General features: G+C 40.4%; 1 protein-coding gene across 2 annotated transcripts; it reads right to left on the bottom strand.

Annotated features, from left to right (window-relative positions):
* Positions 1 to 2,416: 2,416 nt before the first annotated feature.
* Positions 2,417 to 55,758, bottom strand: fam126a (family with sequence similarity 126 member A). 2 transcript variants are annotated; one of them, XR_005007085.1, is made up of 12 exons: positions 55,606 to 55,758; positions 24,520 to 24,601; positions 20,354 to 20,455; positions 17,451 to 17,630; positions 14,068 to 14,148; positions 13,853 to 13,968; positions 13,356 to 13,451; positions 10,263 to 10,379; positions 9,600 to 9,687; positions 9,094 to 9,253; positions 7,807 to 8,130; positions 4,737 to 4,947 (listed from the first exon to the last, which is right to left on the bottom strand). XR_005007085.1 is itself a non-coding variant. In XM_036567544.1 (11 exons), the coding sequence occupies exons 2-11, from the start codon at positions 24,568 to 24,570 to the stop codon at positions 4,352 to 4,354; spliced, it is 1,587 nt and encodes a 528-aa protein (XP_036423437.1). In that variant the 5' UTR covers positions 24,571 to 24,601; positions 28,519 to 28,778; the 3' UTR covers positions 2,417 to 4,351. The 2 variants fall into 2 exon arrangements, 1 of the variants encoding a protein (XP_036423437.1); XM_036567544.1 differs by lacking the exons at positions 7,807 to 8,130; positions 55,606 to 55,758 and adding an exon at positions 28,519 to 28,778 and having other exon boundaries at positions 2,417 to 4,947.
* Between the last annotated feature and the right edge of the window lie 3,579 nt (positions 55,759 to 59,337).

Consider the following 59,337-nt stretch of genomic DNA (forward strand, 5'->3'; position numbering starts at 1 on the left):
ACATCAAACCACTCTCAATGGCTGTTTACTTCTCAACATACGAATTATGCAGATAATAATAAAAAAAAAATCCACTACTACCTGTTGTGTACTTTTTTTTTTACCTACACATTTTGCACCATATTTTGGTTTGTTTTCTCTGATTATGGACTGGGGATTGACGGTGATTGTATGGAATGATTTATGCACATTTAAGATAAACTTTAGCATTAAAGTCTGTGGTCATCTCTTTTAAAAGTATTGTTGTAAATATCTGACCTTCCCATGACTCGATTGTGACTCTTAAATGAGTCAGTGCATCATGTAATTCTCAAATATTTTTTTAAAGATGCACTATAAGAAAATGTGATTGGAGTAAATATTTACTCAATAGTAAATAATATGTCAAAAAAAATAAAAACAAGGTTTTTTGGGGTGGGTAGCGTTGAGGTTTATACATTTCTGAATATTATAATTGATTCTACAATCATTAAACCGTTTTGTTTCAACTGATAAGTCACAATGTATCAATACAGTTTTACACCCCTGTTTGAAGGTGCTACTCATCACATATCATATATTTGGAAATGTAAGAAAATTGCCAAAAATGTTTTGGTTCAATGTGCTTTAGTGTTTGGGAAACATTGTGAAATGAAACAATGTAATTGAAATGCATTTCACATAAAAAAAAAAGTGTGTTTCAGTTCACTATATTCAACAAACTACCATTGTTTAGCTCTGCAAGATCTGAAGGGCAGCACAGTCTCACACCAAGAAGGGCCTGGGTTCAATTCCCTGACCGGGTAACCAGGGTCCTTTCTGTGTGGAGTTTGCATGGTCTCCAAGTGTCTGTGTGGGTTTCCTCCCACAGTCCAAAGACATGGTCAGGCGAATTGGAGATGCTAAACTGCCCCTAGGTGGATGAGAGAAGGTGTATGTCTGTGTGTCTGCCCTGCGATGTACTAGCAGCCTGTCCAGGGTGTTTCCTGCCTTGCACCCAATGACCACTGGGATAGGCTCAAGCACCCCCCCTCTGACCTTAGAAGACGAATGAATGAACGCAAGATCAGAGGTCCATTTCGTTGTCTGATGACTTTTTTCGCTGCATGTTCCTAGTGTTTAATATGCGAACAGAGGAGCTGTCCTTGGGATGTGTGGTCACTGCTTCAATCTCCTTGTCTCTGATGTTGATAAATAAACCACCTTTTGAATAGGTACAAATACAGCACATTGGATCATTTGCTGACTGTTAGATAGCTACTAGACAGGAATGCTTAAAAGGAGTAGTTCAGCAAAAAATTCTAATTTACACAATTCTCCACTGACCCCAGATGTAGTCGATTATCAAGGAGTGCAAATGTTGCTTCTTTAGTTTAGAGCTAACGTGGCTCACCAACACTAGAACTCTATAGTCACCCCAATCTTTTCTGTAAAACTACATCATAACTTCTCTCAAACCACATCCAGCTGTTCATTACAGTCCTGCAAACCTGTTACCGTGTTTTAGGACACAGTACAACTTAATATGAACTATAAAAATGAACAGAACTGTATTCAGGAACAGAAGTGCTGATGCAGAATCACCATTTGTGACACTGACTATCATAAATACAGAGGAATCTGATCTGAGATCAGTCCTGGAGCGGTTTGAGAGAAGTTTTGGGGATGTTCTATACAGAAATGATTTGGGCTATTTGGGTGACTATTGAGTTCTAGTGTTTGTTAGCAACATTAGCCTCATAGCTCCTGTTCTAAAGGAGCAACATCTGAGCTTCAGACATGTCTTGCCCAGTCGACTACGTCTGGGGTAAATGGAGAATCGGGCAGACATGACTAAGTATACAACTTATAGATGACAGAGTTAGTATTGCTGCTCTGCAACAGGGCTGCTGACCCCCAGGTCCTAATCCTGGTCTTGAAGATCTACCACCCTGGAGAGTTAAAATTCAGCTCACGTGGCTCTAACGTTCAGATGCCCCTAAAGACCGTCATTAGCTGGTTCAGGTGTGTTAAATTAGGGTTGGCGCTAAACTTTGAAGTGTGGTAGATCTCCAGGACCAGGATTGGGCACCCCTGCCTTAGATTATAGGATTGGATCTGTACACGAAACACATTTAAAACCTCAATGCTTTTCTTCTGATATCAGCCTGATGCCAAAACCTGGTATCTGATTGGTGGAATCTCTACTTTACAACTCATTTTGAGCCAAGTGTGTGATGATTTAGGAATGCCGTTAGCACAATGCTAATGAGTGGATCTATAAGCTACATTAGCCTCATAGCTCCAATGCAAGCCTAAAGAAGTAAATCTCAGACACCAAACATGTCTTGGCTGATTGACTACATTTAGAGAAAGGAAAAAAAAAACTGTAAATCTAATTTTTAAGGGCAAAAACAGGAGCAAGTCGGTGAAGGTTCCCTGTACAAATTTGCAGAAGTTAACTCAAATATAGTCACTTTTATTGTCCAAGAAGTTCTATCAATGTTGCTTTGTGACAAAAGGCAAAAAGACAAAATGCACAGTTTCATACTTTGTAAAACATACACACATAATTATTACTGTTCAGATTTAGGAATAAAAAATAAATAAATAAAGCACCAACCATTTTTAACCAGATATTTATTCTAAAACAAAAGTGATCCTGAAATAGACAATAGTTCGGTACACTACCACAGTGTTTCGTCAGAGTTGCTAATTTAAAAGAAAAAAAAATGTAAATTAGTGACCGAGAGCAAAGTGGACCACACTGGATCCTCTTTCAAATAGATCACATCATATAGTGTGACAGCAGGATTTCTTTTCCTGTTTGTTTGTTTGTGGCTGTAACACCAACCTTTCATCACACTGGTTCTGAATCATGTAAATACTGCATTCTGCTGTCATGGGGGCAATACCGTTTATACAGCGTAGAGGACTTGCTATCAAAAGTTGTTTACCAAACAGATGTAAAAGAGTCCCTCTCACAAAGCAGGATTTCATGCTTAGCCAGCTAGGTTTAGCTCAGTGTAACCCAGGACTTTCATGACAACGGATCACTTTCTGGCCTACATCATTGTGTCAACCTATGCTGCTCGCCTGACCTGCTCAATGACAGGTTAAGTTCAGGATTTCAGATCATAAAAAGCTCATGATTGGCGGAGATGGACTCCTCTGGTATTTTAATTACTTCATGACATCACAACACTTTTTAACAGAGGAAGCAAATCATACTACATAGATAGAACATAAAAATATAAACACAAGAATATAAAGCAATTATTAGTCCGATAAGCACTAATGCACAAGTGGTCACAGCGTTTTTTTTCACTACTTTCTACATATTCATCAACATATAATTTCCTTTCTTTCAAAAATGAGCCAACGCCTTGTCATGCTTCACGTGACTGGCTGTTTTCATACGCACGTGTATGAAGATTAATCACAGCCCGAGTGTCTAAACCTGGGCTAACAGAGGATGTTGTTAACCACTTTCGCTGTTATGGTTCTATGAAATTAAAATGCAGCTGAACATGCTTCGTGAGACGGGCCTTCAGATCTGCTGTCAAAAGAACAATATTGCTTCAGAAATACAACATGAACGACTTGATGTAAACAAAGTTTTGTATCCGAGTCTCTATTTCTACCAGCTATTAATCTGGGACTTGACTGGGGACGCAAACCGCACATCTATTGCCATGATGTCAGAAGTGTTAGTAGTAATGTTGATGGCTTTCATCAAAGCTCAGTTCATAAAAAGGGGGGGGAGGATATTCTCCAAAGTTGTGCTCTTTCTTTAAAAAAACAAACAAAAACAAAACAAACAAATAAACAAACAAAAAAAAAACCACAAATCATGTTTGCACAAGATCAACACCCTATTTGAAAAGCTACTTGAGCGCAGCCTCACACGAATCAATACAGCATCAAAAATACCTTTAACAACTTGACATACAATCCTCAGTACCGAGTCGATAGCATTAAAAAGTTCACAGACAACTTGAAGTACAAATGGGGTAAAAGGGAGTTTTGTTTTTGTGTTTTTTTATACACTTACTTCAAAAATACACTTTTTAAAAGAACATTTTAGTGATTAACACGCCATTGACGAAATCCACAAAAATAAAAAACAGACTTTTATTTTTTATTTTAAGGTGCAACAGTTTTGGTTCAGTGCCACCAGGGGGCAGGAGTGCTAGGACCTTCTTTCTCTTCAGCAGCCTCAAAAAGTGGCTTTTTAATAGAAATGAACCGCGAGTCGTTTCTCTTCAGATTATGGCTAAAGGTCCACTGCAGCTGGGGCAGGGCTTTCAGGACTTTCAGTATCGTCACCAATCCACCAATTCCACACGTTCTACAGAACCTGGGGGGAGGTGTTACTGTCAGGTGGGCAGGGTCACATGTCTGGGGCGAGGTGCAGGCTGATGCTGGGTGAACGCTGCTGTTGCTGATGGTGCTGGGTGGGGCTCAGATGCTCCTCCTGCAGGCTGCAGGCAGAGTAACGGTTCTCCCTGGAGATGTGGTGGTGGTTGGGGGTGGGACTCGCCGCCGGGTTGGGGGGCACCGGTTGCTGCTGGGTGCCAGCGGCTGCAGCCAGGGCGTTGCTGACCTGCTCAAAGGAGCGTGAGAAGACTGCGCTGGCCGTGCGGGACAGGCTCAACGTGCCTGCCTTTGGCACGGACTGGCTGGACGTTAGCGTGAGGCGCTTGAGGGACAGCAGCTCCAGGTTCTCACTCATGGCCCGGTTGCCCGACTGCTTCCGTGAGGGCTGATCCGCCCCCCCCTCCTTCTCTTTCTCCTTCTCTTTGCTGGATCGGCTGCCCCCCAGCCGGCGCAGGCCCTTCCCCATTAGCTTCCCGCTAACAGCCGTGGTGGCGTTGCTGACCACGATGGTGGGAGGGCTGCCCCCCTGAGCGCCGGGCTGTGTGCAGATGCCCTCGTCCACCTCGGAGATCTCCATCAGCTCGTCCGGGGAACCCAGATCCACTGCGTCTGCGAGGGAGGAAGGAGTCAGTTGCTGCAGTTTATATACACACTTTGTGTTTTAATTACTAGTGATGCACTGAAACTAAAATACATGGCTGAAAAACAAAACTTAAAACTCCACCCCACTTTTTTAGGTGTCTTTTATAGTTTTCTACTGTTGCCTAAATTGTATGAATGCATACTGTTGTATGAAAACTGATTCAATGAACTATAAGGATTTTTTACATTTATTATTCAAAACTCAGTCCTTTCAATAGGACATTACCTACAACAAACAAAGCAGTTTGATTACATCAGTGATGACTGGTGCAGGACAGCAAAGGACTTTTAAACCACTATTCTGCATTACCACTGAAATAAACTGTAATAATGACACCTTGATGTGCAAAAGCTCAGGCACCCCTGGTCAAATCATGTTTTGCTGATTTTCTAAATAAAAATAAGTTAACACATCCTGTACAGAGAGCATACCTCTCCACATTTTAATGCACAATTACTTTTATATGCTGAATTTAACATAATGAGGAAATAGTAAACATAAAATGTGACCTGTACGAAGGTTATGGCACCTTTTATATTTTTTTTAGATTTTCCAACACATTAAAGTCAGCACATAAAGCAAAACTGTGGGCTAAAATTTGCAGAACAAAAACGTTAGTATGTTCTCTGTAAAGGCTGTATTAACTGGGGGGACTCAAACTTTAGCGCACAACAGTATGGGCTATTTCAAGTGTCATTCTGAGGCATTTTTGTCCAAAAATTTGAAGCGAAAATTCTACATTTCAGTGCATCCCTACCAATTACTAATAGGACTTCCCCATAACTAATCATGGAACCATAACACAGAACAAATTAATTGATATGTTCGAAACCAACCCTAAAGTGATCAATTACTGAGCTACCCATTCCCCACATAGCAATGCAATATAAAACTATAACTTACAACTAATAAATAAATGATTATATTCTGGAAGATACATGACTAACTTAAAAACTGAGCAGTTCAAGATTTAACTAGCACCACCTTACCAGAGCACATTGGGATAGAAGGATGGCAAGTGAAAGGGAAGGAGCAAAGCACATCACAAACCAGGCCAATCCATCAGATCACTCCAGACAGAGGACAGATAGGCAGCTAGGCAAGAGCAGCCATCAGATATGGCTAGATATGAGATGTGAACACGGTTACTGATCAAATTACTCCAGATCTGCTTATGTTCGAAATAGACAACTTGGAAATAAGCTGCTGCAAGCTCATCTAGAGCTGCCGATCTGCCTCTGTTATTACAACCAGTCTACAGAATGACTGTTTCCCATAGCAACCCAGCAGTTAAGTGTTGGAGCTCGAAGCGCGGCAGCAGATTATATTTCATAAGGACTTTTTCTTCTGTTGGCACTGAAGCGAGGGACCTAACTGTTCTGTAATTTGGAAAATTGTTAGCTGGCTCTAGTAGCTTAGCTGAGTAAACCACAGCAATCCACTGTAGAGATGGAGCAACAGAAACAGAGTGCAGAGGACTAGTATCGTGCTGAAATGATTAAAAAGTAGATGCAGGGTACAGTGCAAAGTTTAGGGAAAAAATTTTAGGAGAACATCCGCAGCATCCAAAGCAAAAGTCCTGACACAGCCAAGCATGCCTTGATACTCACAAGGAAATCAAAAGGAAACCTTACCTTAACTTTAAAACAAGCGTAGTTAAATTCAATAGATGCAGTGTATTAAGTCTTAGAGGTTTTATACTGAAATATGTGAAAACAATGTATATCTCAGCAGTTCAAGCTGGAGTAACATTCAAGCCATTCATTTTTGATGCTGTTCTGTTTCTCAATCCGGTAACAGCAAAGGCTTAAACTTTGAGCAGCTGCTGTTTGGTACACTAAGTGGTGATATGTGCCTTTTACTCACTACGTGAGACTGAAGTTATTTGGGGAAACGTCTCAAAACACAAGTAAGGTCTGTCCTCTGCAATGTGAAACTGGCTGAACTGTCTTAAATCAGATGCAACACTGAACAATAAACCTAGAATAAACCTTTTGTTTTCATCAGCGTTCAAAATACAGTGCTATGGAAATCAGAGACCACCCTTCATGTATTTATTTTTCCAGTCAAAACAAGGAGATATTTCGATTCAAGATGTATTATTAACGGGAGTTTATAACGGGAGTTTCCAAAAACAAAACAATGAAACGGTGTGTAGCTGTCAAGAAGCCTTTACTAAGAAAAGGAAATAAACAAAAAAAGAGGACTTTTTGCAGCAAAACACCGAAACTGGACATCTAAGAGGTGGGATAAGGTTTAATGGACTGAAGTGTGTATGTTTGTAATTAGGATCGTGAAAAGTAACCAACTACTAAGACGGAACTTTGGATATTCTAGAAAAACATCCCTGCGGATTTCTGTAAAAATGCAGTAGTGCTGAAAGTACGTCTCCTGGAAAGAACAGAAGACGTAATAAAAGGAAAAGGGTTCACACACTAAATACTGACAAATATATATATTCCTGGAATTTTCTGTGTGTTTCTGTTTTTCCTGACACTGGAAAATGAATAACTTGTAATGGCTGGAAATAAAACAAATGATACAAGAATGAAAGAGTGATCTCTGACTTTTGTACTGTACTGTTCAGACTTAATACTGAGTATTAAGTTATGCACATAATTACTGATAGCAAGTGATATAAAAAATATAACCCAGCTCTGCTTTGTCCTCATTAAGTTCTTATTAAGTTATTTTTCATTTCCTTGCAGTATCTGCAGGCACACTTCATCATGCCAAGCCAAAGTATACAAAATGGGAAAGTTTCCATCATTGCCAAATAAAAAAAAAAACAACCAAAACTCTGTCCCATGCCCCACACGTAGTACCTCTGGGCCCAAGGGGAGAGGGGAGGGGTGAGGGGGTTTTCAGGTCGCAGTGTGTGTGGAGGGGGGAGGGGCTCTAGAACTGGACCCTCCCCGCGGAGGGCGTCCCGTCCTCCAGGTGCCTCCGCACAGACTTCTGTCTCCTGACCTCTTGACCTCTAGGGTCCACCCCCACCTCAGTCGTGCCCCCCAGCGTCTCGCCCTCCGTCCGGCTACGCAGCGCCTCTCCGTTGGCCACCCGCTCGCCGCTCACCCCTGTAACACTAATGGAGGGGATGGGCCCGACCGGAGTCGAGTCCGGAGAGTCTACACTGTTCTCCTGAGACTCTGAAGGAGGATGACAGTCACATATATACATGCGCATGAGATACACAAACACACAGACATACGATGGTTGAAATGATAATGAAATAAAACCTCATTTACAAACAGAAAAATAATATGTATTCAACAGAAATCATATACAAAAAAAGGGTGAAAATGGAAAACGAATGGCACTGGGAGCTCTTATAAACCTGAACAGCAATTACTGTGGCTCAAGTTAAAGGAGAATTAATAGTCTAAGTGACATTTTGAAATGTAAGGTAGGCATTTAAGTCAACTTGTTTTTCACTTTCTGAATTGCTACGTAATTATTATGCAAACACTCACACCATGATTCACTGCTCAAAATCTTTAGCCATTTCCAGCACAAAGTTTAAACTTAAAAGTAAAGAAATAAAGGGCTGCATGCTGTGCTTAATTGGTGCTTTCTGTGGGACATGCCCTAATTAAAGCAGGGCAGCTGAGAACCAGTACAGAGCTGTAATTAGTGGAATGTTTTGCTGGGGACATGAAGACAGGCCCTAATGGCTGTCAGGCTTGAATATGCCAGCTGCCTGTACCACATACTATCGCCGCACAGCACACAGATACAGCTGCAATCGATTGTAATGCCAATTCACTGTGTGCAACTAGCCAGACAACTGCAAATAATGATACAACTATCATAGAATAAAATGAGGCATCGATATGGAAATGGGAATGCAAATGGGATGTCTGTGATACATGATAGAAAGACAGAATGGACTGCTCTGTCCTTTTAAACCAGCCGAACAGACTCTCATTGGCACGGTTTGTGATCTATAAGGTGGGCTCTACTGGAGAAGCTGTGGCCCGGAAACCCCTGAATGCACGTGATCAGGGACAAATTGGCAAATGTATCTGAAAACTGCACAGGGAGCAGCACTGCTGCCGTGGTAACAGCCACGGTTGCTGTAAGACAGCACGCTGGCGCAGGTTCCTCCTCACCATGCCGTTTCCAACGGTGCCCGCGGATGGAAAGACTGGTGACTGCGTTCCGGGAGATCCTGGAGGACGTGGGCGTGATCTCAACCTGGATGGACCGCGTCCCTTCCTTGTTTGACTTCAGAGCAGCTCCGCGGAGTGAGGACTTGATGGCGTTTCCCACCTAAGAGATTTGCACACAGAAAAAACATACATACGATACTAAAATCTCACATCCCAAACAGCACATAAATGACCTTTAGAAAGGCTGGGCTGCAGTGCAACGTGCCAAAACAAACTAAACCAATAATACAAATACCAAGAGTGAACGCATTTGATAACATAAGACTAAACACACAATATCACAGATAAGCAAGCCATGCACTTGCCTTCTAATAACCTTTGCAAAAAAGGTCTGCAAGGCACCGTGGATTAGAGCAGCAAAAGAATGTATTAAAAAAATGTGCATAATTAGCAGGAATTGGGTACATCTGCATAATTCCTTCATATGAGGAAGGGAGTGATCCTACCAGCAGGGCTTCTGGGTAGAGCTCCAGCTGGGCTCGATACAGCACGTCATCCAGAGCTTTGGAGCCCAGCTCTGACTCTCCATTACACCTGCAGTAAACACAAGGGGAGAGAGGGATAAGGATGCGACAGAGGCAAAACAGAAAGCAGGGAAGAACGTACAAGACAGAGACAGGACTAAAAAGAAAATAATCTTAAAATTAATGACAGCTAAACAAGACTGATAGTCTAATTTCAGATGGCTTTACATGGTGAAATCTTCACACAATTAGTTCTATGTTGGAACCAAATTTCCATTGCAAACAGCAATTCAAAATCAAAAGTTGCATGCAACACATTTGACTACTCCACTAGACAAATTAGCAGCTTGTATATTTATACACCGTATCGTTCTCGATTTAACTGATTCACGAGGTGTAGTTTACATACTTTCGTTTAAAACAACAAATGATCTGTAACACAGGCACAAAGGAATGATCATGCTGGTTCACCTTAAGAATCAAGATATGATTGGGATTCTGCTAATGGTGAATGGTTAATATATGGAATTAATTTACATTTACTTTAGCCTCAATAAACATTTTCAACAATTTTCACATGCTAGTCGCTGGCATTGTCGGAATCATGCAGAAACAGAAATCCAAACTGGTTGAGCTCTCACTCACAGAGCAAAGTGGATGCCTGTGATCAACTGGACAAGAAACTCTGACGTCACCATCATTCTGCTGTTGATGCCTTTGTACCTCCGCACCTGCTGCCTTGGATAGCCACAGATACAGACTCTGAGAAGGCAAAATACAACACGAGTCAGTACATAGCATGACATCCAAAATCTTATGCATTCATGCACATCATATTTGTAGTTCCAAATTTAGCAGGTTCTCATCACTTGACTTAAACAATGCTACAACAACATGGTAAAACAACATGGTAAACAAATATAACCTATTTATATAGTATTATGTTTCCAAAGTGTTATATTTACTGTTCTTTATTTAATTAGGCCAGCACTACAGAGATAAGTTTTATTCTGTAGCATACATGACATCATGCTATGAACATAGTGAATGAAGTTCCCTTTATTTAGGTCCTTATTTGATACCACATCAAAGCCAATACTGTGGTGTAGTGACATTTTTACACCAGAAGCAATGCAGCGCGCACAGCAAGTAACTGGTTAACTGGTCAATTTGTGAATTAGCCCAACAATTTCTAGAACATTCTTGTTTGTGCTTGGGCAATACAGCTGCTACAACTCCAAATACAGCTCTTTGCTGTTTTAATTATTTTATATAGAGCAAGGATACAGAACGGTGTACTGTTTCTAGCAACAATTTATCATAGCACACATGGCAAGCGGCAAAAATAGACTCCAAACATATTCCTCAACTTTGGTTTGTGTGCGTTACCGGAATAAAAGGAGACACTGATTAACAAAATCGTGTATTGCTTGGTTACCGTGGCTGGTATAAAAAGGCTAAGACCCATAACGAAACCCATAATGAATATGCCTCAGAGCATAACTAACTATTTAAACCTATATAATGAGTATAAACAGGATAATGGAATTTAGTCAAAATGGTTTTAGTCAGATTCCTGATTTTTTTTGCTTTCCTATTTCCTGTCAAACTTTCACTTTTTCACCTGTATGGTGAGGCACATAAGTTCTATTCATTGCAGAGAAGTCATGTGTCCCCCATTATCGGACTTCACAAAGGAGATTTAGAAGGAACTTTGGCCGGCTCAGTATTGTGTCTGAGCACTGCAGTGTGTGGTGATTTGTGCTCTCTGTAGCTACTGTATTCAGTGGCTCTGATTGCTCAGGGTTCAACGCGCTTGCTGCTCAGCTGTGCAATGCCGATTAAGCTGTTGTAATCAGGGTGGGAAAAGACCAATAGCAGGCCCTGCGCTGGCTCATGGGGCCAGGCAGGAGGCTTGGAGCTATTCCAAGGTTCAAGTCTTTAAGAGGATCAGAAGGGATAGGAGGGAAAGGCTTTAGCTGTGCCAGCACCTCTCTGGGCCTAACTGTGGAACAATGGGCAAGGTAGCAAAAGTGCTGGAGCCAAACATGGGAAATACACTTACATATTGCACAAATAGCTTTTGCTCATTGGCTGGTTTTGGAAAACGTCTACATCAATAAGGAAAGAGGAAAGTAGGGAGTTTTTTCTTGCTTGTTTTGATCTTCAATTAGCCATAGGCTTACATTAGTCATTACATTGTGCGACTTGGAACTGCTTACTTTTTGCTAGTTGATATCACAATGATGATGTCATGAACGCAGAAACAAAAATTAAAGCAGAAACAAAACTGGGGGGGCTCACCACTCTGTGAAAGACTGCATGGGCAAACAGTGCAACAATTTAAGAACAACAATTCACAATATAAAATAGAAAAGAACTTGGGGATTTCATCATCTACGATACATATCATTAAAAGATTCCGAGAATCCTAAGAAATCTCTGTATGTAAGGGACAAGGCTAAAAACTAATTCTGGCTGGCTGTGATCCTCAGCCCCTCAGACAACACTGCATTAAAAATAGATACGATTCTGTAGTGGAAGTCACTGCATGGGGCTCTGAAACACTTCCAAAAGTCAATGTTTGTGAACACAGTTCGTCACTGCATCCACAGACACAAGTTAAAACTATCATACGAAGAAGAAACTATATATATATATATATATATATATATATATATATATATATATATATATATATATATATATATATATATATATATATATATATATATATATAAAACAGGATCTAGAAACACTGTCGCCTTCTCTGGGCCCAAGCTCGTTTAAGATGGACTGAGGCAAAGCGAAAAAAATGCCCTGTGGTCCAAGGAATCAAAATTTGAATTTTTTTTTGGAAATTATGGACACCGCGTCCTCCGGGCTAAAGTGCACAGTTCAAAAGCCAGCAGCCGTGATGGTTTGGGGGTGCATTATTGCACATGGCATGCGTGATTGGACATCTTTGAAAGCACCATTAATGCTAAGCGTTATATACAGGGTTTGGAGCAACATATGTTGCCATCCAGACAGCGTCTTTTTCAGTGAAGGCCTTGCTTATTTCAGCAAGACAATGCTAAACCACATTCTGTACGTATTACAACAGCCTGGCTCTGTAGTGAAAGAGTCCGGATGCTAAACTGGCCTGCCTGCAGTCCAGACCTGTCACCCACTGAAAACATTTGGCGCAATACGAAAACAAAAAAATATGACAAAGGAGACCCCGAACAGTTGAGCGGCTGAAATCCTACATCAAGCAAAAATGTGAAAACATCTTCATTTCAAAACTACAGCAAATTGATCTCCTCAGTTCGCTTACAGAGTGTTGTTGAAAGAAGAGGTGATGAAACACAGTGGTAAACATGCCCCCTTCCTCACTTATTTGTAACATATTGCTGGCATCAAATTCAAATTGGACATACATTTTTCAAAAACCAATAAAATTTCTCAGTTTCAACATCTGATATGTATTTAAACTTGAGACATTTCTGTCGTCAGTTGGGAGCGACTAAATGTCAACAGCAAGGAAGATGGCTAATCAGTCGATCACTTTAGAGGTGTACACTAATACAATACATTGCATACAATGAACAAAAAAAGACTCATAATCGCAATTATTTGAATAGTAACTGACCATTATCTTAAAAAGGTTGTGACCTAACTGCTGTCACAGAATGTAACAATATAATTGTAATATTGTGTTTTGTCCACATCATGCAGCCCTTCAGGGCGTCTAACCTGGAGCTCAGCTGACAGAGAGACTGGAGGGAAGAGCTGGTCATGTAGCTTACAGCAGCATTGTAGCAGAGCAGCAGAAACGTCAGCACTTCAAACCTGGGACAGAACAAAACACCCATCAGGCTCCCACAGTGGTACAGCATCAATGTTTTATCTGACAATACATTCATTCATCCAAATCATACATGATAACCTGCTAATTAAAGGCTGCAAAGACAAGAGACCCCACACATACACACTTGCCCTGCACATTAGCGTTTTCCCTGCTCTAACACACCTGATCCATCTAATCAGCTCATTAACAAGCCCTTCTTCACTTGAAGTGGATGTGTTAAAGCAGGAAAACGCAAAATGAGCAAGGCAGAGCTACTCTAGGACCAGGGTTGGGAACCTGTGGTCTAAAGCCTGCATAAACAATCCTCAAAGATGCATTAATAATAGATGGCACAAATGAAAGCGTTCAGTGAAAACGCTGAATGTTTGATGAGCAGCCACACCTGTTCTGTGCCGTAAACGTCTCTCTCTGGAGGTGGGGTCCACTGTAAACAACTCGGCTCAGCCCGTGATTGGCCAGAGCTCCTTCAGTTAAGGCCATTGAACCAATCGCAGAGGGCTAAAGAATGGAACACAGCAATGGAAATTACTAGAATAGTTCTCGCATGACATAACTGGAAACATACAGAGATAAGGAATAAACAGTCCCTGAACACACCTCATGGTATACTGATGGCTTGGATAAGGAGGGGACGGTGAAAGACAATACTCTGCTTTGACCATCTTTATCAACTATTTCCTGAAACAGATAGAAAGAAAAAATAATCATTAGTGAGAGGAAAAAGTCACTGAAACAGACTGATGCAAATCAATGGTCATACTTTTAATAATTCTGCAGGCTCTCTAACAATGTCACAGCTTATTAACTTGGAGGGTATAGTACAGTACACAAGGTACATTCTGGTAGTTGTTATTTGCACAGGCATCCAATAACAAAACTGACCAGCCAGTCTAGCCTGTTTAACAACAGAAGCCTTTACATTGACACATCCCCACCCATAATCGTGGCAGTATGTTTACTATGCTCTCCAGCTGGAAAACTAAAGCTAGTCCTAAGACAGCTCATCCTCCTAACTTTGAAGAACCGCTCTGCTAATACAGTACTGTGCAAAAGTCAGAAGCCAACCTTTATTTATTTAATATCTAGGAAAAATGGCCATTAAGTACAAGTTATTTATTTTGTAGCAGAAGGGAAGCCTCGACAACTAAATATAATATTATAATAATCAAATTTTTAGTATTTAGTGTGTTCACTACAGATTCCATTCTTTTCAGGAGATTCATTTTCAGTTTTAAAGAAATCTGCAGGAACATTTCTGGACACCTCCAAAGTTCAGTCTTAGAAGTTGGTTACTTTTTTGCTAGTAAGCTCAAACATACTCAGTGATGTTGAGGTCTGGAGTGGAGCTTGATTTTCTCCTCTCTCCCAAAGATTAAAGCTTTAAGTGCTGTTGGGGGACAGGTTCACATGTTTGTTAGGAGTCTCATTTTCTGTGTAGCTTTTAATTATTTTTTTAAACTCCAGTTTTGGAAACTCCTGGTTTTGTTTTTCACTTTGACTTTCCCAAGTGGATTATCACACACACACACACACACACACACACACACACACACACACACACACACACACACACACACACACACACACACATCACTGCTGTCAGAACAAAACCTCGTATTTCCAAAATGATAACTTTACAGGAGAAGGAAAAAACATACTTCACTTTTAATGTCAATGTCAATGTAACCACTCTTCCCCTGCAATGTTGGGCCATTTCTCTTGGTCCTTTCATTATGAAATTTACTGTTTAGGTCAAAAACTGAAAAACAACAAAAATGGAGATACAAGGTTTTGTTCCGACAACTTTGATATATGTGACTATGTTTTGCTGTAGTCATGCCTTGGTATTTCTTATGCACACAAAGGGTCCTGGGCATAGCTTTTGTTCAGGTTTCAATGAACAAGCTTTTGAAGCACTGATGCAATTGCTAATCAAAGGCTAATGCATTACAAAATTGTGCATGCCAAACACAAACCAAAACAATGCATCTTTGTATCTGAACTGAAACCCAGCTGAAGAAAAGCTCTCCCTCTAGGGCACTGTAAGCTATTATGGCCAGCCAGGGGAATAACACTGAGGCCAGCGTTTCCACAAATACAAACTGACAGCACTCTGTGTGTGTGTGTGTGTGTGTGTGTGTGTGTGTGTGTGTGTGTGTGTGTGTGTGTGTGAGAGCCAGTATCTTCAAGACACCGACAACTGACTGGATGCTTGTGTGAATTTGTGTTTATAACAAATCTGTATTTGGTCTTTATTCGACATGAGGCCCACTGGTCTACTGTCCCTGGGGCATGCAGCCGATTGCAGAGCCGATAATGTCAGGATGATTAACGCCCCCTGACACCACGAATGGCATTTGATTGGCAGATGACCTACTCTGTTATTCAGGGTGCTGGGGAGATGAGAAGGCAGAGGAGCATAAAAGACCCCAGACAGAGACACCCCTTCTGGGCTTCCTGCTCCTCTAACTGAGCCTGGCTCACAAAACAATACACAATTTAACCCATCAATCAGCTACACTTACCTCAAATCTTTTTTCTATGTATTACACATTCGTGTTCTGCTTCAGGCTATACGCAGATGCTACAGGAGCTGCTAAGGCAAAAGCTCACGGTGGGTCAAGGAGAAAGCCGACTAGCATTTAAGCATACTTAAAGTGGTGGAAAAGCTTTACTGACTAAAACATCCCAGTGAAAAGTACAAAGTACGAAAGTGCAAAAAGAGCTCTTTTTCTGGGGGCTCAGAACGTTTTTTGAAGCAGTTATGACCAGAGCCATAAAGCACGGCTTCACACACACACAGTGAGGAAACGAACAAACCTGAAATCTGCCCCTTCAGTACAGTTACCTGACTTTATAAATATAGATGTTATAAATTTAATAAACAAATATGGGTGAACTTTTGTAATAAATAAGGGATGCACCAAAATTTGGCCATGGAAACATTTCGGCCATAAAAACATCAAAAGTGGCACAAAAAATTTGGCCAAAAGAAAAAGATTCAGTAGGACCACAATTATGTGTCAAATTCCAACAAATTAACAAATCATTTGAATAACAATTAAATCAAGAAACTGTGATGAAAAATGAAACATTTAGTCCTGTTCACTCTTGTTCAAACTTTTTCTGCAGCAGAAGATCAACACTGGACACTGGATTTTGCAGCACATTCTGTAGCAAAACACATAGTAATAATTTTAGTAGCTTATTTTATTTTATTTAATGTAAACTGTATGTATTTTAGGTCAGTTTTGCGCTATTAAAAGCTTTATCAACAATAAATTAGTATTTTCTTAATTGTCCTGAAGTTTTTATGATTCATGCATTTAATAAAAAGACTTAAAAAAATAAAGCTAATAAAAAGAAAAAAAGTTTCAGCGCTAACGGTGAACAGACGTTTATCATTATAAATTATGTCACAATTCTCTTTTCTGTTCACACTGTGGATCTTCAAGCCTTTAATTCTGACCAGCTGTTGAAGTGCCATATGTAAATTATAAAACAAAAATTACGGCACTATTTTTGAAAGTTTTCTTTTAAGTGCGCCACTTCTGTTTTTTGAGAATTCTAACTTTTATAAGAATTGGGTGTCGATGTCGAAGCCTGATAGCTTTTATGCACGTATCTGCTGATGCCAATATATAAACATTTGGAAAACGTATAAACAGGGACCAAATCCACCTGGATTAGCATTAAAGAGAAAAATTTAGTTCTACAGGGTAGAAATAGGCTTAGGATTAATCTGGCACAAATGCCCAAAAAGTTCACATCAGTGAAAGCAGACAGTGAGAAGTTAAAAAACGCAAGATGGACGACAGATGCAGTGTTTAGGAGCTCTGTTTGGGAGCATGATGCACAATAAGAACTCAAATAATACCACTGGTTCTCTTTCCGCTTACTTTCTTTGCTTTCTTTCAGTTTAAAAGAACACGGCTGCCTTAACAAGGAAAGCAGAAGAACCGAGTGAAAATCCCACTGACCAGGTTGTAGATGCCGAGCAGGAGGGCCTCGATGCAGCCGCTGCAGTGGGGGTCCCGGCCAGCGCTGACCGACAGGTAACTCCACACCAGCTCTGGCAGGAACTGCAGTGTAAAGCGCTGGAGACGAGGTTCCCCGCTGCGGTAGAACTCAAAGAGCTGGTGACATACCGGCTCGAGGAGCTGAGAGCGTGAGAGACAGAAACAGAGGAAGAAAGAGAAATTGAAAATGAAAGCATGACTAAGGCTGTACATACAAGTCCACATAATATAAACTTACGTAAGCCCATATAAACGTAACAGGCTGTTCAAATCAGTAACCTTTCTCCACATAAAAAGTCAGGAGTCTGGTAATTTGTCTTCACTCTCTATTCAAATGGCTAGCAGCCCACACAAAATAGTGCTGGGGTCACTCAATGCTACAGTTTCCCACAATCACCCACAATGCGCAGTGTGTCGTGATGGGTCGCATATGGCTCATTGTGGGCCACCCTTAATATCGCAACACCAGAGAACCGTCTGGCACTCCTCAGCTCCTGAGGGCCAGACAGCTGCTAACTGTAATGAGAAAAGCATTCTGCATTCAGCCAAATTTAGCAAAGTCAACCTCGCATATGTCCTCATCTGTCCTACATCAATTAACTAAAGCGCTTAATTACCAATTAATTTCACAGGGCTGTGCAATATAGTATAATACTGGTACCGTGATACACTTTGCAGTATTTTAAAATGAACTGGTTAATCGATGAGCGCTAAAGACTGGCACTGTGCTGAGCACTGTTTGGATCAACTGTATTACTTTTATTGGATTATGTGAACAAGCTCTTGAAAAGACATGCGGAAACACTCACCTGGAACTGTGATTGGTCAAGATGACAGCACACAGTAAAATACCCTAATCATTTCTGAGAAATTACGTGTCATTTTTAGTTCATTTCTGTTTAATAGTACCATAATTGCTGTTGCATTTAAACTCTGTTTAAACTCTACAAGTATTGTAGGAATTGGTTGGAAACAAAAGGGTTAAGATCTTGAAACGTCCAATGGAAAAATGACCTAATCAAGATTTTTCCCCTGAGGTATCTACGTAGATAAAGCCAAGCAGCTCACCCATTAGTTAGGACTTTGTCCTAACCACATATGGCCACATTCTCAGTACAGCAAAGGCCAATATCTAGGTAATGATTAAGCAATGATATATTGTGCAGCCCAACTGTAGAATACTATTATTAAAGACTTACACAGCTGCCAACTTTTCTGCCTTTATTGAGTGGTCCTTAAAAAGGTATACATATCTTACATTTTTTTGTTTTACCAAAAAGAGTCATGATTAATTTTTACATGACCATTTTCCAGCCTATTTTTATCCCTTTCAATTAAACAGGCAGTTTGTTACTGTGCCTTTCAGACTGATACGTGTAATATGTAATTTATATATGTAAATGACCTCTGTTCTGATTGGCTGTCTTGTATTTTGCCTCATGCAAAAAGCTATCCGTACTGAAACATGCTTCAGCGTAAATGAGCGGGTCTAAATTTCTGTAGGCTGAATAGGCGGATGCATGCAAAGGTGTCTATTTCCGTGATTTCACAGACACAGGCAATTCAAAACAGACTGTTTTTGCAGTGTAGTGTTCCATGTATGGACTGTATAAACTGAGGAGCGAAAGGCACGTCTTGAAACTAACCATGTTCACATATTACATCAAACTCGTGCATAAAAAAAAGAAAACAATTTTAAGAAATTCAGGTTTCTATGATATGGCCCTTTGATATGGCCATGCTTGTGTATGCATGCCTGTGTATGTGTGTGGCTCTGCAGATGGTGCGCTGGTGAGACAGTGTGTTTAAGACTCTCTCAGTGGCTCAGGATCTGGGAACAGGCCACCAGATCAAGCATAGATAAAAACAGAGTTTTGCCCTGAGAACCACAGCTGACGCCAGTCTGGAAAGAGCAGACTACTTGACTGACACACACACACACACACACACACACACACACACACACACACACACAGATATATACACAAATATCTACCCAACCCCCTTTACTCTCTCATTCTCTGTCCACACAAAACTAAAAGTGAGTGACACAGACATTTTTAAAGGGGCTGTATTCTTTATGTTTTATGTGAACCTGTTCATGGCTGTGACATCACAACCATAATTGCATGGACTGAGGACTGAACAGGGCATTTTTAAACTTTATACAGTACATTAAACTGGGGCAATACAATACTGTTACTGTGATAAATTATGCCACAATGTGTTTTTCTGGCCAGACCATTTACATTTTCAGCATTTTTTTTTTATTTGCGACTGGGTATCGATACATATTTTTCGGTATGGCTCCAATACCACCATCCTAAATATCAGTACCAACACCTAAATGATACTTTTGGATACCTTCTTTGATAAGAAAGGAGGATGTGGCTTAAACCATAAATGAGTATGAGGTGCTGAAAGTGGGAACAATTACTGACCAAAACGGACCACAGACTAAACTGAGTGCTGACGCTTATAACACATTTGCCTATTGGCTCACAGATGCTAAGACCAATAACTTGGGTACGAAATTCAATATTTAAAGACAGAATTTTTCGATACTCATTAATATTAAAGTAACTCAAGTGCCGATCAGATCTGATCATAAGCCAATTTTAAAAATGAAACAGTGAGGCTTTGAGCAGAAAACAAAGAGATATTGTGTTACATATGTATAATTGTGGTATACAATGTACCGTGAAAATGCTTAAAGTATCATGAAGTTACATATCATTCACCCTTTGATCAAACATCATATGACCCCTTTAAGCAAGCCAAACACTAAAGGATGCTGACAGAGGTGAGAGACAGAGAGAAAACCCTGAGGCAAAAAAAAGTGAAAGATGAAGGTCAAGCCTTACATCACTGTAATTCTCCCGGATAACTTTGTAAAGTGCAGGAACCAGCGAGCCCTTTTCCTTCAGAGACGAAGCGTAGCTGGAGATGGCCGTCTCTGGAAGTGTCTGCAACACACACCATGGTTAAAGGTCACAGACAGCATAACATTTACACATGCTGCAATAACAGTCTGGCAGCTAGGAGAAAGTGACCGCACTGAGGGACCAGACTTATACATGCAAGTCTGACAGACAGCCTGTTCGGGGCTTCCGTGAACAGAGTTAGTGCTGGACGGCACTGATAAAATTCAACGTGACAATATATTCCAAATACATCGTGATATGAGAAGATACCCATACTTCCTGACTGCTTTCATTCTATGCCAAAAAGAGATCTTACAAACACACTAAGGCCCAATCCCACTTCTTATTTTTACCCCTACTCCTTATTTCTGAGTGTCTCCTTGCCCCTCAGAACTGAGTTACGAGGTGTAGTGGTTGAAATCTTCCCCCCATGAAATGGGACCCTCAAATAAAAAAAGAACATTACTTCATTAACAGCTACTAGCGCTGCTCTGTAGGCGACCCTACCAGTCTGCAGTGACAGCAGAGGAGGGTAAAGCTCAGCTCCTCACTGCTGGGCTTTAGTTACATTTAAGGAATCACATGCCTTCAAAGCAATTATTCATTATCACCTGCCCATAATTCTTCAGTGATATGAAGCCAGCTATTTGACAGCTTCACATTCAAATTGTCCCGTTCCCCCTTATTTAAGGTGGAATGGGAGATTTAGCTAGCTAGCTAGCTACCGAGACATCAGCATACTACTAGCAATTTTTATGCTTGGTATAAAGAAAAGAACCATAATACATAGAAATGACATCAAACTAAGATAATACAACGTTTTTATATTTTATATCTTTCTAAGATAATAAAAAAAAATTCTACGTTTCTTTGGTCTCGCATGCAGCCATCTTGCTGGTTTTGCTTTTTTCCTCATAGCACTCTGTTTGGAGTGTACCTCTGAAATGGACATGTAGCCCTAACACTTCACCCCACCCCTCTATCTCAACAAAAATCTGGACACCCTACCCCTAGGAGTAAACAGGCAGAACAGAGGGGTAAAGGCTAAGTGGTAGGGGCAAGGGGTGAAATGGGATTGGGCCTAAGTAGCCAAAAGTACGTAGTCACAAAATTCAGATTAAATTCTGATTTAATGAATTTATTCATCAATTAAAGCTTTTGAACAGCACCTCAAATGCTTTTGAGTCTGGATAAATTTTCCGTACTGCACTGTTCTCACGCTGTGCTGATATAGCGAGATGTTAGCTTCACCTGTTTAACACTAAAACTCTATCTGCACAGAAAACACACTGAACATGTAGCTTAAAAATATTTTGTGCCGAACAAATCAAACATTCAGTTTGCTGTACTTAAAAGCGCTTTTCACTGTTCATGTACTGTTTGCTCACGAGCGATTTAAGGTAGTGAAAGTAGCGTAGAACAGAGTAAGGAGGAAAACTATAGCTGGGAGAAATGGGGTAAAATCTGTTAAATATGTTAATGTGGAATTAAGCCAGGCACACATTTGAGAGATGATATAAGATTCGGGCAAATATTTCCAGCTCTACTGTACACTACATTTTGGATTCCCATCCATTGAGCCATGTGAGCATTAGTAAGACTGGGCACTGATGTTGAGAGATGAGGTGTGGCTCACAACTGCCATTCTGATTCATCCTAAAGGTGCTGGATGGGGTTGAGGTCTCGCCTCTGCGCAGGCCAGTCAAGTTCTTCCACACCAAATAATGCAAATTATTACTTTACGGCCCTTGCTGTGTGCACGGTGACGTCATCATGCTGAAGTGAGATAAATGGCCCTCCCCAAACTACTGCCTCGAATTTGCAAGCACATATTTCTTCCAAATGTTTGGAACTCAGAGTGCTGCATCCATGGATGGACGTCTACTCTGCACTTGGCAGTGCTGCTGTTTAAGCTTGTGTGGCCTACAGCTTTGCAGCTGAGCTGTCATTGCTTCTAGACATTTCCACTTCACAATAACAGTAACTGTTTGTCCATGTTTGCTTATGGAGATTGCACAGCTGTATGATTGATTTGATGGATCTGTATTCAGTGAGTGTGGCCAAAATAGACTCACTACACTACACAGCCACACCTTTAGCCATGTAATGCAGCATTTTTTGTGATTGGACTTATCTTTTCATAAAATTACATTTTTTAGCTGGTAGCCTAAGGGTCAGAGAGGTGAGTGAGCAATCAGAAGGTTGTGGCTTCAAATCTCAGGACTGACTAGGTGTTCCTGGCTGTGCCCTTCGGCAAGACACTTAACCCCAACTGCCATCAGCTGTTCACAGACTGGGCAACATTAGGCAGCAAAAAGACAAATTTGCCTTGTAGGATCAATAAAGTATAACATAACAAAACAAAGGGGGCCTTATACAGTGTTATAAATGCTTACCAGACAGAACCCAGATTTCCAGAAGGCAGGTTATTTAATTCTATATATAACTTCAACCATTAGTTTAAAATAACCTGAGGTGCCCAGTAAATGACAGGTTTTTTAATCAATAGAGTTAAAACTAAAAATCAGTATCATGGGACATCAGCACAGACATACCGGTGTAACGAAGATAGTTGACTCAGTCAAAAGTTGATGAGAGATTCTCAGAGTCAACTTCTCACCATGTAAAACTGTAAATGTGAAAGTTGACGCTGAAAAAATGTGACCTCATACAAACTTTTATTCCAAAGATCGATAGTTACATCTCAGCATTTAGCCTAGCAGCCTTTATTCAACTTAAGTCAGTGTTCAGTAGGGGTGTGTAGTAGCTCAGACGGCCAATGACAGGGCTTCATATTACTTTACTTTGCTCATGTTACTACGAAACAAGTGCCTTAACGCGCCACCTGACTAAAAAGTCTGAAGGTGTGTGGCAACGCTATTATAGCTAAAGTTGGAACAGATATTTCTCCGTTCTAAATGTTACACAAGTTTCCACATCCTCAGAAAATAATTTACCTCGTGTAGAAGACGACGACTGCCTCTCATATAAAGTCAAACTAACGGGTTGTGATTTAACTCACAGTGTCTAAAAGAGTTCCTCACGACTGAGGCAATTTGCTTAATAAAACAAAAAAAATACAAAAAAATGACTGACAAAGTTACAACAACTCTCAGTCTAAAAATGATTCTCAGCAGTCATCATTCAGAATGTAAACAGTACCTAAAGAAGTTAGAGTGGTATTTTTCTGTTCTGTCAGGTGGATAAACTCTTGTATTCCCTTAAAACAATACCATCTCAGTGTTAATCTCCAGCCACAGAGCATGTTCAACTGCCCTGACACACACACATACACACACATACACACACACACACACACGAGCGTATGTAGGTTCAGTCATATGTGAACTGTGTATGTGCCAACTACTGCACATGCAAGTTAAAGCTTAATGCATCAACTTTTGACAGCATTAACTATTTTTGCTACACCGGTACAGACAACATATATAACCCAGCACTGAGCAGAGCTGAAGGGGGTTTCAAGAGGATGCAATTTCAGTAAGGTGTCCAACTCCCTCCCCCTTCTCTTCTCCTCAGACATCCTCCCACCTTCCAGCAGGGCTTCCACCTCAGCCTACGTGACAATGGAGAGAGAGGCCTTCTGCCAAACACTTCAGCAGGCAAAACCACTTGAGGAGGTGTGTGTGTGTGTGTGTGTATAAATGATGGAGTGAGAGGAAAGGAAGGAAAGACTAATGGAAAGAGGAAGGCAGAAAGAGATGAAAAAAAGAGGGAAAGCAACAAGGCAAGAGAGAAAATATGAGAGAGAGAGAGAGAGAGAGAGAGACAGACAGAAAGAGAGAGAGAGACAGACATGAAGGGAAAGACAGAGCCAGAGATAAAAGATGTGAAGAGAGACAGAAGATAGACAGGGAGAGATGAAAAAGAGAGAAAGTGCGCGAGAGAGAGAGAGAGAGAAAACGAGGTGTGGGCTGAGTAAAGCGCGTTTAATATATCGTCAGTGCGGCTGCTGTAGGAGACTGATTGATATGCTCGATGCAGAGCCGTCTCTACACCCATCTGTCCCCACTCGACAAACAGAACGTGAGGAGAAAGAAAGACAACATGGAAAGAAAGAAGGAGGCAAGGAAAAATGAATCACTGACCTTAAACTCAGACAGCCATTCCTCCACTACACCTTGATCCATTGCCAGCATCGTTCCTCATCTGGTACGAAGAGATATCAATCTGTAAAAGAGGAGAAACAGTCTGTTCACTCACTGCCACTGATAACAGGGGAATTAAAAGTCAACGTGACAATGTTAAAAATCTCAAGCGGAGAGGTTTGAGCTGTGTTCAGACTGCTACCACAGCAACAGGAAGAAAGGTGTTTGGCGGAAACTGGTCAAAAATGGCACTTTTTGGTTTCCGCCGAAAGATTAAATAGGCCAAAAACTAAGTGACAATATCTAAGAGCTCACAGATTATTTTAACTTTATTATCTTTTTTTTCCAAAGAAATTAAGCACTTGACACAAACTTGGGTAGAAATTTTGATGATAATCATTTTCTGGAGGTTTAAATCGCTGGGTTCAAATTGACCCCATGGATAAAGATGTTTGAGAAGCAGCAGGTCAACTGTCCCTATTGGCCCTGTGTGACTTTCACAGTTTCTACCAGAGACAACAGAGAAACAATTCATAATCTCTGTTCATGCCAAGTATTTAGGAGGTGGTAACACCCAAAAACCTCCCCAGTACAGGGTGGATGCCACCTGAAAACATGGCAACAAGCTCGATATGCAGAACACAGCAGAAAGCAAAGTTTCTGCTGGCGCACTAACGCCATCTGCACACTCAGTCTTAAAATTAACGCAAAACAATCCCAAACAACAGCACCAAAGTGCAAAGAACAACTGAGGCTTTGGTCACACAGCAGATGTGTTATCTGTGTGGCAGTGTGAACAGCAAAAAAAAAAAAAACAAAAACATCTGAATCTGACATTTTCAATTCCGATTTGGGACACTTTCATATGTGGTACTAAAATCCGATACATATCCGATATGGAGCAACGCAACTTAGTCTGAACAGCCAGATCGGAATTCATGAGACTTTTACGTCAATCCAACTCGACATTCATCATAATTTCGCGCTGCTAAGACCTCATAAACATTTGAGGTAAATCTTTGTGTACTGAAGGATTAGAAGAGACTCATCCAAAACCCCGTAGGAGAGCCGTAGGAGAACGAGGCTGCAGCGTCAAAGAACACTTAAAAGTCTGAAAGCAAAGTTTAAAGAATTAGAGGATACGAATCGAAGAAATGACCACCCCCTTTTTACGGCAAGCTCGAAAGCATTCTGGGTGATGAGCCCAGCTGTCAGTCAATGAAGCTTCACAATGGCTCCTGTGATGCTGGCGAAGATGAAACTGAAAGCTGCAGGAGTGACTGGGGTTCGTTGGCAGTTGTGATCGTTTACCTCTGGATGAGCCACGTGAAGCAGCGTGAAGTACTGTTCTTCTGTGCACGTGGGTCAGTTTAGGAGCTGATCTGTTCAGACTGAGGTCGCATTTTGGTCACATTTAAAAGATGTTGTGAACAGCCATCGGATTTGGTGAGAAAAATCAGATTTAGGCCACTTTTACCTGCTGTGTGAACGAAGCCTAAGATGGAATTCGTTGCCTTGGATAATCAACTGTTCTCTTTTGTCTACAATGTTGGATTTCGTCACACATATTTAGCCTTCTGTAATAATGGTTTATTTATTGACAGTATTTTTGGTTTTCTGCCCAGTTTGTTTTGAATTTCAGTTTTGGCCAAAGATTAAAGATTTTCTTTCCAATGCGCTGCTACTTTTAAATGAATGAATTAATAAATAAATAAGCAAGGAAGCCGAATAACAGACAAACATCATAAATAAATGAATGCAAAAGTGTGTGGGTGTTAAATAAATAAATAAATAAATAATAATTTATACCTGAGCAACAGCATTAAAGAGCACTTTATCACTGCACAACTGCTTTCAACTCCATTTAAAACAGACACACGAGCTCTCAGACTGTGGCGTGCGGTAGGTAAAAATCAGATTAACGCTAGCAGCGCTAGAAGCACTCACTCTCCAGCCGGCACTTCCTCTCCAGGGAGCTCTAAATTAAATCGAGCGATAATGACAGCAGTTTACCTGCCGCATCCGAGCCTGCAGGAGTAACGGAGCGTGGGAGTACATCACTCAGCTAACGCAGGCATACAATACTGGATTACACCGCCGACAAATAGCTACACAAGTGATCTGAGCGATCTCCCCTGATGAAGGTAAACATGCTGTAAATCAAAGCTGCTGTGAGTAAAGACATTAGGCTGCTCATCTTTCAGGAGGAGACTACAGCCTGTGTCTCAGACGCTCTGACTGCCCAGACTCACCAAATCACAACACCACAGGATGTTGAAATAAAGCCACCCCCCCAGCACAAACCCCAACCCCAGCGCGGCTATGTTTCTCTCTCTCATTTCATCCATCTATTCTAGGTTTGATCGCACACACATCTCTCTGTGGAACTGTATCGTACACCTCCACTTCTTAAGGCCACCTTTCAAGTCCTGAAGCAACTGCCCATTGATATATACTGTATAATTTTTTTTTTGCAGTGTCTTAAACAGTAATTGACCTTCTAAATTCCACTGATTTTTCAAAATGTCTGCATGATTCATGTGTTAAGAGCTCAATACAGTCATTAAGCAAAACAGTTTATTATTGATAAACTCACGGACTGATTTTTTACAGGGACCAGGGGTTGCAGAACTATTGTAAAATAACATATCAGCCACCAGACAGTGTACTCACAATCATTTCATGTAATAACTTTGGCATTAAACTCTTTAGACCAGGGGTCAGCAACCCAAATGTTAAGAAGAGCCATTTTGTCCTTTCAACAAAAAATCAAACCCCCCTGAGAGTGGCTCTTGCACATTTTATTTGAGTAACATTTTACAATCTTGGCTGAAAATGTGTCTTAATATGTGCTAATGCGCTAGTATAGGCAAAAAAAATATAATATAAATGAAAACACAGACTCACTTTGCTCTGCTTTAAGCTTTAGCTCAGCTATAGCCACTTTTCTCGCATCTCCAGCAGAAAACTTTTCCTCAAAAGTAGAACAGTTTCTTGTAAAATGTCTCTCAATGTTTGATTTTTCATGAGGCTGAAGTTGCTTCTCATTCTCCAGCTTCTTGTTCGAATTTTCCTGTTCCACCTTAAATGGTGCTTGAGGCGCCAAAATGTACCTTCAGCACCCTTTAAGGTGGAACGGGAAAATTCGAACAAGAAGCTGGCGAATGAGAAACTTCAGCTTTGTGAGTTTTTAGTGTTTGACAGTTTCTGGTTGGAGATTAAATGTATCAGGAAACCAGCTGGAGTTATTATAAATGCAAAAAAGTCCATTAAATTCTAAATTATTGATGTTCGTCTTAAATCTTTCTCTTTGCCTTTCATTAGCTACTAGCTAGGCGAGATTGTGTTGCTATGGTGACCAGCAGTCTGCACACCAACTTTCAGGGTTTAAGGGTGAATTAGCAGTTCTACATTAACTCCAGCGTTTAAGAATATTTAGTGTTAAAACTGTGTTGAACGATCAGCAGAGCTTTATTTTACTGCAAAGGAGGATTATTTTATTTTTACCTAAAAATCTGATTTTGCTGCAACTGGGTACTAAAAGAGCTGCACGTTGCCGAACACTGCTTTAGATGTTGGGATCCTGTCACCACCACAGATCACATCAAACCACTCAAAGAATTTGTTAACATGTCAATAATTGAGTTTTGCAGAAATGTCCAAAAATCGGTGGGACTATCCTTTAATGCGAGAGGCGGGGGCGATACTGAAAGTTGTGGGTGCAGCGCACATGATGTTACGCTGTGGATGTAGCCAAGCTGGCTGCACTGCATTTATTCACACACAAAGCCGATCACAACGCATGCTCGAATACCCCAGAACCGACTACATTACCTAAAAATTACACTTACCTTTTAAATGCGAACAGACAATATTCAGATATGCTATTACTGTACTTCTGATGTGTAGTCTTTACCCAAAAGCCTCTGTAAGCTCTACTCACAGCCGAATCACTCACATCACAACACCACAGTCATTCAATCAGTCTCACAGCAGTACCCTCTGCCTCTGTCACTTCGTCTGTCCATCCATCCTCCATCCATCTCTCCTCTCCTCTTCCCTGCAGCCTCACTGCTCACAGCTTCTTTCCTCTTTCTCTCCTCCCTCCTCAATGCTCAGTGCTACACGGCAGCCCCGGCAGAGAGCTGCTCTCAGCGGCTCGTCCCCCCGGGTCAATATCGTTACATAAGAGTCTATTCGACTAGAAAGAGTAACTACAGCGAGAGAGAGAGAGAGAGAGAGAGAGAGAGAGAGAGAGAGAGAGAGAGAGAGAGAGGGCGAGAGAGAGTGAGAGCACAAGTAAGTGAGAAAAGAGAGAGGAGAGCAAGCGAGTGATAGAGAGAGAAAGAGAGAAATGAAATGAGAGGGAGAGAGGGAGAGAGCGAGAGCACAAGTAAGTGAGAAAAGAGAGAGGAGAGCAAGCGAGTGATAGAGAAAGAAAGAAATGAAATGAGAGGGAGAGAGCAAGAGAGAGAGAGAGAGAGAGAGAGAGAGAGAGAGAGAGAGAGAGAGAGAGAGAGAGACAGACAGACAGACACACACACACAAGGCGACAAGGAGACAGATAAAGAGAATGAAGAGAGGGACAGAGAGAGAGAGAGACAGACACAAGGAAGAAAGAGAGAGAGAGAGAGAGAGAGGGGGGGGGCAGAGAGAGAGACAGACACAAGGAAGAGAGAGAGAAAGAAAAAGAAAGAAAGAAAGACTAAGTCTGAAAAACGACCTCACTCATTCAGGACGTATTGATTAACCTAGCTGGGCGTGGACTGCGGCCGCGCTCCGCCTCCTGGATTAGCACACTTAGCGCTGGGTTAAATGAGAAGCTGGGGTTGTTTACCAAACCACAGACTCGGGTCTTTGTCCTCTCAGGCTCTCTCACGTTAGGTTTAAACAGTGTTTGTGTGGCACTCCTCTTTGCAACAGCGCTTCAACAATTAGCCGACCATGTCAATTAGCTGTCGACAGCATTCATTATGGAAAAGTCAATGCATTGATTACTTCTGTTCTGAAAACAAATACACTCCATAATGCTCTATAACGTTCATGATAGCCTGAGTCACTCCAACAGATTGCAGTACACTACTAGAAATGCAGTGGGTGTCATAGCTGCTATGACCAAGATGGCAGCAGCGTGATGAGTGAGAGGAAACCAAACAAAGTATAACGTTGGATTAGTACAGTGGTTCTCAAACAGGTCCTCAGGGTCAGCCTTGACCCCATGTGTCAAACACATGGCCCGCGGGCACAATCAGGCCTGCGACACAATCCTATCTGGCCCGCAAAAGTATGTTCTAGTAATATTAGCCTGTTTCACGATGTCCTGCACTTCAGTCCCCAGCATGCACTGCAACGTAATGTGCGCTCTGACTCTCCTACCCCAACAGCAGTCTATGGTACAGCGTTTACACCTCAGTTCTACACCAGTCATATCACCAAACTCAATACCTGCACTTACACCTAACATTAGCTCAGCAGCTCGGAAACTAAGTCCAAGTATTAATGAACTTGCAGCAATGAAAAAATGCCAGGTGTCTAAGCAGAAAGGCAGGTTTAAAACACTGAGCTCCTGTGCACATTTAAATTTCAAGCATTCATTTAATGTTTCAAGTATTGATGTAATATTTCAAGGTCTACCACAAGTGCCTGTATTTTACTGTTGAAGTTTTTGCGTATTTTGAATAAACAGTGGCCATTTCGGGTTACAGCGCAACATTAATTAAAAATCCAATAAAAACAGGCATTTTTTGGCCCATAGATTTGAGATTTTTTAATATGGTCCTTTCAGTGGTCGAGTTTAACACCCCTGCCTTGGACACTGCATATTTTTTCCAACCCACAGCACAATGCACAGGCACACAGCAAAAACGTGGATTGTCTCGGGGGTGGGGCCTCAGGACCTACCTGAGAACCACTGGATTAGTAGGCTCATCATTAATCAATAATCAGTTCAAGAAATAATTAGTTCAGTACTAATAATTAGTAGTACTTGTTTCAGTTCAGAACCAGCAATGGAGTGTTAGTTCATAATGGAACTGAGCATCACACAAAAATAGAGTCCAAACTCAATAATAATTACAAAACAGAATTATGCTCTTTATTCTCCCACAAATATTATTGGATACGCAGGGGATGTGAAGCGCCTTATGCTTTCAGAACATACAGTTATAGAGGAAATAGCTCGGGGGAAACTCGTTCTGTTTACGCATGTGTCTTATCCTCAAAACAAGCTCAGGGATTTACTATTCATACTCCTGCTTCTAATAATGGATTATCTGCTTCTAGTAAACACATCACACTCCGACGAGGGTTTGTCTTCCTAATGCAAGAAGAACAAGGAGAAATTATTAAATATGGATATTCCATATCTGTAGCAGGGGTGCAACGATTCACAAAATTAATTAGAAGATTCGTTATACAGCGGAGTCTCGATTCACTTCATTTTTCAATGAGTGGCTGTAAAATGTGAATGTGATCAGGTTAACATACTGGTCAGATAGAACAAAATAATACAATAAGCTGCAACACAGTTCAATACAGTATGATACATACAACATGGATTTTACATCTCTGATCTGTAGTAGACCTTTTTTTTTTTAAGTCTGAATTTGACAACAGGCCAAGAATTTTCAGTACAATCCAGACCCCAACCACATCAAGTTTCAAGGTTGAAACGGACCAGAGCCCAAGAAATTTCTGTCCAAAACTGACCAAAATGGCCAACGAAGAGAGACAACGTGCAAGAACATGAAAAACTACTAGGTAAGCAAGTAAATAAAGAAAGAAAGAAATATTTAAAAAATAAAGCGCTCATCAGAACACAAACCCAAGATCAGGGCACAGACAAATTCTCATTACTGTGATAAATTACATCAAAACACACTTATCCGAGTATATCGTGGGTATCGTCAGTACTTCTAGCACACTGAACAAGAGCATCAATCTTAAATCTGTTTAAAACAAACTTTTGTTTCAGTTTACCAAAGCATTTTTTGGTAAAAAAACTATTTTTTTTGATTGCATTCTGTCCAATTCTTACTTCGTCATAAACCACAGAAAAACTAAAAACTGTCACACGTTGCATAAAAAAATTCATTAAAATGTCTTGAAGTATCGCATCTTTTTTTTTGCCACAACACTCACCCCTACCTGTTTTCCGTAAAAGAATTGGCCTGAATACACAACAATACCAGATATTTATTATGGGTCGGGCCCTGTTGGGCTCGGGACGGGTATCATTCCTCCACTGCGCAGTAAGCATGCTGACCCTGGACCTGTTTTTGGGGATCAGCGCTAGATAGCCCAAGATCAACAATACAACACACAGCTCTTTAAGCCTTTCAGGCTGGTGAGAGATTTGTGTGGCACTGATTTCTATTTCCAGAAGACACCCACCATTAATCCCCCATCATCTCGCTGAACAGTGAGATTAATTTAAAATGGGATGGGATGCTGTGTGCGTGTGTGTGTGTGTGTGTGTGTGTGTGTACGCAGTTGCTTGGTCATGCGTGTAAGAGTCTTGTGTATATCCAGATGTGTGCAGCAGGAAAGAGAGCTGCTTCGCCCAAAGACAGAGAAAAACCCAACAGTCTGTCAGGTTGTGTGAGAATCACTCCCACGACCGGAAGCACACATGCACACATACACTTAGTCATCATAAATCCAACGACGAGCGCCTTGACTGGGCATGCTCAGAGACACCCCCCCCCCAAACCAGTTCCTCTGTCTCTGAAGAAAGTGGGCATTAGCTGGCAAAAAAACTGCACTTATTATTAGAACTGCATCGAGACCAGTGCTGGGTGTAGTATTAATGTAAGCACTTGCCAAACATTTGAAATATTAGCAGAGACAGTTTCTTGCTGACCTTGCGAAAAGGCAGTCGAGAAGCAAAAACGAAATTAGCATCTGTTAATATCAGGCTGAGGGGTTGCGACAAGCTGCATTCACAACGTTACACAATGTATTTTTAGTCTTAACTTTTTAAGACTCCAAAATCTTTAATTATTAGTGGCTCACCATTACTTAGGACTACTTAAGCCACATCAGCAGGGCTGCATTAATAATTTCCATGCACACAAAAGGTCTGATATTAGTCCAAGACTGCTAATCTAATTATATAACTAATCTAACTGTCATAGTCCGACTAAGGTCTTGTTGGACCCATGCCCTACTTTTTTTTTCTACCATTTATTTTCTTCTCAGAGGTCGACTTAAGACCTTTGTGTGGTTTTATACACCAGTCATGATCCATTTTACATTACCACTTTCCAACCTCTTGTTTAATCCCTTCTGTTTTTGTTATTGCACCTTTTTAATACTGATATGTAAATATAACAGAGCTGATTGGGTGCCTCATTTACAAAGCAGTCAGGGCTTAACCACTCAAAACTGCTGTAGGCTGAACAGGCAGCTGTAACGAATTCAAAACAGGCTGTTTTTGCATTTTAGTTTTCTTATATGGACTCTGGAGCGAAGGGCACATTTTAAAACTTTAACAACACTTTTCATACCACATTCACACATTTCAACCCCCCCCCATCGATCTGTGTCTTCCAAGGGTCTCATCTGCCATCTTTCGTGAAATCCGCTGCCAGAGATCAAACTAAACACCTGGGTACAACCTATCAGAATAAAACAGGCTTTTTTTGTTACTGTGCCTTTAAGACTGATGTATATGTAAATGACCTCTGTCCAGATTGGCTTTAAGCCTCATTCACACAGCAGGCCAGCTAAAACAGTCCTTTGAACTTCAGACTGAATCAGTGGGGCGAAACTGCTATAGACTTAACAGGTGAATATAATGTAAATGTGTCGTTTTTGTGAAATTATGAAAACAATGTATTCAACATGGGCTGTTTATGCACCTTAGTTTCCATATATGGGCCACATGGATTGGGGCTTAAATAGTATGTTTTGAAACTCTGACAATGTTTACGCACATTCAAAAAGTGAGGAAAGTTTTTTCAACGATATGGGCCATTTAAGCAGTAATCTGGGCTGATATCGGTCAGTTCCACAGCATTTTGTGGTGTTATCTACAGTGCTACACATATGACAATGGCTTCAGGACACCAAAACAAACATGAGTGATCAAAGGAGAAAGGGATGCACTTTCATGGAGAGAAAGAGACAAGCCTTATATTAAACATTGTGTCAGAAAAGGACATCATTAGACGTGTAAATAGAAGAGAATAAAAGGGATACTGATATTTTTAAGCAGCGGAAACCTCATATGACAAATTTAGGTGCGTCATAAAGTTTCATAGTCTAAAGTAAAACTGGTGTGCAAGTAAACAGGATAGAAAACACACTTCTCTTTTACAAAACTCTTAAGACCACCACACACTGGATGTGCGCCACTCAGCATTTTGCCTAGTCTTTCTCACCTCATATCTGTTCTCAAAAGCAGTGAGTTTGTGCAGAGTTGAAGAGCTGATACCAAACCTGATCATTTTTTCCCATTAAATCTACACAAGCAGAGTGAAAACCTTGAGCCTGACATTACCAGTGCTCTCACTGTGAGGCACTCTATGTGGTATAGCTGTGCCTTGTACTAGACTGTGTAAAAAAAAATGAGGTTTTTCAGAACTAGGTTAACCTGAAATGTTGAGTTCACTGAACTTAAGTTAACAAACATAAAACATTAATGATTCTTTTGTCACCTTAATATTGCAAGTTCTATGAACGCAATTTCAAGTTAACCTGGTTACTTTAAGTTTGAAAGCAGTATTTTTTTTACAGTATAACCATTGTGCAACATAGTGGAGCACTTTATGAATGTCTTTCTTCTGTCTTGTTTCTAAGGCTGGCTTACATGAGGAAATTCATGCAACTAGCTGCATGTTGTGCGCAACCAGCAACTTAATTTCCATGCAATCTGATAAACAACTCAACAAAAAGTCCAATGCAACATATTCAGTTACTCCACGAGTTAGCCAAAAAAAACAAAAAAAACAAAAAAAAAACGTATTGTTTGTATCTATTTTGTCATTCTCATGTTATAAACTCATCTGCGATATGTAATCTATCTACACGAATATTTAGCAGCATTTTTATCATCTTTCCGTAATTTAAACGGCCGTATCAGAAAGCAGGAGGAGACATATCACTGCACTAGTATTTGTTAATATGCTTGACGAAGAAAAACAAACTAGACGGACTAAACTAGTGTGGGTGAAACACCGGCTACTGGCAAAGAGAGAAGATTTTACACAGCCGTCACTATTAGCTGGCTAGTTAGCCTAGCTGAAATGCTAGCTCCAAGAAACAATCGTTTGTTTCGTCATCCTTTGGTTAACTGACAAAACTACCAACCCTGCATAAAGTCAGTTAGGAGTAACTCCTTTTCAAACTTCCAAAAGACATTTTCTTTCATTTTCTTTTCCATTGAGCCAACACTGTTTGTAATGCATCCTCTGAAATCCCCTGTCCCTCAGCGCAATCATGTGAAGCGTTATCAGCGTTCTGATTGGTTGTTTCACAAAATTGCTCCATTAAGTTGAGACACTTGGCTTCCAAAGAGCCGCAGGACATTTTATACTATGCAACTCAAGTGCACAGGTTTCAAGCAACAAATATAGTATTAAAGTTTCATGACGTAAAGCCTTAGAATAACGTAGGCAATTGTTTGCATGTGACTGTAGTTTCATAATCAGCTTTAGATTCAAACTTCTCTTGAAGGTCAGGGTTTCCAGCAAGGACCTAAGAGAGATGAAACTGAAAGGACATAACCAAGCTCCTCATACCCTCCATACTACACTGCATAAACCAGCACGCTGGACGCAAACTCGGCACTCCTATCTGTCTTTACATAACCACATCCTTCCTGAAATAGCCCACCATGTCATACTAAACCAGAGAAGAAAAGGGGGCCTGAATGTCCATCACATCATGATGAAAAGGAGTATTTTTAGATTGCGTTATGGAAGGAATTTGATGATTCAAACGCTGAATGAGATCTGAGTCCTTCCTCGCATAAAAGGTCTCTGAAAAGGCCGTCGTGCCCTGCTGTATGTGAACGTGCAGTCATTAAAGAGGCTGAGATGTGAGAAGAGGACTCTGATGGCAGAACAAACGCTTAAAGAGGCCTAATTACACCAAGCCTCTCTGGGCAAACGAGAGAAGAGGCCTGAGCTCTGAGGAGAGTCGACTCATTAGAGCAGTCTAGCGTTAATGACCACTGACTGATCTCGCTCTCTACAGAGATGCTCTGGAGATCAGTGATAGATGAGCTGGATTACATGAGCAGCAATGTTAGTCCTTTAGACTTGTCAGGAACATGAGCCTGAGAGCCTGCATACCGAGCTTTGCACTAAAGGTAACTAAGTCAAGCTCATTCATGCACTTTTGTGTGTCAATGTTGTATTCCTGAAAAAGGTGGTAAGAGGAGCTGGGGTGATGGGGTGACTAGTTCGCACAGCAATCTGTGTACTTTCACACTTGAAGATGGTGAGGAGATAATCAGGCCCATGACTTCTGCGTTTCTGTAATTCGGCAGGCTTATTGTCTCGATTTGCAATATTATGCCATTTTAACGGTATGGCAAAAAATCTAATTTACCGGGATCAACTAATATTTCAGCCACTGAAAACATTTGGCTGAAAACGGAACACAAATTTTGGACAGAAATTAAATTATCAAATAGGCCTACAGCAAAGCGTCAAAATATAGGGCTGCTTTTACACTTAATGCAACTAGTTGCATGTCATGAGCTGTCTGCTACACAATTTCTGCACAACCTGAGAGTTACATGAAGCAATGCAAACACAGTCACATGTAGCTCATTCCGTCGCTTCTACAGTTAGCCAGCTTAACAGCTTGTGTTCTTTGACGCAATGTATTCTCCTCACTATAAAGTCAACCGCAATGTCATCTATCTACATATTTGAAGCAATTTTTCCAGCTCTTATTCTCCATCTACATATCTGTCATCTGTCTACATTTTTTACTATATATTTGAATTTCTGTGTTATGTCTTATGTCATCTTGGCCTAAAAGCACAGCAAGGCCTCTGTTCACCACCCAAACAACCATCTTCTGTTTTTTTTAATTGTCTGTTGATCTGGTGAAATCAATGGTTTGAAAGCATGTCATTCGACAAGATCATGTGATGCATTATTCATGTTTTAATTAACCTTTTTCACAAAGTTGCAACTGTTGCAGATGATTTTCAACTGAGTTGCAGGATGCTTTACACTGTGCAATTCAAGAGCAATTTAGTTTCATGTAGGTTTCAAGCAACAAAAGTTGCATGAAAGTCTCACCATGTAAAGCCTTAGAGTTTAAAAATTATTTTAACGGTAAGAAAATTAAGAACAAACATTTCATGGTTTGTACGAGTGACATTAGATTAGCAATTTATAATTTCTGTTCATTTTAAGTATCAAAGGGAGTACACCACCCAAGAACTGCAGGTTTGATACCAACTGAAAACACAAACTCCCGCTCGATACAAAAGAACACAGCAAAACAGCGAAACAGAACCCACTAGATGGCCAACACCATCTGTAGCCTCGGGTTTATTTAACAAATTTACAATGCAAGCGCAAAGTATAATTAAAAAAAAATAATAAAATAAATTTAAAAAACCGCAATTTACTGCTTTGAATGAGCAACTATTCTGTGTTGTTGAGAATGCTAGATCATCACACATACTGTAGACTATCTGTAGTATCTTTTATGTTTATTGAGTATGTTTATGCATTTTTTTATTATAAAACTTCTCTCAACTCACTCAACCCACAATTAACCCTTTAAGGCTTGGCAGACTTAATGCTAAACTCCTAAACTCTATGTAGTTTAGGACACTGCGGCTTACTGTGAGCTATAAAAACAAAAACCTTCACCGTGTAGCAGAACGCAGTGAGCAGCGACTTTAGACAGCAGGTGGACTCTGTTTTGCATGCATGGATTTCACACAGAATATATTCACAGTTTCTGTTTGTTTTTATAAGTAACTGTTAACTTTGCATTTTCTAACTTCAGGTATTTGTTTCTAAACAGAAACAATAGAAACTGGGAATGTAATCTGAAGTCCATATGTCAGCATGACACACATAAACGTGAAGGGGAGTGAAAAATCAGCACATCTGTTGTCTAAAATGGCTGTCCATTTTACCCATTTGTATAGTCCATATTACATCATACTGTGTTTTAAACCACACTGACAAGTCTGGGTGACCTCAATAAAAGACTTGACTGCAGGCTGAGCAGGTTTAGAGATGTTTTGGTGATGTATTTACAGAAAGGATTTGAGTGACTATCACAACACTGCTAGCGTTAGCAATGTTAGCCTCATGGCTCCAGTGCTAAACTAAAGAAGCAAAATTTAGACGCCCAAAGTTTTGGTTAATCGACCACACCTGGAGTAAGTATTGTGTAAATTTGATTTTCTCCACGTTTCTTAAAGTGAGCAGTATCTCCGAATGCCTGGACTGACAGAGGAAGAGCATAAAAGTGTCACAGTCTCTTCAAACAGAAACTGCAATGCTCGAATTTGCAGGAAAAAAGTAGCAAGACACTGCGTTGTTTCCAGGAGACAAAATATCGTCTGAGCAAACAAAGCCATGGCTAATGGAATCAGCTCTCTCATTTGGGGAAGAAGACTGTGTTTCTAATACAAGGCAGTCATTTTCATCTAGCAAATCAAATAAACACTGAGATGTGATCAGGCAGGGCTTTCCAGCCTGGTTTCCAACCTCACTGGCTCTATTCAATTCATCAAAACTGTACCGAATCCGGATGTCACTGCTGAACTCATAACAGCTGCAAGACATTGAGTGAAAGCAACATAATATTCGGGTTATATCTTTCATGGAGGCTGAACAGATTAGCAAAACCTCGGGTATGATAAGAATCCCAGAAGCTTGGCGGCAACATCTGGACAAATGAGGGAAATAAGAGTTAAAGGAAAAAGCTTTTCATCCCTACCTGGCAAGTCTGTAGGCCCTGCTGTGCACCTCAGCAGACTCAGACGATGACAGGCTGGGTAATGAGGATGGATGAGATGGTAATGAACACAACAGACAAGCAGAGACCTTATTAAGCCCCACCGTTTGACCTTCTCACAGCCTGTCACAGCACACATGCCGCCCAAGGAACACTAAGTGATCTGGAGAGCTTCATATAAGTAGGGCTGGGCATCAAGAACCGGTACTAAATTGGTTCCTGACTGGTCAGTACTGAAATATTGATAAGCTCCTGGACAAACGGTGCTGCTATTGGTATTTTTTCCAAATGATCAGTACTAGATAGGATCAGCAGGAGGTGCGCTCTCATTCATTCTGTGCTCTGTGGTCATAGCTGAAAAGGTAAGATGCTGCAAAAATGTGGGCTCACTTTACTAATTTTAATGATAATGTAGCTGAATATATGTAAAATGATAGTTGCGTGTGAAAGGAGTAACACCAACAATCTCATGAAACACAAATACAACATGCTATAAATCTGAAGCAGTGCGGCGTGTTTGCTTTGGCAAAGCAACTGTTGCACCTGCATCCTCAGTGAAGCCTCCCGGTGTTCTGATGAACTGTGCTCCCTTGTCGAAATGTCCTATCGTAGCACATATTTGTAGGTAGCTCGTTACATAAAACTCCAGGCGTGATATTTCGATAGCCTAATCATCTAATCAAAGAATGCTACCAGAATTAAAACTACGAAGCTGAAGTTATAATAATAAGTGCTGCACCGTTTAAGGTGGAACAGGAAAATTCGAACAAGAAGCTGGTGGGCCGCAAGCTGACTTCAGCCTCATGTTAAAATGACAGGTAGGATAGTTCTTTACTGAACTAAAATTTGGTAGCTAGTATAGCATAAATCACGAACTGCTAGGTAGCCTAAGTTTGAACTTAGTGTGAGCTTTCCTGGCAACCAGGGTTACTAATTTTGTATTTCTTATGGTAGTTAATATTTTAAACTGTAGGGTGATGACCACAGCCTTTGCACACATTTTTATTTTTAATCTTTTCACATTTTTTCATGTCTCGTCTTTATTTCTTGTGCCAAATTATGGAGAGTAGTACCAATAAGAGAACTGATAAGTATCGGTATCAATAAGCAATATTAGTATTGATATTGGTATTGATAAAATCATAATACGCATCCCTACATTCGGCCAATTATGTTTGTGAAGATGCCTCAATATGAAAGGATAGCACTGGTTTCAAGCCAGTCGTAGAGACAAAATAATCTACTTGTTAGTCTAATTAGTAACATAACATAAAATAAATAAATAAACACACAACATCCACATTGCAGGGCTTCTTGAGAAGCAGCATAACTTGAGATGTTGCTATTCAATACTAACCGGTAATTGAATTGAATTTCACGTATTTTCAAAAAATTTCAGCATAATTCAAATGGTGAGACGTATACAAACGGATGTTTAACGTGAAATGGTGCACTGTAGGGTTTGGTCTACACATCATTTATCGATAATGAAGAGACATGAAACAAACGTGTGGCTGTTTATTAGGAGGAATAATGTTAGCTTGTGGCTAAACCTTTAGGAAATGGCAACTGAAACTGGCGAGCGGCGTCATCTTGTCAAACAGCACGTGCCATGGTGACAATATTCTTAACTGTTTCTAACTTCCATTTTATTATTTTGTTTTATTGCACTTTAGTTTTGACTTTTTACAACGCTAGCTCTCTAGCAAACAAACTTACTTTTTTATGTTATTTTGGTTATGTGTGTACATTTCAGCTGTGTGTGTGTGGGTGGGTGTGTGTGTGTGTGTGTGTGTGTGTGTGTATCGCCAGTTGATAAAATCTTATCTTGACCTTGTTATGTCTTAAGTCTAGGACTAAACATAGGACATTTCTGTTATGCGGCTCCAGGTTTTACACAGGCAGCTGCAGTGAGCTATGCTATAAGATCACTGGCACACAGTGGGAAAACGCTACCAACATCAGTTTCTTTCATTCTTAATTTTAATTGCATTCTTCAGACGTCTAGTTCCCATCACCACCACTGTGAACAACTCTGACTTGGTGAAACCACTCTGAATGACTGTTTATATCCTAAAGGCTGAAATTTGGAAAAATCTGTGGAATTCCCCTTTAAACACTATCCAAAGCCAGGGTAGTTTGGATTGTAGCCAACACAAGAAACTTGCTTTCAAAATGGCACATCTACTGGCAGCTCTATTTCTGGCTGCCATCCCATTCCACTGAGCTCATCTGTGTGTCTTTCCATTTCATTGGAAAACCAGTTTTTGTGGACCAAGCATGGAAACCACAAAATACTAAGGCGTTTACAAGAAGAACCTCATCAGATCAGACCAGACCACCGCACTGCAGAGGATGTTTCATCCTGGAAATGGAAGTCAATCCAACCTAATGCAATAACACTAACGAGTTTCATCAAACGCAGCATTTCGAGTGCAGGCACTCAGAGTGCAAACAGTGGTATGTTTACTTGTCCATTTGACTTCCTAATAATGGCCGCAACAGCAATGCATCAAATTCAAATATACTCTGGGCTTTCCTAAGCGAATATGGGCTGCATTAGTAAAGAAGGAGTCTATATGGATCACTCTCTGAACTAGTTCAAATTGCAGTCCCACAGTAAAAAAAAAACTGATTACATATTCAGTGTATTCTTAGACATTTACAAGGATAGATTATGTCATAATCTGTTTAAACCTATTTAACTGATCTAGTAATAAGCTAAAAAAAACAGACTGCATCCCTTTCCCTCATGGCCACTTGAGCAGTTAGATCCATTGTTTTGAGGTAAATGTGTCTCAAAGTCTGAAAAGCAGTGAGTGTGTTTACATGCACTTAATAATCCGATCATAATCAGATTTCTGCAGTTGCCTGATTATCGAAATGGTCATGTAAACAGCATATTCTGATTTCTTAGAACGGAGTAAGGTCTAGAAATCTGATTAAGAAATCTGTTAAAAAGAGCTGGATTTTTAGCTCAGTAATCAGATTTGTCAGTGCATGTGAACTCTTACTCTGATTTCTTTCTGATTTCTTTCGGAGACGTCGGTACCAGAAATAAGCGAGTAGTGTTGCCACGAGACACTGCAAAACACTTTTGGAGCGGCGCTGAAACCAAACACATGCTTGACGAAATAATTTAAATATTCTTCACCTTCTAAATGATGCATGTTCATATTTTCAGATAAAGTGGTGCGATATTAAAAGCAATTAAAAAAAGTAATTTGTGTTTTAATGAGAAATATTATGATTTTGTGTGTACAACTGTTCAAAGCTGTGTTTGCTGGTCATGTACTGGCTAGCATTTTTGAGTTATGCTCAAAATTGGCTAAAATTGTCACCAATGAAACTACTAAAACAGTCACCACCGAAACATTCGGTAAAGTTTTAGCAGCATTATGATTGTTCTGGTAGTGAGAAAATGGAGTGTTAAATCATTTATCTTAATAAAATAAGCATAATTAAGGCAATCACTCAGACAAAAGGATTTTAGTCTAAATTCCAAGTCAGACAAAAGCCCAAACATGTATGCTCCTAACTTACTTTCCCCTCTGCTCCGGGTAAAAAGGGCCCCTGTACTTGCAATCTCAAGCACGAGTCATATCTGCACTCACTTCACCTCGACTTCATCCAAAAAAACAACTGTCACCTCTGTCCCACAGCAATTTCTCAATAAACTAATCTCTGCCAAAAGCAAAGCTACTTTTCTTGCTTGCCTCTTGCTCTCTCTCTCCCTCCACTTAAGCCCACGCTAGAAGCCCGCATGAGTGACAAAGCAGCACATTAAGCAGGTTATTTCACCCACAGGGGAGGAATGAACACAGCGCTTGTCGTTGGAAACGATCATGAGGCAGCAGTTCAATCACAAATTAAAACCCTCTCCAGCCAGAGCTTCCTCCAGGGGAAGTATGTAGAGGAGAGAAAGCAGAACCAAGGTCAACATTTATGCCCTGTATCCTATAGAAAAAGCTCTCAAATAAGCTCAGGCACTTTAGTTGCCGGCCCAGGCTTAGTTCAGAATGTGACTCATTCCACCACGCAGACGCCGGGTGGGAACATTCACACTCGCCCACTCCTACGCCGCTCAGCCTGACGGCTTCATACCGGCTGAGGAGAATTCCTACAGCTGAAGGTTGAGATCTGATGGTTTAAATATACTCACCGAGTCCAGCCGAGCGGAGACGCGAGAAGGCAGAACACTTGCGAGAACGCCACAGCACGCCCACGGACTAACCTCCTCAACTCAAAAACCTCTTCTTATTTCCTGTTGCACATGCACACTCCAGCCCCACCCACCCAACCTCAGTCCAGCAGGGCGGTCAGGAAGCACAGGGGCCAATCAGAGAGCACAAGTCAGTTTTGTTGCAGAGCAGCGACACGGTGCGAACGAGAGAATAATGTGCCCTGGCTGCTTTTTCCTGTGTTGCCAGATGTATGTGATCCATGAACATACACGCCCCTTTAATACGCCTCCCTCCCTCTCTCGCTCGGTTTCTTTTTAAATTGGACGAAAATAAGGAGGAAAAGTTACAGGATGAAATGTGCTTTTTTGTGCTGCCACAACCCAAAATGACCTCATTCAGCCCCTCTTTCTTCCTCTCCCTCCTCGCTCTCTCTCAAGCAGTACTATAAACATGGATTCAATAAGGTTTCAGGCTCAAATGCTTTCTCCTGCCGTGGCCTGAAATGACCCAACGACACACAATCAAACTAAAACAATGGTAAAAGTCACTTCTTCAGCTCAGAATGACCTCAGTGCCTCCCAATCTGAGTGGAAAGCAGACATGTAAAAGCACCCACTCAAGAACAAACAGAACAATGCCAAGAATGCCATGTGAGATTGGAGTGTTATTACGTGAGCGATGGAAGGACACCTGAATGCGAGCAGCAATGCCTTTCTGTGTTCATGCACCGTCTGAATCTGAATCACAAGGCTGCCTGCAGAGGAAATGCGGCAACAATCTTTATACAGGCAAATGAATGAGATGAACAAAAAGTGAGAGTGTATGCAGGAAACGCACCTGGCCGGACCAGCACGGATATCTCAGGGTGCTTCCTGTAGCGCATATACAGAGACAGAGATGAATGCAGTAGAATAAACCTGCACTCAAGTGAAAGCACTGTTATCAGTGTAGGGGTGGGTGATATGGCAGAAGGATCATATCATGATCAGAGGTGGGATAAAATATCGATACGGCGATGTATCGTATCGCTATCTTTTGCAATATGTTATCGATACACTGCCGCCAAATATCGATTTAGTTATTAAAGCATGCGTGTGTTGTTAAATGGACTTCCCCATTCCAAGTTTTTCCAGGTGAAAAGTACGTATTTGTGCCTTTTCATAACCGAATGTTTTAAAACAGAACAATAAAATAAAAGCCTGGAGACGAGACGGGGTGTGTGGAGTCAGTACAGCTTAGAAAATATAATTTCAGTGGATTATGGTACAGTTATGTTCCCTGACTAAAGGTACTGGGATGCACCCTTAAGGGGACCACCCCAGTGACAAGAGAGGTGCTGCCCCAGTCACAGCTTAGTACCTTTATTTCTGAGAGTGTAGGATAAACCTGCGGTTAAGAAAAAGAAACTCATAGGGGAGAAATGACGGACAACGCGGGGAAACAAATCAGAGAGGCACTCCTTTTTCATGTTGAAGGTCTGGGCCCACTTCGACTTTTACAGCATTGAAGGGACAAATGAAATAGACAGACTCTTGCGATTTGCGAGAACAGTCTCATTAAAATAAAGTACACAGGCAACACAACGAACATGCATAGCCACCTTCTTTGTCATCGTCCTGATCTGGTTGTTGAGAAGACAGCTAACGCTGCCACGACTCAAAGTCAGCCTTCCTTTTTTGTCCCAGAGGGCTACCAGTATTACTAAGTCTATTGCTGGGTCTATTTGCATGAACCTTCGCCCATACAGTGTATTCGAAAATGAAGGTGTTCTACTTTTAGACATTTTAACCACTGAACCGTTCTGCTTTCTGGCAGTTTATGGCTATTTTACATTGGAATGATGACACACGCAGTCAGTGTATGAGTGTTAAAAAGGTATGAAGCTGAGCTCTGTGCTTTATTGTTTCATACTGGTTGTCAAATTCTGTGAAACTGACACTAATAAATACATAATTCCTGCTATTTGCCTATTTATGGCCATTTTATTTTCTTCAGCTACACAGACATTGTGATGTGTCATAGAGGATTGTCTTGCAATGTATTGAGTATCATCATCATCATCATCATTGTGGGCAACGCATCATGCTAATATCGTATTGTGAGATGCCCTGTGATTCCCACCCCTAATCATGGGACTTACAGACCCTTAAAACTGACACTAGAAGTGTCACATTTAAAACCTGCCATCAAAAACTCATCACTGGGCACAATAATGAACATTTTAAAGTTCACAGCACTAAATATGCCCTCATTTGTATTTATGTTCTGGCAATATCCATAGTATCCTCCAAAAAGCATACTGTTTATCACAGTGACAAAATTTATCATGATAACAATAAAATATCACCATACTGTCCACCTCCACTTCAGTGAAATAATGACTCCAGTAATGTTAAGGGTGTGTTCGATTATAACAAACCCTGGTGCGATTGCTCTGTTACGGCGTTTTTCCTCTGGCCAGGGCTGGGTTTCCCGAAAGCATCTTAGTGCAAAGATGATTCTTAGATGGTAGAGCGAGCATCACATTCAACACTCTCTCTACCAGTTAAGACGATCTCAACACTAAGATGCTTTTAGGAAACCCAGCCCAGTACAGTAACAAACCCGTGATCACACATTCTGCCATCACGCGTTTCTTACCAAACACCAATATTGCAGCCCACTGATTGGTCAATAATCACAGTATTATGATTCATCAGTCAAGTGAGACAGCAGTTATTTCTTTAAATACTTAAATTAATAAAAGCCACTCAAAACCAAATGCAGAGTATCAGAAACATCACTACCATGGTTTATTCGTGTTTAGTGTTAACAGTAGTCATGTGAGAGATTATATGACTATCACAACCTCCAGAGAACCCAGCCTACTTCTGTTGTGCAGTAGGAGATGGACACAGGTACTCGACCAGTGTACAGATGGTTCTGGGTTTTGATTAGTGACCATATCATGCCGCACCAAGAACACCATTAAAGTGTAAGCATCGATCTGAACCCTGACGCAAACCAAATAAAATATGAACGCAAAACGAACCAAATACGTCTTTTCAAATGACACACTGAATCATCATCTCTGCAGACCTGCTTTGGTGCACGGAAAGGACAAATTTCAATGCTGTTTTGTCATCTATTCATGAGCCCAGACACAAAGAACAGATAGTTATGGTGTTAAAATGAGGCTGAGGCACATTCAGCCATTATGGAACATTTAATACACAAATAAATCCAAACGTCAATTATATTAAGTAACCATTTGCCAAGGTTCTGCCTGCAGCGCAACTTCCTAGTACATTCAGCATCTATCGGGATAGACACTGAAGTTGTTGGGTTCTTTTCTTCTCTTTTAGTTGCGCACTTTATAGAAATAAAACACTAAACCTCAAAAGATGGGTAACCACTCGCAAAGCAGTACAAATGATGCCATTAAAATTATACACAGAAAGGATCAGTAACTAAAATTTAAAGCTGGAGTAGATTATTTTGTAGAAACCATGAAGCGCAAGCCGAAATCCAGCCGAAAAAAATCCCACCCCCTACTTTCAGCCCTCCTTCCAAAGCCACTCCCTTAAAACACACGAACGCACATGGTCTGACTGGCTCCAGCTCTCTGTTGTGGCTATTTAAAGCCAATAAAGACAAACATTAAACGACACTTACTCAAAACTACAATGCAGACACTGTCGAACATATACACCCACAGATGACATACAAGATAAACACAGCTAGCTAGCTTATACCTACGGCTAACATTACGAGGATAGAGTTGGCTTCCTGTTCACCAGCTTCTTGTTTGAGTTCCCATTCCACCTTAAAAGGTGCAGCAGGTAGATTCAGTTACAGAATGTAGCTGCTGCATCTCTTAAGGTGGAACTGCAAAACTCAAATAAGAAGCTGGTGAATAAGAAGCTGATGTCAGATTTGTGCTAACGTTAGAGTTGGACTAGTACATAATGTAGCTACATAAGTAGCCTGGCTACATAATTCAGGAAAATAATAAATTCCCCCATAAACAAAACAAACCAGATAATTTCCTGTCCAACAGAAAAACAGCAACCCTGGCATCGCTTTCAACTCCCTCAGGGTTCGCCACCGTTGGGAACTCGCACTGATGTTCACTCGTGAATGACCTCTTGCTTTATCCACCCAAGTCCTGCGGCCTCCACAGATAACAATTCTTTCGTTTTATGGTCAGAGCATTTGATTTATTTATTGCTCTCTAAAACAAATCACCTACTTTATTGACCAAAATGTAACCGTCAACCTTTAAAGCGTTTTATTTTGTACCTCAGCTCTAAACAAAAACCACCATACGTGAGACTTTATCAGTTCTCAATTGAGCTTACATTACAGTCAGCATGAGTTCAGATGATTCGGAAAGTAGAGGGTTATTTAAAGCACACTGTGTTCTCTGCAGCACAACTAGGAATATTATATGAAATGGAAATTTACATAAATACAAACAGAGTCTTACAGGGTGATATAAATACTGGGATTGAAGGCACCCGGACGGGGTTGAGTCGTACAGTCAGATGTTAATGATTAAAGCTACATTAGTGGCCATGACCGTTACATGAACATCATGATTCACTTTAAAATAAGGATCATTTCTTCATTGGATTCATTCTGAATATGAAGTTTGCTTGGATGGGAACTGGTGGTACCAAATTTAGGTGTGGTTTTAACTAGAAATAAGTGCAGGTTGCAGGATGTGGATGCATTTACTGACCGTAACTGATCACAGACTAATCAAGAAGCGCTGGAACAAGCATGTATATTGGCTCAAAGCACGGACGCTGGTAAGACCAACTTCTTAGGTACTGAAATTTGGCACTGAATGACAGTTTTTCAATACTCTGTAGTGCTAATGTAATTTGGTCAGTACCAATTTCAACAAAACGTCTTAAAGTGACATGCTTAAAAGAGATTTTTGTTTAGATACCGGGGGTTAAATTGGTGGGTTTTCATGTCTGATTAGGAGGAGGCATTAGCTAGGGAGGAAGGCTGCTTTTTCAGATAAGCCAAAGCCAGAGCTAAGAATTGCAACATGACTTGGTGGGGAGGGGGCTTGTCATCTATATAATTAACTGAGGCGAAAACGTTCAGCTTGGAAGAGTAACTAATGCAAAACTTTGCAAATACATTGTAAATCTGTCACCTATTGACTGTTGCATAAATTATGCTTAAACCAGAAGATTAAGCTGACGGAAGTGGCAAACTGGAAACTTGAAAAAGGGACAATTAAAACCGGAAAATACAGTTAAAATTTTACTTCAATACATGTAACTAGTTACTATGCACCTGTGCATGCACCCAGAGTTCGGTGACCCGTTATATCCTCCAGCGGCCCACTCACACCATTCAGGCTACACCTTTTATCTTCTTCTACGCGGACCCTGACCTGGCTCTCCCCCACACTTCTCACTTTTCCATTTTCCCCTCTCTCTCTTAGTCACATCATCCATCACCACAGGCCCTGAAGGAGAGTGAGAATCAAACCTAGCACATTATATAAGGCTGAAAGTCACTGCAGAGAGCACAAAAATCAAGCCTAATGGACACCGAGAGGCCAGTTGAACGCACTGGTTAAGACAGGCCATTAGTTTGACACAGTAATCTGTGCAAACCAGATGTGATGTCTACCGTGACATCAGATCTAAAGTCCGAGAGAGGCCTTGTTCCTGGACCGCCAAGAAGCTTGAGGGCATGCTGACTAAAAGCAATGTTGAAAGGCACATTTTAAATATGGGAGAAAGAAAGAGTCTCTTTTCTTGTAGCAGTACAGAAAACCAGTGGGCATCTGGGTCATATTCAAATTTTCACAGTCAAACTGATGTATAACGCAATATGTAACAGTCACAAACTAACGAGCGTGTTTTAAAAGATTAAAGCACTCTTAAAAAGATTAAAGAATATGTTTATTTAAATATATTCTACTACAGACTAATAGGGGGCAGAAAAAAAAAACTTAATTTAGCATTTTTTGTATCATTGCAACAACACACGTTTAAAGGTTTGATAACATTTTTGATTCTCAGGTCAATATTCAGTTAAACAATGCTAAAATATTACAAATTAGGGAGGCACAATCAGAGTCAGACATTTTGGCTGATGTGTTGCAGTTTTATAAGGCAGGTAAGAGCACACCTGCTCTTTTTAATGCTGCTACTACACTTGCGTTAAATTAATCGGAGCATCATTATGCAAAAGAGCCAGTCACCCCTTACTGTCAGTGTAGCTCCTTATTTGACTGATGTTATTTAAATAGGCAAATGATTTGCCAATTTGACAGTAACAAAACCAGAGCTGGAACTGGCCGTGTAAATTAATGATTGCTGCACCCCTATTAAAACATCCTGATTCTGCATTCGCCCAGAAAGCCTGTTCTAGCTATAGCCTATGTAACTTTGGAGGCACAGGCACCAACACTTTACACCACGTCACACACCAACAACTATGGTTCTTCAGCCAGCTGTAAGACGTAGCTCGGTATTTTCAGCATGGACATCAACAAAGGCTGGGAAGAGACTGAAAAAGAGGCCAGAAAAGAGTAAATCTCGGACTGGCTTTTACTTGTTGGCGAGAGCTAATAGAGATGAAAGTAAGACAGTCTCACGGCTAATGAATGAAAAATCCGACAGCAGAGTGTGCATCCCTGTCAACGTTATTTAAGAAAAACTGTGACGTAGGCTGTGACCTTCTCTGTTTTTTTTTGAATGCCAAAGGTCATAACCTCAGTCCCATTTCAGGCTGGCATGCATAGAAATAGATAAATACATCTCACCCCAAAAGGTTTGGTCAATCTCATGCCAAATAAGCCTTAAAAGTTTGCAACCTGCTGTAATAAAATCCTGTAATATTACTCTACCTTGACGTGGTTCTTTCTTATCTGATGTAGTCTGTGCTGGTGTTACGCCGAATGCCAACTCGCCGGCAAAATCTAACTCCTAACTCTATAATCACAATTTCAGTTATTTACATATAGAAACAAGTAAAATCACATGTGTGATCTGTACCGTCCATATGCCTGCATGACGCGCGTGCATGCAAAGGGGAGTCGAATTCTGTATCCTTCAGCTTGTCAACAAATGCATGTGTACAGCTGTCCATGAGGGGGGCTCAAAGCACAATCTGTATTTATGACAGTGATGTAAAAGTAAAATACACTCTGCAACTGTAGGGGGACCTCAAGAGCAAAAAATTACCAATTCTCGCTTAACGCTGATTTAATTATAAACAGGTATTGTATACAGATTAGTTTGGCTCAGAAAACAGGTTGTAAAGTAGCATCTCATGGGGCAAAAAAGTCACCTAAACAATGCAAGTAAACTATAAACAACACAAAAACTTGAACTGCCTAGCTCACAAGCTAGCATGTTTCTATTTCCAAACCTGACAAAACCGAAACCTCAAAATTAACGTCACAAAACCGCAATTAAACTATATGTAAAGTTAATGTTTCATTTTTTTTCCACATCTGAATTAACTGATGGTTGACGGTGCTTTCCGTGAAAAACAGTATGAGAGATGCTCACAAAACACACCGTTATTGTAGTCTTACATTTCTATAAACTTTGAATATTCATATTTCCATTTTGCTAAATCTGAAATAATTACAGCAAACATGACACAAAGAGACATGAAAATGTGAAATATTCAGACACGTCACATCAAAACCACCTACACCAGATGTGATGATATTTACTTTATTTTTTAATTTAATGTCTTCAAGTGCAAAAAGACATGCTTTTCCGCCTCATTCAGGAGCTGTGTGTTTTCATCTGTGGGTGTGTTTAATTAAGTGTGAACTGCTCTTACAGATGCAGAACCACATGTGTTGAAGCAGAAGACAAAAGTAGAGGACTGCTGGGACAACAACTGGAATAAAATCTCGTTACATTAACATACATTAAAAGTTACTAAATGATGAGGACCGACTCAGGGAGGGCAAAAATACAATATGTAGACATTTTCACGACATATCATACATTTAACAATATTTCATAGTTTTTCTGGGGGTTCATACATTGGAACAGACAAAACATCTCTGTGATGCCATAATTTAAAAAATATTATCAACAACTATGCATACAGTGACGTTTATTCAGCGTATCACATACTGCGCTACAGTAAATACAGTTAAACATGACTAATTACACTGTCTTTGTAATGAAATGTACAGCTGGTCGGGGTTTTAAGCACTGACAATATCCACAGCATGCTCCGAAAAGGTTGTAGTGACACAGCTTGTCACTATACAACAAAATATTGTCATACTGCCCAACAACTTTGTCATCCTGGTGAGGCTGACGTGGCAGGATAGACCTGCTATAATGGGCACAGTCTACAACAGCACTGAGAGAAACATTCTTTTGGAGAAGAACATTCAGCCTCAACTTCCCTTAATGCAGTTGGTGCATCCCTCTGTCTGATCGGACAGCCTGCTTTTCTGGACAACCAGGTTTTTTAGGACGTGAAAAGCAAGTTAGAACTAAATATTGCTCCAAGTTCGAGCCAGTTTGCCAACACGTTTCAGGTTTAACTTTATATAAACTCTGAAGACAGCTAGACTGAAGACTCCAGGCACAATTTAGAGAATTATGCAACTCGGGGACCAACCATAATGAGTAACACTGTAGTCACTAGGGAGGCTCTAGCCTGTGCTTTCTCAGTATTTTCACACACGCACAAGGCATCCACGAGCATGCTCAACACAAAACCACACAAAGACTGAACAAGAAACACTGGGTTACTTCTAAAAGACTTCACCTTAAGTTTTATCACACACCAGCAGCCTAATTTTAATGAAGCCCTACACCATTGCAGAGCTGTTCTGACTGATCTTATCATACAAACCCAGAAATAGCCCACATAAACACCACACACGTCCCACAGTACTGATAAACAGCATCAGTCAACTACTAGAGCAAAAAATAAATCCCTGTGGTGACTCTCTTCTTGCCACGTTGTCTGGAATGATAAGAGAAAAGAAAAGATACCTTTACATAGAAAAAGGTGCGAAATGCTCTCAGAATCCTCTTAAAGCCAGCTAGATCTCCCCTTCAAGCACAAATCTCTATTTCAAAAGAGGGGGCTGGTCACATGGTCGTCCCAGCGAGGCTTAAGAAACGTTCTCCAAACCAATACAGAAGCGAGCACCAGCCGTCTTCTCTGTGCAGAGTTACAGACTCCTTATTTCTGATGACCGTGCCCTCAGCAACTGAACCCTCCGGACTTTCCAGCTGCTGTCAGACTGAATTACAAGATAAGGAATCGGGCCAACCCCAATGAATTACATTTGCATTTTACTGGTAGCAAATCAACGCTACAAAACTGGCCACTGAGCAGTTATTTAAAGTGTGGAAAGAAATATGAGGTATTTGGGAAACGGGCAGAACAGATCTAGAAAGGCCAGGCACAGTTTCACTCAGAATTAGGGATGCAAGACGACTGTACTGGTATCAGCAGATGTTTGCTTTAAGAAAGCTATTTAGATTTGAATGATATTTAAACCAACATTGGATGACATCTGTTCTACAGCAGATGTTTAGGTGACGCTGGGCTTTTGTGCCAAAATGTCTGCACTTTATTCATTTTACTTCTTTTCTAACCCTGTAATGCTAATCCAGATTGACCTATTCTCAATCTCTACATTTTATAATTTATTATGTTTACATATCTGCATCTGTGAAACAGCACTGAGCAGAAGTCAACTCCATTTATTTAATGTCCAGTCAAATGTTCATGTATCCTTCCTCTGTGAAATGACAACTACTAAGCTTACTCTAGGGTCTGAAAGGACGTGTAGCTGTCAAGAAGCCCTCACTGAGAAAAGGAAACATTTACAAATCAAGCAAAGAAGCTACTGTTGTGCTCAGATCCTCAAAATCATTGAAAATGTTTGGATTATTTGGATTGAGAGAAGCAGAAAATGCAACCAGCTTCAAAGACTGAACTTTGGAGGTGTGGAATAATTTTGAAAAGTCGTAATTTAGGAGATTTAGGCAATTTTTAAATCACAAAAGCTGCAAATTTTTTTAAATCATAGCCTACATTATCAAAAACATAGTCTTAAGTTTTACGAAGGGAAATTTAACCTAATAACACAGAGCTGTATACTGCCGGCAGAGTTAGACCAATCAGAGGCAACCAAACCGCCATGCGTTGTGACATCACAACCATAACTTGGCTTTCTGGCACACCACATTAAGGTCAAGTTCAAGTGCTGAAGCCAGAAAAAGTTCTGGTCTTCTTGGTATTTAAAAATAAAAAATAAAAACAGTTCCAAACTTCAGTTTGTAAAAAAATAATCACAAATTAAGTGCAATCGTAAAAATGTTGTCGTAAGTGTTAAGAGGGGAAATTTAACCAAGTAACACAGAGCTGTACACTGCCTGTAGAGGTATACCAATCAGAGGCAAACAAACCTCTAAATGTTGTGACATCACAACCACGACTTGGCTTTCTGGCACACTACATTAAGCGGTCAAGTCCTCAAGCCAGAAAAGTGGATATTCTGATTTTATTAAAAAAAAATAATAATAAAAATTAAAAAAACAGGTCTAAACCTCAATTTATAGAAAATAATTGCAATTTGAATGGCGATAAATGTACACACACACAATATATACACACACACACACACACACACACATACATATATATATATACACACACATATACATATATATATATATATATATATAAATGTGTGTGTGTGTGTGTGTGTGTGTGTACATTTATCGCCATTCAAATTGCAATTATTTTATATACGTATATTCTATAGAATGTATATCCTATTTAGTTGTTGAGGCTCCTGTGTGATTTTCTGTTAAATATGTGTCTGAAAAATGAAATTTGTACTTAAGGGTCACTTTGACTTGAGATTAAACAAATAAAGGGTGGTCTCTGAGTTCCATACAGTACAGTACTGCATGCACATAAAAATAGCACAATATCGGCCCACAATTCCCACATGAGTGCATCCCCACTCAAAATACTACACCCATTCAGCAGCATGAAGAGCTGGGAAAAATGGCCCTGCCTCATCTGCGGTGAAGGAAGGAATAAGGAGAATAAAGAACATACTGCAACTTAATATCTTAAAGGCGTACTTTAATCAACAAACCTCTCAAATATTAACCAAGAACATGTCCATCCATCCTAACAGTATAATATGTGAGAGGTGGGTCGATTTACACATCAGAAGACGCCCAATTCTCTACTCACTTCCCCTTCAACAGTTCCTGATCTAGCTGTGTCAGTTACGGCAGCGAGTGTGGTTTATCTGAGGTAGCAGTTTGTCAAGAACGAGGAAGAGGATGCATGTGTGTCGTATAAAGAAAAACTCAACAGCAGGGCAGCTTCAAAAAAGACACGTAACTGGAAGAATAACTCCGAGCTGGGCAGCCAGCGAGGGAATCATATTTCTTAGCACCACCGGACCATGTCAGCATTCAAAACCACAGAGGACACGAATGAAGGCACTGCTAACTATGGGTCATACTATTCATGTGGTTTTGGACGCAGCCCATTATTTCAAAACAGGTGGTGACAGTACACCCTTATAAAAAGATGGTTGTACAAGGCTCTTAGATAAAAGGAGTGGTTCTATATAGCACCAAAAAAGGGTTCTGCTCTTGTAAGCTTGTATACAATAGAGGAACTTTTTGGTGCTATACAGAACCACCATCAATAAGGTTCTATATAGTACCATATCCAACACGTTCTCCACCAATCTTTTCACCATGCAAAGAACCATTTAAGCATGATATGGATCTATATAGAACCATTCAATTTAATAGAGAAACCCCTGAAGAATCATCTTGACTGTATTGTTTCAAAGCAGGTGATGACAGATGACAAAAAAGATGGTTCTTCAAGGGTTCTTTAGTAAAGGGAATGGGTCTACATGGCACTAAAAAGAGGTTCTGCTCTTTTTAGGATAACAAGCTTGTACACAATAGAATTCTTTTCGGTGCTATACAGAACCACTGCAAATAGGGTTCTTTATACATCCATACAACACACTCTCCACCATTCTGAAGAGCCATTTCACCATGCAAAGAACCATTTATGAATGATATGGATCTACATAGAACTCATGGATCTATATAGAACCATTCAATTTAATAGAGAAACCCCTGAAAAATCATCTTGAGTGTACTGTTTCAAAGCAGGTGATGACAGATGAGAAAAAAGATGGTTCTTCAAGGGTTCTTTGGTAAAGGGAATGGGTCTACATGGCACTAAAAAAGAGGTTCTGCTCTTTTCAGGATATCAAGCTTGTACACAATAGAACTCTTTTTGGTGCTACACAGAACCACTGTAAATAGGGTTCTTTATAGATCCATACAACACATTCTCCACCACTCTGAAGAGCCATTTCACCATGCAAAGAACCATTTAAGCATGTAATGGATCTATATAGGACCATTCAATTTAACAGAAAAACCCTTAAAGTATCATCTTGAGCGTATTGCTTCAAAGCAGGTGATGACAGTACTATAGTCCTCTGTCCTCTTCGGTAACCCGTACAAGCAGACTTCAGACTCTATGGGCTGGACAATGGCTCATACTAGCCTTCACCTTGGCCATAATCTCACTTGACAGCTCCGTTTCGAGCGAGGCTGAAGCCGACTTCCTATTCGAATTCTCCCGTTCCACCTTAAATGGTGCAGCAGTTACACGCACTGCTGCACATTTAAGGTGGAACGGGAATATTCGAACAAGAAGCAAGCTGGCTGATAAGAAGCCCACTTCCATCCACTAAGTTTCTAGGCTGCTTCAAACTACGAAGAGTCCCCAAAACAACTATTATTCCAACTACTAGCTAAATGTTTACCCTATGTAGCACAGCAGCTTAGCCGGCTAATTTTGTTTAGGCAGTCTTCGCCGATCCATGTGTTTGGCTAGTAGTAAGTTAGCCAGCTAAGGTCGTTAGCAACGTCAGGAAAACACTCACAATCATGCCATCTTCATGTGTTCCACCGGTCTTCCTCCGTTTGCTTTCTCTTCGCCCGAGAAATTGATATCAACTACTTCATAAATGCGCTAAATTATTGAACTACATCAAGTCCTTCATCTTCATTACTTTCGCAATTCAAACTACCTTAGATTTAGGGCATTATTCGCAACGGACAACGCCATGGCCCAATAGCTGAGGTGTATTTAAAGAGAACGCGCCTCGTCCACAAATAGCAGCCAATCAGATTGCAGTGAGGGCGGGACGGTGTGATTTCCGTGGCTGGGTTAGGTTGTCTCGGCTTCTCCATTCAGAGACTGTAAGAAGTCTGGAAATGGCTCCCTACTCCCTACGAAGTGCACTATGTAGGCCAACAATGGGTTCCACACCCGGACAGTGCACTTAATGCTACATATGGAGTCGGGCACCCTGTGGCTGTGACCCAAATTAGTTTTTATTAACGTTAGTCATAAAATGTGTGTAAAAGCCGTCATTCCATGATCTACACTCTTAGAAGATGTGGTTCTTCAAGGGTTCTTTAGGAAAGGGAATGATTCTTAGAACCATGAACACTCAAAGAAGCAGGTGAATGCTTCAGTGGTTCTTTGCACAGTGAAGCCATTGTTTGGATTGATGTAGAATGTGTTGTACATGGTTCTATATAGAACCTTTGTGAAAATGGTTCTTTATAGCACCAAAAATGGTTCTTCCATTGTTACAAGCCTGGCATCATAAAAATAGCAGAATCCATCCTCATAAGTGCAATATAGAACCATTTTGCAGACTAGAGAAAATGAGATATTTAGGCCCAACAGTCATTTACTGAGTCACGGTGTTAAAATCTCTGCACATTAGCTACGCTAACTAGAGAGAATGAACCATTTAACAGTCATTTACTGAGAAATGGGACTTTTGAAACAAGCGAGAGAGAGAAAAAGAGAAATATTATTCCTGCTATGCTTCCTGTACAACAACTGGGTAAAAGCTTGAGTTTCTTGCTTTGATTTTTCAGAGGAAAAAGGAGATGAGTTGCTGACAGTTTGATTATGGGACTATTGAAAAGTTATTAATAAAGCAATTTCTTCTTATCTGGTTTATAAACCTGAATAAAAAAAACTAAGATGAGTGACTGAGCAAGTATTGATGTTGTTTTGGTTGAACTCTCAATATTAATTCAAGGAGCAAAAGTGATCAGAAATCAAAGCGAGTTTAGATCGGTGATTCAGTGAAGTTAACTTTGACGCTTCGATGTTGATTTAATGTTGATTTACTGACTGTTTGACTAAATTATTCATTCAAATCACAAACTTAACCCTTAGAAACCTAAAATTTGGGGGATTTTTTTGGTATATTTTGGGTCAGTTACAATTGCAATTATAAAGTATAAGACAGTCACACATACCATATGTTGTTATTTTCAGGAGACCCTGGGCTACTCAGATATGCCATTGTTTGACATGTAAATGCAAACAGAAATTTAATATCTTTATGAATTTGGGTCATTTCTGATCAAAAATGTATGTAGCGCCTGCTAAATTTTGTATTTTTTAATTAAAGAGATCTTGAAAACAAGTAGCATTGTAGTTATCTTTTCAGAAATTGTTAGTCTGGAGTGTCTGTGAGCTGAAAGTGCAATGATTTTGATGGTGATTCACTCTGTTGGTTATTATGAGTAAAAATAATCAATTAGCATAAGGCAGACATGTTTTCTATTGATTTTCTGTCCTCTGTGATTCATGCTCAGTGCTAAAACTCAGCAAGACAGGCTTTATCCTTAATTACAAATTGAGTTGCTTATTTAATATCAGACATTTTTAATACTCAAAATCAATGTAAACTGAAAGCCCTTTGTTTATGATATTAAGGCTAAAAGCAGAGATGTAATATAACAGTAGTGAGTGGGGTTTTAACCCTTTGTTGTAATATGAAGACCAAACAGCAGAGTAATAATATCAGGATTTTAGGTGATTTAACCAGACAAATTACTCACTGATGCTGAAGTCACAGCTCAGCTGCGTTAGAAGCGGGTTTGCTGAATGTCCTGATATGTGGATCATGTTTGTGTCTTAAACCGTTCTGAAGTTATGAAGGCTAGAATTCGAGTCTTTTTGAATCCCAGATTTCAAACGCGTCCCAAATGAACGTTCTCTGCGTCGCCACGTGTTGAATTCTGTGGTAAACGTAGTAGAATAATGGTGACTAAACAGATCTGGGGGCAATTGTTTCACCTTATATGTGTGTATCGAATGTGCATATTAGAATACGACACTTGATGACCATCAGTAGTTCAAACGAGTCAATGAAAAAAGTAAAAATTACAAGAAGTATTATTACAAATACTGTATATCATGAATATGCATGCTGCTTCAGCAAATCTTTGCTAGGTATACATAGGAATATCAGAAAAAACAGAATGAGTGAATATATTAAATATGAATATGTACACACACAAATACATATATATATATATATATATATATATATACATATATATATATATATATATATATATATATGTGTGTATATATATATATATATATATATATATATATATATATATATATATATATATATATGGCTGGATATGTTCATAACTTTTGCCACTGGCTCTTTTCTGTTTAGGCTCTGGATGTGGTTCAACACATTCTTCCTCCCATCCGAGGAGGCAGGTGTGTTCTGCCTCCAATCAAAGGCAGAGTTCCAGCGACAGCTTGGGCCCTGAAAGGTAGGAACTGCAAAAACTTGAAAGCTCCCAGTGTCTCATGATTATTATTAGGAATAGCTTATCAGCATATTTCAGTTTTAAAAGGGAAAATTTAGCAGCTGAATTACTTTTTAGACAGCATTTAGGTTTCGAGGATAACAGTGTGCTCACTGATCTAACTGCGCTTCTCCTCTGTCTCCAAATAATAAAATTAAAGAAACAGATGACTGGTCTGAGAAAGTTGGCCGGAACACACATCATAAACCACCTACATCACATCCTGTGCGGGAGGAAAAGTGAGTGTCGTTCAGGTTCTCAGTGTATGTTTAACTTTTCCTCTTTCACAGGAGCCCAGACCAGACGATTGACCTTCCCAGCGCGTCCCTTGATGTGCTGTTCAGTGCTCGCCTTTTGGGAAACGAAACTCCAGAGCCAAATGTAATTAAGGAGTTTCCAGTCACGGCTGAGCAAGAATGTGAGGAGGGTCAGTCCGAAATCAAGGAGGTGTCCTCAGAGGCTGGAGAGGAAACTGTGTGTGGGGATTCTAAAGGATTGAAGATTCTTACTGTGCCTCCCATCGTCTTCAAGAGGACGGCTGAGGAGCTCGTCAGATGACTGGAGTCAGTTCATGGCGGAGTCCCTCTGACTTTTCTCCACAAGAGTCTGGTTGATAGTTTGATTGAAGAGACAGAGTTAGTGGACCAGATAAAAGTTACTGACCAGGTGCTCGATGGACGGCTCTTCTCTGATGAGAATGGGGCCATTTGTCACATTGTCGGTGAAGTGTGTGGAGCCCTTTTGAATAGGCGCTTCATGAAGAAGCAATCTTGTGTGGACCAGTTGATGATTGGATACATCACCAACACTGTCCTGATGTCTTTTGTGGACTACGCCCTGGCATGTTTGAACGAATCAGGTTCTTCCCCCGACACGGACGCTGTTGAGGAAAGATTGCAGGGCTCGCCTGAGGTTGAAGAGGACTCTCACTTCACCATCCTGCAGCACCATCCTTGGAGAACAGAGACCAT

The sequence above is a fragment of the Colossoma macropomum genome, unplaced genomic scaffold (assembly GCF_904425465.1).
Source record: "Colossoma macropomum unplaced genomic scaffold, Colossoma_macropomum, whole genome shotgun sequence".
In the NCBI taxonomy this organism is placed as follows: Eukaryota; Metazoa; Chordata; class Actinopteri; order Characiformes; family Serrasalmidae; genus Colossoma; species Colossoma macropomum.

Excerpts from the sequence above, each read along its gene's own strand:
- fam126a (XM_036567544.1), bottom strand. The coding sequence starts at position 24,570 with ATGCTGGCAATGGATCAAGGTGTAGTGGAGGAATGGCTGTCTGAGTTT. Across the intron at positions 13,969-14,067 it reads AGCCATCAGTATACCATGAG|CCCTCTGCGATTGGTTCAAT; the intron begins GTGTGTTCAGGG and ends TCCATTCTTTAG. Across the intron at positions 10,380-13,355 it reads CTCTGTCAGCTGAGCTCCAG|AGTCTGTATCTGTGGCTATC; the intron begins GTTAGACGCCCT and ends TTGCCTTCTCAG.